The sequence below is a fragment of the Nuphar pumila genome, chromosome 3 (assembly GCF_984573655.1).
Source record: "Nuphar pumila chromosome 3, dmNupPumi1.hap1.1, whole genome shotgun sequence".
Lineage (NCBI taxonomy): Eukaryota > Viridiplantae > Streptophyta > Magnoliopsida > Nymphaeales > Nymphaeaceae > Nuphar > Nuphar pumila.
In genome coordinates, this window is record NC_143251.1 from 895,882 (window position 1) to 967,970 (window position 72,089).

The following is a 72,089-nucleotide window of genomic DNA, read 5'->3' on the forward strand; positions in this document are numbered from 1 at the left end:
TTTCGACAGGGGATAGCCTCCCCCAACCTTGTTAACTGATTTTTTTTCTTTCCGACAGAGGGTGCCCCCCTGCCTTACTTGTTTTCTTCTTTGGCAGGGGGTCACCCCCTTCCCTCATTTTGTTTTCAGGGAGCGGGGGAGGGGGGGGGGCTGCCTTACTGTTTCTCCGGCAGGAGGGTGGCCCCCCTGCCTTACTTGGTTTCAGTCTTACTACCTCTTATTTTAATTTCGTTCAGCCGAGGTTTGTGTTTTCCTGTCAGGGTTTGTTTCTGACAGGGGGCGTCACCCTCCTTATTATCGGGTAATAAACTTTATTTTAACATAGTGTCTCTTGCAGATTTTTCAACGGATCTCGCTTGTGCTCTACCACCCATGGTAAGTAAGTGACAAAAATAATGCAAATTTGGTAAATACACGTGATTAGTAAGTGATGCAAGCGCATCATATGTTATTTAATTTATTGGATGCAACACTTTTCTGTTCACACACTCACTTAGTTGTGGATATCTAGAACTGCTTTGATGAAGTTTGGAGATCATGCTGAGCATGATTTTAATGTATGATAATAGAAGTGTTCTTATTTTTTGAATACGGATTTCATGCTAGGTATGGTAGTAGTTAGCGGGATATTGGAGTGTGTTTGCTGTAGGTACATGTTTGATATTGTTTTGATATGAATGATTTGAATGTATTGTAATATTTGATGTATCAGTATCTATGTTTGCATGAAGTTATTTTCTATTTGATTATGCTTTTCATGTAATATTGTATCATGAAAACATGCTTTAAATGAATGTATCATTTTATGGAATGTGATTTCATATTTATAAATATCCTTGTGATGTGTATAAATATGCCGTGATGGTGTTACATAAAAAAATCTATGCATTAATTGAAACAAAAATTTACTCACAAATAATCACCAAAAAAGAATTAATAGATAAATTAGATATTTTTTCATCATAACATTATTAAGATTCTTTTTTTACTGGTGATGATAATATCTATAACATTATAGAACAAAATGGCTGCAAACCATGATTGAATGTATCGTAGAATAGTTGATAATGAGGTGTCGCATGAATATATGGATGGTTTCGACAGTTTTATTGAATTCACAATGGCAAGTGTCAGTACAGTGGATCCCACCGGTCGGATCAGATGCCTCTGCACAATGTGTAAGAACAATCGATTTGTAGAACTTCATAGCGTTAGACATCACCTATACAGGAAGGATTTTGTTAGTGGTTATCAGAATTGAATGCTTCATGGTGAAGAATTTTGAAATAATTTTGATGTATGAGTGGATGTGGTGCACGATAATCTATATGTAAATTTGATATTTGATGTCGCAGGACCAGAACTGGGTTCTGCTATGGTACATAGTGATGCACCAACTGGGGTAGAGGAAGAAGCAACAAATGATGCAGCTAGTAGATTTTATGACTTAGAGATGCTGATGAGTCATTATGGAAAGGTTGCGAGAGTCACAGTATCTTGTCTGCAGTTCTTCAACTACTGAATTTGAAGTCAGAGTATAATTTGAGTCAATTATGTTTTGACCGTCTGTGCTTTATTGTGAAAAGTATGTTGCCCAAGGATGAGAAATTGTCACAAAATCTCTACCGTGCGAAGGTTACAGTCAATGCTCTAGGTATGGGGTATCAAAAGATAGATGCTTGTCCCAATCACTGTATGTTGTATTTTAAAGATAAAAAAAAAGCAGATCATGTCCATCATGTGGACATTCTCGGTTTAAGCCAAAGACAAAAAGAAATAGTAGCACAAAGTCAAAAGAAGTATCGTATAAGTCACTCTGCTACTTCCCTCTCACCACTAGATTGCAACGTCTTTATATGTCTTCGAGGACAGCTAAACAAATGATATGGCATACAAATAAAGTTCGACATGATGAAGACAAGATCACACATTATGTTGACGCAGAAGCTTGGAGGTACTTTAATCATACTCATCAGAACTTCAAAATGGAAGTGAGAAATGTTAGGCTAGGTTTATGTACAGATGAATTTAATTCATTTGGGGGTAGATCAACCTCATACTCGTGTTGGTCGGTATTTGTCACCCCATACAACCTTCCTCCAAGTTTGTGTATGAAGTGTCAAAATCTTTTCTTGTCTCTATTGATCCCTAGTTCGACTTCTTCGAGCCAAAATCTTGATGTATATTTAAGGTCATTGATTGATGAACTGAAAATACTATGGGATGTCAGTGTTCTCACGTACAATGCCCATAACAAATAAAACTTTAATATGAAGACTGTTGTTCTATAGACAATCAATGACTTCCCTACATATGGTATGTTATCTGGTTGGAGCACACATAGTAGGTTGGCATGTCTGTACTGCATAGATGATACAAAATCTTTTAGATTGACGCATGAAAGGAAGTCGTGCTGGTTTGATTGTCACCATCGATTTCTACTCAGCAACCATCCATTCCGATGATAAAGGAATGTGTTTCGAGCAGGCACAACTGAAATGGAAGGTTCACCCATAAGGTTGTCTGCCATAGAGATTTTAAGAAGATTGCGATACTTTTCATGTGGACTGGCAAATGCCCGACGCCCTTCCTTGGATTTGGGAAGGATCACAATTGGACAAAGAAATCTATATTTTAGAAACTACTGTATTAGTCGACCGTATTAATACGACATAATTTGGATATCATGCATGTAGAGAAAAATGTGTTTGATAATATGTTCAATACGGTAATGAATATGAAAGGAAAAATAAAGGATAATCCGAAGGCCCGTATGAATTTAAAAGTAATATGTAAAAAACCAGAATTGGAACTGAAAAAGTACAATGGCAAAGTGCTAAAACCAAAGGCAAGGTACGTGCTTGGGCCAGATCAAGTAAAGCATGTATGTCAATGGTTGAGACAATTGAGATTCTCAGATGGATACGTCTCTAACATTGCTCGGACTGTGAAGATAGATGAGGAACAATTATATAGGTTGAAGAGCCATGATTGTCATGTCATTATGCAATGATTGATACCCCCAGCATTTCATTATATGTTAGACAAACCTATATGGGGGGTATTGTTCGAGTTGAGTAGATTTTTTAGAACATTGTGCGCATCAGAAGTTGTAGTATCTGAGGTAAAAAATCTCAAGGATTCTGTCGTCACTACTATTTGTCAGCTAAAGAAGCTTTTTTCACCAGCATTTTTTGATGTTATGAAACATGTGATCATACATTTGCCATATGAACTAAGGGTTGATGGTCTTGTGCAATATTGGTGGATGTACCCATTTGAAAGGTATATATTTTTTTATATTTTTCTTTTTAATCATATTAAGAAATTTATTGTAATCCGAGATGTATATTGTTGACAGATGCATGTTTGACCTCCAAAAAAAGGTTCACAATAAAGCAAGAGTAGAGGGTTCTATTTGTGAGACGTACACTTTAATAAATTGCACACATTCATAGCCATGATGACAGGACTCTTGAAGAGAATATCAGTAGCCGCTTGTTATGCATCACCATTTCCACTTGCACACATTCATAATCCACTATTGTACACTCTCACCCAGCCACATCATTCTCTATATCCATGTCTAACAGTTCCTGTATTTACTGCACCCTCAATTCTTCATTGATATAGACTGATCTTATAAAGTTTATCTGCAATTTTTGCTATCTTCATCAAATGAAAACTTTGATCATTTAACTTAGCTGTTATCTCATTATTAAACGAACACCATCGCAACCATGCTTGCATTGACTGCATGATGGCATTAAAGCTGATGTATGGCAGTATGAATCCTACTAACATTCTCTGTGGATGCAGGTATCCAAATCGATATTAAAATAGCAGGCGGAAGACCAATCTTAATCAAATTACCCTTGGTGCAAATCTTCAAATTCTCGAGATATCGTTCTACAGATGACAATGACAAAATCACCCTTCATTGCACAACGCATCTATATAGATAGCCACACTATCTCTGCAGCGTATCAACTTCTGTTGAATCACTTACCATAGTCTCCCTATCTGCTTACATCAGGTATGTTCAACTCCTCCCTATTGTAGACATCCGTTTGTATCAACTGAAGCACTTTATTGTACACAACATAGCAATGCTTTACCTTTAGCAAAATTCTGACAGACCACTGGTCTCCTATGTAGTTTCCCATTTGAACTTCTACCTTGTACCACCTAATCACTTTTTGTTTCCATTATATTCATGCACCCCCCTGTATTTAGTTATGAAAAGCATATGTTAGATCTTGTCAGCCTTCACGGTCGTAAGTTTCTAAAACATCCTTCATCATCAGTATTTCTTTCCATAACATTTCATCCATTTGTTATCACAATATGTCATACATATTGAACATAAGTATATGTATCCCCCCCCCATTTCAATGTATATATCATGCTTATATATATGTATATATATATATATGTATATATATATATATATGTATATATATATATATATGTATAGGTATATATATACATATATATGCTCCTTTCATTAGCCTAGAATATACAACTCTATTCATGTAATATGAGCATCTCTTTTCATATGCATTTTCCCCTGCAATATGAATGCTTGTCTATATATCTCTATAATCAAAGAGGTATGTATTTCCTTCATTGACATTTACATGCATGTTTTATTAGAGGTAAATATCATACAAAAGCAATAAACATGTCAATTTCGCCAAGGTACATTCCCTGTCCTTAGCTTGTTGCTTTATCTTAACCTTGTCTTGCAGAGATGCGGAGAAAATGTTGATTTTCTTTTCCAGATCAGAATTCTATCATTTCCCTTTTAATGATTGCAAATAGTTAGATATAATGAAAATTCACATTCTTTTTCTTAGAATAGGATGCATGAGCATGAAGAGTTATTTGATTCATGACATTTCCCTCTTTTATTTTCAAAATTACATAAATGGTGAAACATGAATGGCATGTGCACCATTCTAATGAGAGGTAATTAACCCTAAGCAAATGACCCACATTTATGGCCATAGTCAAAATGTGGGCAATGCTTAGGATTTTTATCTTTCATGGAATAACATTGGATCCACACTGGATCCCTCTTCAAAAATCATCATATTTTCAAATATTTTCTTCTTTTATTAGAGTTTAATTTAAAATTAATTCAATATATATACCAATGGCCATAGTCAGGGTATATTGCAAGATAATTTCATTTTAAACTCTATAAAAAGCACAAAAATGTGTTCTATTCTTCACCTGAATTTAAATATAGATTATTATATAATACATTCAATGACCATAGTCAGGGATGTATTATATTCTCAATCTTACTTATATTCATTTAAAGAATGAAATATAATTTTCAAAATCCAATTTCAAATCCTTTAAACTCATTCATCATTTAGGATAGAAGTGCATCATATTTTCAAAAAATCTTTTTAAAAAACCCAAGTGATTTTGAACATCTTTTTCAAAGTCCGATTTGACTTTGAAATTCCAAAATCAATTTTGTATTCAAACTTTAAATTTCCAATTCAAATTCAAAATCAAATTTCAAAGTTCAATTTAACTTTGAAATTTCTGATTCATCTTCTGATCCCCAATTCAAACTTTAAATTCAAAGTCCAATTTGACTTTGAAATTCATTTATATATCCCAAAATTTCAAAATCAAACTTCAAAGTTCAATTTAGCTTTGAAGTTATCTTCTGATTCAAAATCAAGTTTATTTTTTTTCTCATCTTCAAAAATTCAATATCAAAGCTTGAGTTTGATTCTGAATCTCAAAACTTAACCCTTCTTAAATTTTAAATTCAAATCTGGGTTTTCAAAACCCAGATCCATCTTTAAAGGTTCCATTTGGACTTTCAAAATCCAAATCCAGAAGTTAGGACTCAATCTACTTTTGGATCTCAGACTTCAGATCCAAATCCATTTTAGGATCCAGAATCCAATTCCAACTTGGATCTCAGACTTCCGATCCAAAATCCATTTTAGGATTCAGAATCCAATTCCACCTCGGATCTCAAACTTCAGATCCAATTTCATTTTATGATCTAGAATCTGGTTCCACTTTGGATCTCAGATCCAATTCTATTTTAGGATCCAGAATCCAATCTCATCTTTGGATCTCAGATTTCAGATCCACTCTATTTTAGGATCCAGAATCCAATTCTACATTGGATCTCAGACTTCAAGATCCAAATCCATTTTAAGATCCAGAACCCAGTTCCACTTTTGAATCTCAGACTTCATATCCAAAATCCATTTTAGGATCCAGGGTCCAACTATATCTTGGATCTCAGATTTCAGATCCTAAACCCATTTTAAGATCCCAAATCCATTTTAGGATTTAGAATCTAAATCCCATCTTGGATTCCAGATCTTGGATCCAATTCTATTCAGAATCCAGAATCCAATTCCATTCCCGATTCCAACTTTTAAATCCAATTCCATTTCATTTCCAGATTTCAAATCTAAATCCATTTTTCAGATCTCATCTGAACTTCCTAAATCCATTTCTATTTTTAATATCATTTGGATTTCTCAAGTCCATTCTAATTTCAAAATTGAAATTCAAATTCCATTTCAAATCCAAGTTTTAAAAATCCAAATTCAAAGTCCATTTCTGACTTTGAAACTTCATTTCCTTTCATTTCAAACTTCAAATCATTCTTTCTCAAAATCAAGATTTATTCTTCCAAACTCTGATTACTTAGAACTTCTCTGATCTATCTTGAGTTCTAAGTTGGATTTTATTATTCAAAAACCATTTTCTTCACTTCATCATCAAGTTCATCTCAGAAATACTTGGAGATTTTCAGATCATTTTCAAAAAGAGCATACATCCTTGCATTGCACAAGCATGATTCTTTGTGCATTTAGACTTAGGATAAATTCTTAGATAAATATTTAGGCAAAGCAAAAGGCATAGATTCGATCCTTGGTTCGATTACCCCTGGTAAAGGCGCCAGGAACGGTCGAACCTCGTACCGACGAGCGAATCCCGTTTCTCCATTTTCCCGCAAAATATTTCAAAACGGAGGCAAGTAATTTTTCTAAATATTTTTCAAATCAAGGTCAAGTGAGACCCCGCAAAAGAGTTCCTCTTCTCTCTTCTTTTCTTTTCTCTTCTCTCTTCTTTTCTGTCTTTTAGTTTTCTCCCTTCAAAAAGGAGAAAAATAGAGGTTAGAAAGGAAAAGAGAAGGAAGAGAGAGAACATTACGAGAGGAAAAATTTTGCGATGATCACAGATGGTACATAGAAGCAAAATAGCATAAAGAAGGGAAGCAGAAATGAGGGAGTAGGGAGGCAGAAAGAGGAAAGGGAGGTATGAAAGGGGCATGAAACCCTAGGTGTAAGACAATGAATACAGGTCTAGACGTTCACTATATGTAGATTTTTTTTTACAAATTTCAAATCAAGGCCTATTTTACACTATTTATAATTTAGTACCCAAAACTTTCTAAAATTACTATAAAGTGCCTATGCCATTTTCAAAAAGGTTTTTGTGAAAGTATCCACATGTAGATATTGGATTTGGGTTTAAGAGGATGTGTGGACCAGATCCCAATGCTATTTGCATGGTTTTGGATTGGATCTAGATCTAGTTTGTAGCGATACAAACCCAATTTCTCAAAAAATACTCCAATTTCCTTGTTTTAACTTCAATTCTGATGAAATTAAAACTGTAGATCCTTCACACCTAAAACAACATAAAAAGGGGTGTTTAATCTATAAATGTTCATATGAATGCATGATTTTATGATAATATGATATGCATTTCATGCATTATCACTCCCTTTCATGTCTTTTAGGCACATTTAGATTTTTGATGCTTTTTGATGATTTTATTTTTGAGAATTTGTTTGTGGGCTCATGGATAGGATAAAGTTTCCTTAATAAGGCCTTAGGGTAGAGATACTCTTTATAAGATAATGAATTTAGATGTAAGACTTATTGTCCCGGTTAAGGGAGTCAAGCATACTTCTGCCAGGTAACACTGAAGAGATGGTAGATCTTTCTGTATACTCTGCAGATTCATGATCCGTATAACTAGACTCTTTGATGCATGCAATATACTTTTATTATATGCAGTAAGGCTCATGCATTTATAGCAGAGTTGGCAGCTTATAATAGCTATGAATGATTGATTATACAAGGTTAGAGATTTTTATTATTTCCTTTCTTATCCAAATTAGAACTTTTCTAACAAGTTGATTTCTGCACTTGAGATTTCTATACTTTATACTTTTCTCCTCTTAGGTTGGTCTAAGATAGTGACACTCAGCTTCACTGATTTTTAAATAACTAGTTATAGAAATATGATATTAAGTTTCAAAGCATTCCTATTAGGTTTGATAGTCTCCAGTAAGGCTTGAACTTAGGACTAGAACTTGATGAGAATGCATTCAAGTGCACCTCTTGCCCCTGGGTGAAGTTTTTGGAGTCTTTGTCATTAGTTTAGAGGAACTTTATTCCTCGCTTTTGACATCCTTTGACCTGAGGCCTGACAACCATGCATGGGTTTCATGGATTCTCAATCGAGGAGGGATGCCCATAGCTATCAAACTTTTGCCTCCAAAGGCCATATGATAAGAGCCTGACACCTTGAGATAAGTATTGGCTTTCTCCTACCTCTTGCATTTTTATACTAACCTATACCCCTAAAGCAGTATCATTATTGAAGCCTGCCACCTCACCATAGAGTCAGAGTAGGTGAGCCTAAATGCACTGCTTTTTTTATGTTATTTGCTTTTTATAAATGCTGAGGACCAATGTTGTCAAAATCATATTGAAGAATTGGTCGATACCAATTCTGAACTGAATCAACCAATTTTAACCAACAAATGGCATGTGTCACAAAAATATTAAAAATAATATTAATAATATTTAAAATATTTTCAAAACTTAAAAATATGCCGAATCAGCTAAGTTTCGTATCAATTTTCTACTGTTACGAAACAAAGTGATCGATTCAGGCCGATTTACAATGATACCGACAAAGTTGGTGCAGCAATTGAATATAGCAAGGAATCCGTTATATACAATATGATATATGATCTACTCTCAGCCCTATGTGTCCACAGCTAATCAAATAGCAGCATTTGAGTAGAGCCTGCATTCTACTTCATCACATTTACTTCGTTGAAATTTCAACTGCTAAGAATTATAACTTCCTAGAAGAAGTTGTTCCTAAACTCCTCCTATATCCATTCTTTAAAAAAAAAAAAAAGTAAAAAAGAAAACTTCACCCTATAGTGTATAAGTTACAATGTTGCAGTTAGGATTGAACAACAGGCAGGCTAGGGCCTGCGCAGTTTGAGGACAGGCTTGATCGGTCCATTGATGGGTCGACCTGTTGACCAACCCAGTTCAGGTTGGGCCTAGCCCAGTTCTATTACAAAGTCTGCAGATTGCTTGTTTGGCCCATGGGCCTAATTCAAGTCAAGCCAGGCCAGGTTACAAGTCATCTCATGTTTACAATATTATTTATTTGTTTCCTTAAATGCATAAGTTTCGTAATAAAAATTTTGAAAAATACAAAAACATAAATAGGATCCAGGATGGATCCAAATTTTGAATCGCATACTTACCCAATCTCTCTATCTCTCTCTGGTAAAATCCATGGGTGTTCCAATGGTCATTATGCACTTGTTACATAACAAACCCTTATATATATATATATATATATATATATATATATATATATATATATATATATATATATATATATATATATATATATATATATATATAAGGCCCACAACCCAACCTGTAATGTTGCCAGGTTGGGTTTAAACCCAGTTTGATTTAAGCCTTCTTTTGGAAAAATACACCAGTTCGACTGGTTGTGCAGCTAATTGACTGTGCTAAATCGATGCGTATTTTTTTAGCAATCCAACATAAAACTCGAAAATAAGCCATCATCGTAGTGCTGTCCATGATCATGAATTTATGCATAGGTACAAGATGTAATGAAAAGTAGGAATGCCGCCTCATCTCTAGCTAGTGGACCCGTAGCTCTCTCAACATTTTGTGTTCTAACCCTGGTATTGGACCTCACCTACCTAGTGGACAAGGGGCGTGCGTGCGTATTGCCAGGGTTTGGTTTTATAACGGAGTATCGTGAAAATGACGTGACAAACAAAAATTCCTTTTGAAAAAATCCTTAAAACATATAGTTCCCCAAGATTAAAAAAAAAAAATGAAAAGAAAAAGGTAACCGACTAAATCAAGAAATGAAATTGAAATCACCAAAAGATCTTACCGTATGGCTAGGGATGATGATAAAGTTTGAAAAGGGTGGAAAAAAGAATCTACAGAATTTTCGATAGCCTCGTACAAGTAACAAATTCCTTCATTCTTATCGAAATACAACTACTTGAACTGATTTTTTTAGTGTTTTAAGCTTCCAGGTAAAATAAATTGATTTTTACCTACTTTCCGTTTTTGGACTAAAGAATGACTTATGGAGTAATTATGTTTTCTCATGAAAAATTAAGAGCCAACACCTTATTCATCAATACTAGGTTGAAAATATTTGAAAGAGAAAACAAAGAAAAAAAGAAAACCTGACAAGCAAAACTAGATCCACCATTTGTTTGTAATTTAGTAATTCATTTTATTTACATGTATTAACTTATTGAACAACTCATATACGTCTTAAAAAGAAGTCACGTTTAGTGAGAATTCTCTCTTGTTTAGAGCAGCTTCACATTCTTAAAATCACGAACAAAAATAGAAACCAAAGCTTCATCAAGATGCAAGAAAAGCGATGATTAGTGTAGCAAAGTTGAATAACAATTAATGTAGCATCATATATAAAAATAACATGTAGCAAATTAGGCATATACCACATGCAAGAGGGGCTAAAGAGCAAATCCCATGGGCGTCACTCCATGTGCAAGCAGAAGCATGGCGATTCCTGGAGAGCAAGGGGCAAGCTCATGAAGTTTTACGCTGTCAGGATAGTGATCCGTAAGAGCAAAGCCAGCATGACTAGGGGTCTCCAATCCTAGAGGTGGTTTCTCCGAGTAAATATATATATATATATATATATATATATATATATATATATATATATATATATATATATATATAAAAAGGGGCGAAAGAACAGAGAAATAAGAAAAGAAAAAAAAAATCAGAGATCATGATAATCATGATCAATTGCCAAAGGCTCCAGATGGATCCAACTGCTTAAGCAAACCAAGATAGGTATCATGCAAGACGCGGTCTTTGGCTCCTGTGCGGTGGTTCTTGGTGTGCTTGCAGAAGTACTTGAGCTGCTCAAGGGTGCAATGCCCCAGCGACTGCGTCAGCAACAAGAAGAGCCAGTTGATCTTCTTCTTCTTCTCCTCAACGATGGGCCTCACGCATGCCTCCTGTTTGCATTTGTCGCAGTCCAGTTGCTTGGGCATGAGCCATTCCCTGGGCGCACGGTTGTACAGCCTCCACCTGTTCTGTAGCACGAACTCACCCACATCCAGCACCTTTTGCAGATCCACGTCCATTGTGTACACCTGCTCGCAGTTCCTGCAAGAAACTTGGCCACTAATCTTGTCTATGCCATTGGCCCTGAGATACTGTAGGCTGTGGATGGTGGCTCTCCGATCGGTCGCCCACAGGTATGGCGCTGGAATAGGGTCTTCTTTCAGCGGCTGGCGAGTGGAGCTCCGCCTTGGACGTAAGCCACCACCAACATGCTCATGGTGGTGGTCGGCTGAGGAGGAAGACGATGATGGTGGCCGGGGCAACGACAGTGGTGGGGGAAAAGAAAGAGAAAGAGATAGAGATAGACTTAGATCGATGTGATTTTCCTCTTGCTCGGAGTTTTCTTGGATTGCTCCTCTTTCCATTGTTTACTCCCCTTCTTTGAGCCTTTTGGGTTATCGGAAAAGCTATCAGTTGTCTCCCACGGTGTTCATCTTTCTCATCTGCAGGAAACCCATATTTTAACCATGTAACTGATTTTTTTTAATGACCAAATGCATCAATAAATTTTAAAAAAATATCCCCTTCTTTAAACATCTCTCTCCAGTCAGCGTGAAATACGTTTGACTAGGTTTTTTTTTTTAATTTATTCACACCGAAAAACCGACCCCAAGATCTTAGAATTAGCTGCGCTGGCTTTGCACTTACGGTCGTAACTCCTTGCCTCGGCTTACTCAAGGGGTGACACCCCTTGGATTTGAACCTAGACCGCCTGCCTAGCAGCTTAGATCCCTTCCCACTATAAGCCAAACCCGGTTGGGGTTGTTTGAAGAGTCAGGTCTAAATCCCCATGATCTATTTCAAAAAATAAATAAATAAATCCCATGAGTGTCTCTTTGACTGTGATCGTATTTCACGTTGGCTTAGGATAATGAATCTAATTATATTTGACACGAACTTGTTATATGAATAACTATTCATTTTCTTATGAAAATGCTACATTCAAACATGCCCTACAAAAAACATGAACTAAAGAAAGAAAAAAAAAAAAAAAAACCACCACTCGGGCAGCTTGCGATCTTGCACGCAGGTAAGTGATGACCCTTGTTTGACTGAACCATCCTTTTTATGATACGTTGTCAGTGTGATGCTCATTTTCATGATGAACGGTATCCAGGTCCTTGGACCTGATCTACTCTCATGTCCAGTCTGCCTCAGGCAGTTGATCAGGCTGGTAACGTTTTATTTAAGGCCAGCTAGACGTGCGGATCTGACTCGTTAATTAATTAAGTGGGTCACTAGCTTTAGATCTCACGTTGCTTCCACGATTGTTTTGGGCTTAGTTAGTTAGTTCCCAACCCCAACAGTCGTGCTGGCTACTCCACATAGGTTCTACGTTACCCAACCTGTGTCCACTTTAAGGACTCCCAGCCTTGTCAAAACGCTACTGAGCCTGTATATGTGGCTCTCCTCAATATGGTTTTACGTGAGGCCTAAAAAAATTGGGTAGACCCAGGAAGGGAAGGCATATCTGATTTCTTGGCTTGATACGTTTTGTGTGTTTCAATCAGCGGTAAACCCCCCAAATTTTTATTTTTATTTTTATTTTCATTGGCCTCCCATTCCCATGCATGTACGGGTTTTTAACTTGGAATTTAACATTCACCAAATGGATGCTTCATGCATGCGCACTTTAGCCTAGTTCCAATTTTTGAATTTCACAAAGTAATGCACTTCCCTAGCTACTGTCCGCAAATGTATCTTGACCCGAGCAGGAGCAGGGACTAAGTGCCATGTGATGCGAACCTACTTGGAGTCCTCTCCTCTTGAAGCAAGCCATCTCTCTCTCTCTCTCTCTCTACACTATCAATCTACTGCATCTCTCTTTGTTGTGTCATTAGTGGTAGCATAGCCTTGCTGACGACAGATCATGTTGAACACCAATATCTCCATATCCAAAATTATAACGAGCAAAATTTGTGCTAGTGAGTTTTGCTAAAAATGGACAAACTCAATTAAACAAATTTTCATACATGAAAAATGAGGATCTCACTTGTGTTATCTTTGGAGGGAATTGAATATGTTTAAAAAAATGAAATAAAGATCCCAAGTGACAAGGCATATGAGGAGGATAAAAAGAACTATAAAAAATATAAAAAAAATGATAAAACTTGCTAAGACTATCATGCTTACTTACATGTAGGATAATCTTATTAAGGTTTTTGAAGATTACCCTATTATCATAAAAATGTTTAAGGCAATCTCTCTGAAATATAACATGACCTCTAAGACACATATACAGTTCTTGAAAAATATAATTTTTGCAAAATGAAGGAAGAAGATAATGTTGTAGACCAAGTGAACCATATGCTTGTTATAGCTAAAGACCTTGAAGTTGTTGGAAATATAATCTCAGACTACATGAAGATCTCCATAATCCTTAATAGCTTACCCTCTTCCTAGAGAATGGTTACTATTTTCATGAGATTGAACTCAAATAATCAGACTAATTTGCCTTATAACTAGCTATAGAACAGGAACACATGAAAAATGCAAGCATAATGAATTGTTAGTTGCTAAGGATGCACCCAGTAGAAGTCATGGACCCTTTAATCACTCATAATTTAAAAAGAAACTAAATATGAATTTTGATAAATTTAATAAAAAGAGTAATATTTTGCAAGCTGCATGTATCTTTTGCTTAGACCAGGTGCAACAATTGTGGCAAATATGTACACATCAAAAAAAATTATCGTGCCTGCAAGAACAAATTTAATAACAACAATAAGAGTACTGACAGACGCAATGAGAAGAAAGATGTTGTATGTGTGATATTGGAATGTTTGTTCGTTGATCAGGAATTGTTTAAATGGTGGGTGAATTCAAGAGCAACAAGCCATATTGCAAAGAACAAGGAATGGACAGTCGAGCCGAAAGAATTCAAACCTGAAGAACAATATATTTACATGGGCAACAACACCTATAGTGATGTTTTGGGTATTGGTTCATATAAGATAAATGTTTTAGGCACCAATCTTTTATTAACCGATGTATTGTTTGTATCGTCCATGAAGCAGAATTTGGTGTTTGTTTCAACCCTCATAAAGAAGGGTTTTGATGTCAGGTTTAATCCTCATAAGGTTCATGTTGACAAGCATGCTCTTTTTAACTTTGAGGGTATATTTGATAAGGAGCATGGGTTGTTTAAGCTCAACACTGATGATATGAAAAAAACACTTTTCTCTTTTTATATTGATAGTGCTTTGATTGTTTATGTGAATGTTTGGCACCAAAGATTGTGTCATGTTAGTTTAAATAAGATGAAGAAAATGGTTAGACTCAAATTATTATCAAATTTTAATCAAAAAATATTTAATAAATATGCTACTTGTATATATGGAAAAAATAACCAAAAAACCTTTTCCTAAAGAAGTCATTGGAGAATCAGAATGATTGGAAATAGTTTATTTATATATGCTACTTGCGATCCAACCTAGGTCCAACTACAACTATTTATTGGTTGGGGCCCTAGTTTCACTAACTAGCTAGGTTCCAAACTAGTTAGTATAACTAGAGCCAATCCACCCTTAATGATTCATTTTATTTTAATAAAACCTTAAAAGAGAACAACAACAACAACAACAACAACTACGCCTTCATCCCAAAACAATTGGGGTCAGCGATATGAACCAAAAAAGAAATTCATTTTGGGTCTTCCACAAGAATCCTTTTCCTCCAATCATTTCTATCCAACGCCATGTCCTCGGTGAGGTTCAAAGCATTCATATCCTTTCCTATCATCTCCATCCAAGTCTTCCTAGGCCTACCCCAACCTCTTTTAACTAATATATTTTCCCATTTCTCCAACCTTCTAACTGGAGCATCATTAGGCCTTCGCTGAATATGTCCAAACCACCGTAAACGATTCTCTCGCATCTTATTTTCAATGGGTGCAACACCTACCTTCTTACGTATCTCTTCGTTCCGAATCTTATCTTTTATTGTATTTCCACACATCCATCTAAGCATCCGCATCTCAGATACACTCATTTTTTGAATATGATGTCTCTTGGCAGCCCAACATTCCGTACCATATAGTAAAGCGGGTCTAATAGTCGTCCTATAAAACTTTCCCTTCAACCGCAATGGCATTCTACGATCGCACAGCACTCCAGTAGCACTTTTCCATTTCATCCACCCAACCTTTATCCTATGATTTACATCTCCATCAATGAGTGTATTCATATCCCCTAAGTCGGTCAACACAGATAAGGATGACAATGACCCTTGAGTCATAAATGTTTCTGAAACTTTCTTGAAATGACCATTTTATCTTCAAAACTTGTCGAGCATGCACTAAAATCATTAAAACTTTGTTTTGGATGAAATAATGACCGTTCTTCTCAAAAATTTGATATGAACTTAACCATGTGCTTAAAAATCATAAAATAGGCTTAAATTTTCTATTATTCATATATTATAAAAATAAAAAAATTACTAAAAAATGATGGATATTACAGTAGAAAACCAAACTTAAGCCACCTTTGAAGGTAAGGTTCTGTAGCACATGTGAAAAAATTCAATCAATCAAGAAACAAGTTGGATACCAAGTCCATTAGATGTACATTTATCAGACATCCTACTCAATCAAAAGGATGCATGTTATATCATCCTAATATCAATATAATTAAAAGGAGAGATGAGATCCTTTTAACCATTCAAGTGGTGATACGCCTTCAAGTAGAACTCCATCTTCACATCTGACGTTAAGTGATCATAAAAGGCCTAGAGTTCCTCTATCTTAGATGATTACTATGTGTACTTAGTTGAGAAACTATATTACTCGGTACTAGATGAGATTACTGATAATTTAACATATAGTGAAGCGATTTATTCACATGAATCATCAAACTAGGTAAAAGTCATGGATGAAAAATTGAATTCATTGAGAAAAACCATGTTTGAGAATTACCAGATTTACCCAAGGAAAGAAAGCTCCTTGGGTGTAAATGAGTTTTAAGAAAGAAATATAAGTTTGATGAAAACATTGATAAATTCAAAGACCATTTAGTGGTGAAAGGTTTTTTGCAAAGGGAATGAGTGGATTATGAAGATACATATTCTCCATTTGCAAAGCTTGCATCCATAAGGATAATTTTATTTGTTGTAGTATATTATGATTTAGATCTATATCAGATAGATGTCAAAACAGCATTATTGAATGATGATCTAAAGAAAACTATTTTTATGGTACAACCAGAAACTTATGTTGCTAAGGGTCAAGAAGATAATGTCTATAAGTTGAAAAAAAAACTTTATATGATTTTAAGCAATCACCACGTCAATGATGTTTGAAAATTCACAAAGTCATATGTGCTATTGGATATGTGAAAAATGCTCTTGACCATTGTGTATATCTATGAAAAGGTGAACAAAATTATTATTTTATCTCTTTATGTTGATGATGATATATTTCTGACTAGAAATGACAATGATATGATTGTCAGAATTAAGACGTGATTAAATATTTATTTTAAAATAAAAAATATGGGTGAAACATCATATATTCTTGTAATAAAAATTTTTTGAGACAAGATATTTAAACTTGTATGTCTAAGTTAGGAGAAATGTATCAATCATATAGTTAAAAAATTTAAAATGCATAATTGTAAGTAAGAACTCTTGTGGCTAAAGGGGTCAAGTTGAGTAAGAGTGATTGTCCTGGTGAAAGGCAAGAGAAATTGAGCATCTCTTATGCTCAAGTTGTTGGAAGGTTCATATATGTTATATTATCTACCAGACCAGATATTAGCTTTATTGTGGGTCTCATAAGTCGATATCAAAGTAATCCTAGATGGCCTCATTGACAAGTTGTAAAAAGAATATTTAGATATTTGAAAAAGACTAAAAACTTAAAGTTGTGTTATCATGCAGATAATTTAGAACTAATTGAATATTTTGATGTTGATTTTGTTGAAAGCAGAGATGACAATAAATCTATTTCAGGCTATATTTTTTCTGTTTGGAGGTAGTAATATTTTTTGGTCCTATAAGAAACAAGGTTGTGTAGCTCTGCATGTACAAGAAGCAGAATATGTAGCATGTAACATGATTGCTAATTTTATCATTTTCATAAAACATTTGAAGTTGAAGATATTAGTTTTATGTAGCATGTATGCAACATAAATTACTTATTAAACAAGTTTCATGCATGTTAAGATACGTCTAAAAATTAAATCAAAGTATACTACTAGACATGAATGCAAGTAAAAACCCCTGAATAGAGGAAGATAAATCATTGTATTATTTTTGTACAGTTCTCATGGCCAAGTAGGAGATGTTGCCCAACGTTAGTGGATCATGGTCATGGCAGTGGGGCCAATGCATTTGAGTTGATAGGGCCCACTCATCTCAAATGCATGGATATGATTACCTTTGGGTTATCACTATCCAAACGGTTGTTACTTTGAGTTATCTCTATCCAAACTGTTTTCTAATGTTATCATTTTTTTTTATAGATCCATACTTGAGATGAACAGTTTTAGTAAAAGTTGGTTATTTGGGCAAGATGACAACACCAAAAATTTTATTTAGCCCATGAATTATACCACAATGGGTAGAGTTTGTAAAAAAAAAATTGAGCCCTCCGAAGCAAGGCATCAATTTTTTCTCTCCCTCTCTATCTTTGTATTAGCAATCTAGTGCACCTCTTTCTAGGCTGCGCTATCAAGGTAACCATATCGGTTAGCCTTTCTGAAATTTCTTTTATTGAGAAGTGGAAACGTTTTTAATATTCAATGATCTCTTGGACTCTCAGGGACCATATGGTTAGATATTTGGCATCTGAGGCTTCGTCCATATTTTCCGTAATTAATTTAGATGTTGATTTTACTGCTTTACATGATCGCAAAATAAATAGGGTTTAGCTTTCTCATGGGCTGCATATATATATATATATATATATATATATATATAGCGCGAGGAAAACCAGAATTTCGATGCAAATGGAGCCGTCACCCACGGAAGAGCTTTACACTCTTGTTTTTTTCAAAAAAAAAAAAAAATCCCTTTTAGTTTTTAGTGCTCCTTGGGGTTGGCTAGAAATAGACATGGGTCATAAACAGTAATTAGGGAGAGTTAAGACGAAAACGCTTTTGCAATTAGCCAAAATGCTTCTTCCCCTAACACTTTTTTGCAAGCAGAATTCCCTTTTTTAACAACATTATATCGTTGAAGAGTAAGTTGCTGATTTTTAGGCAGAAAAAGTGGCATATGTTTGGGGTTTCCTAACGAACTGAAGCGATGCAACACCCGGAGAATCAATAAGATTCGGTTCGGCTCACTTAAGTTGGTTCCACTGAAGTCAAGGTCTAACCAAATGAAGAAAGAGCGTAACGTGTTCCGGATTACCCAATCAACAGCCCAAGCCTCGGCTTGACTCGGTTAACATTGGCAACTCGGCTGAGTCTTGATTTCCTGTCACACCCGATTCCGACGTTTCTCAAAAGGCTCAGATATTATTCGGCCGACTCAAGATGGAGCCGTCTCACGAAACATAGAGCTCCGAAGAGTACGATTCGGTCTGGTAAATTGACCCGAGTCGTCCAACCGTCGCGACGCGAGGGTGGTCCTCCTTATTTTAATATAGTGACACCACTGCTGCCCTCCTTTCTTCCCTTCCCCCAACATCTTTTCGTCTCTGATTCTCTCTCTCTCTCTCTCTGATATATGTATACATTGGGTGAGCACAGCAAGTAGAAAGAGGGAATCGAGAGAAATGAAGGACGACGATGCGCCAAGGAAGGAGATGGAGGGACCCCTCTTCGGCAAGGGCAAGAATAAGTTATGGGCCTTGGCGGCCGTCCTCCTCCTCGCCTTTTGGTCCATGTTCGCCGGCACCGTCACCCTAAAATGGTCCGCCGGTAACCTGATGCGCTTCTCCGATGGCTTCGATGGCCAGATCCACGACGATATCGACGTCTTGGTAAGCTATCTCCCAACCCAACCAAAAAAAAAAAAACCTTCCCCTTTTCTCCACCACCAAGATCGATCGGGTGTCAGGATCCGTCGTTAAACTAAAGGCGCCTTTGAGTTGTCGATAGGAAATAGAGGAGAGGGAGAAGGCGGTGAGGCATTTGTGGGATGTCTACACCCACAACAAGCGAATCAAGCTACCCCGATTCTGGCAGGATGCTTTTGAGGCTGCTTACGAGGAGTTGCAGAGCGACTCGCCTGCCGTCAAGGACGCTGCCGTCTCCGAGATCGCCAAGATGTCCTTCGGGATGCTCAGCCTCGACCCGCCCCAACCTCGCCACACCAACGAGGTGCGTTCCCTTGTTTTCTCTAACCTCCTCTCTTGTGTTTCCCCTTCTGAATCGATAGCTCGGAAATCTGGATGCGTTCGTTGGTTGGACTTTAATTTGGGGGAGAGAACAGAAGCCAATCTTTTGTCAAAAGTTGCCATGGGCAACGGCTGTTCTCTCGGTTTCTCTTCTGGCAACTTTTTCGACAGAGAAAGCTGCAACCCCTACTAGTTATACAGCCATACCTTTTGGGGTTCGAACTTGCAACGTCCCAACACAAGGTGACGTGCACTAACAAGCAGAGACCCCGTTGGGGCAACTTTCCCACCACGTCTTTGTGAACTGTGCCTTGTTTGTTTGTACGTTCGGGGGTAGGAGGAGGAGTCGTATCTGGAGACGAACATGTTTGTCCTGTAAAATTTACGATAGCGTTATTCCTATTTTTAGAATTTCCCTTTTCGTATCGGTGTTGACGGCCGTACGATAAGCTTGGCCCTTTGCCAGCTTTGACTCGATCGGCGAACACCGCACGATTCGGATTTCGTGGTGGATGTGATTTTTTTTTTTTTATTTTTTTTTTTAATTTACACCGACAAACTGCCCCTCAGGATCAGACATAGCGGGGTGCTGGTTCTGCCTGCCCTACTTACAACAGGAGCTTACCCCTTAGCCCAAAGAGTTGCGAGGCTCGGGTTTGTGCAAAAAAGTGACGCCTATGGGATTTGAACCTATACCGCCTGCGCTATGCTACACACACGTGGATGTGTTCGATATTTGAAAAAATCCCAAACATGTTAGAAGTCATTCATGATATAAATTAGGCAAAATGAAGTCTGTAATGCCCAACCTTGGTCGCCGCGGGATTTGATTTTTCTCATAAGATTCCATCATATGCCTTAGAACGCCGTTGGGGGGTTCGCATTCAACCTCCACCGAAACCATTGTTTCTGCCTCGTGGATGGTCTCTCTCACCGTAAATCTATGACGTCGGTACCCGACATCGGTAAATAATGTAGAGGATCATGTGCCGAATAGCGTAGCTGACGCTTCGCGCTTGATCAAGAATCATCCAACGGATCCTCTATCAAGTATCAATACCTTAATTGTATACCATGTTTTGGTTTGGTTCATGTCTTATTATCATAAAAATCGTGATTATGACCTTTAGGTCCTGTTTGGTTCGACCCCTTTTTCCAGATAAATGAATTATTGGAAAATTTTAAAAAAATACCTTTTCAAGTTTTCGGATAGCTAAACTAGATATTTAAAAATTGAATAATTTGAAAAAATCTGCACAATATTAATCCTATACATAATTGGATTTCTGAAAAAAAAAAAATCTAAAAAACATATTATCAGAAAACACGGGTGCCCCCTTCCCAACTCTCTCTCTCTCTCTCTCTCTTCTCCTTCGTCCCTACTCTGGTCTGTTACTCCAAATCAATTTCCAAGAGGGTAATTCCTTCTTGATGACACTGAGATAAACCATTAGGTGCTCATTCTCGACGCTCTTTCAGCATGGCTCCCAAGAATCGCACCTCCAACCAACAAACCCGGCCAGCGACCCATCTTCAAGGTAAGTTCTACGGCATTTTCATTATTTTCCTGTAAATGGCTATTCTTTCCTTCATGAAATTTTCTTCTTTCTGAAAGTGCACTCAGACTGTTCGATTAAATGCTTCAGCCATTTTCCTTAATCATTTTAAGGACATTTTTGGTGATTTCTTCTCCCTTTCTTTTCTTCTTTAATATTCATTTCCAATATGTGATTTGTTTTTAATCATGACATTTTTTTTATAAATGCCATTCATCCTTCTCTTTTCCAAGTTCTTGCATATATACAGCTTTCTGGGGCTAGAACTTGCAAAAAAAAAACTTATTAAACTTCTTTGTCTTTCTCAATTTTTCCAACTAATGCTTTGTTGGCCATATATGATTTCTTTACTTCCACCAAAAAGCACCAGGTTTCTTTTCAAAAATCCTCCCAAAATAAAACGTTTTCAGTGTAATTGGATCATCCTGGATACTTTTGTTTGCAATGATGACGCTTTCATCCTTTTTGATGAAGGAGTCTAAACAATGATGGATATCAGAGGCCGAGCTATGAATTGTTTTCCCATACACAAGTGGCATATAGACTGCTTTTACCAGCTTACGATCCATGTTTTTGCTAACTTCGGGTTCAATACCCTAAAAGCACCATTACCGAAATATGCTATGAGGATAGATGTCGCTTCCTTCACAGCCATCACTACTTTCTTCGTAGTGAAAAACTGAGCGATTCTCATTATCTAGTTTCTCATGAAAGCAATAGCGCTGAGAAGTCGCATACCTCTTGGAATCCGCCCAGGATAGCCTGTACAAATAGCTGCTGCCATTACGGCCTATGCTATCTTCTCTTTTGAGACACTTTTCACGTTTATGCCGGGGACCGAATTATCCTATGAAATCCCTTTTACGCATAAACACCCCCACACACCCTTCCATGATCAATTATGATATACATATATATATATATATACACACTGGTACTTTGAGCCAAGAACTTCGTGGAAAATTTCTCCCTTCTCGTCCTCTTCCTTCGATCCCTCTCACTCGCTTCCCTACTTCCTCATTTCTGGTTTCATGATTCCATCTAAGAAAGAGAGACGTGAACGTTTCATTTAGGGTGAGAATTCGGCCGGAGATAACAAAATTTTTCTTCGTAGTCGTCCAAATAACACAGAGAGAGATCTTGAAATTTCAGTAAAACAACCAAACAGGTGGAAAATTAAAATCTGGATATTTTGTCTAGATTTTTAGTTCATCCAAACACTGCTTTTCTGAAATTTGAAAAACCTGTATTTTTAAAACATTGAAAGGTAGAAAACTGGAAAATGTAATTTCTAGATTTACAACCAAAAGGAAAAAGTATGTACACTTGGTGATCGTGATTTTCTTCATTTTGCGCTGCATGGTTGTGCCCAGAAATCGGACGGTGGAAAGTCAAAGGAGAAGAACAAAGGAAAATCAAGCTCTTCGTCGGCCAAGCCGGGGAGGCGTTGACAGTCGGCATATGCAGTTATTCTTGTTCGGGAAAGGCTTGTTTAGCGATAATTTTGTTAGCGTCCTATCATTGGACAACCACCTCAAATATGAATACAGAAAAATGACTTCATATCAATTTCCATGCCCAGGAAGCCCCAAGGACCCATCCCCAACAGGGATGGATAGAGGGATGCCAAGTTGCTAGGAACAGTTGCTTTATAATGCAGTGCTAAAGAAACTTATGTACTCTCTCTCTCTCTCTCTCTCTCTCTATATATATATATATATATATATATATATATATATATATATATATATATATATATATGTGTGTGTGTGTGTGTGTGTGGGTGTGTGTGTGAATTTATTTGCTGTTATGAACTACCATATATACTCTTGTTTGCATAAATCAAGCTGTCATATGTTCGATTTGATCATGTGGTATGTTTAGTATTTATTCACCGTGTTAGTAGGTTTAATCATCACCAATAGGTCGTAAGAGATAGATGGCTTAAGTCATTTTTGACACGGTTATACACATGAAAATATTTATAAAGTATGGCCAACAGATCAAAAGTTTTTATTTCTACTTTTGAAGATCTGATGATTATAATCTATGAAAATTAAGAGCGTGCCACCACAAGTTATTGGCCGTTCAGTACCACAATATTTTCAAGTTGGAAGGAGATGGTAGATTGGTTTTATAGCCCACAAAGAAGGCCATGGTGGCACGACATGAGCGATTCTCTATGCACGAATGCATTGATACAAAGTTGGGCCTCTTAGGTGGGGTTACCATTATCCTTTTTGTATTGACTAATCTTGTTACATACTTTCTTTTAACAGACGCTTTTATGCGTGAATTTATTGTGATTCGGAACCATGACACCATATGGTGGTGCGGCTCTTGTTTGTATGCATCTACACATCAAATGTTGGATCTAACTGTACAGTTATATCAAGTATATTTCATTTCCTATGAGAGCAAGTGTGAGCAAGTATCTATAGATTTGATTTTAGTTGGTCAGGGAGACACTTGCGCAATTCAATGTTAGTAAAAAAAAAAAAGGGGTTACATCATATATCACGCATACATGAGTTAAATCTGCAATGCATGTGTCTGTAAAAACTGCTCTTTCCTGGTGGTGGTCGTCTTGTTAAAAAACTCAAACGCATGTCCAAAGGACCAATGCACACGGTCGAGGTGTATAAATCCCCCAGGCTGTGTACTTGTGCGGAAGGAATCTGGGCAACGTAAATGAGCACGGAGAGAGAACCAAGCATTTTCTGCTCGATTGTTCCCAACGTCGATGATCTCAAGCTAAAACTTGCAACGTAATGGCAATTGTTCCTTTGGGTAAGCATTGGAGGGCCGATGTAGGAATACCAGAAGGATATTTAACTCCAAATCGCAGAAACCACGATTAGCGCTGCTCCCAAATATCCATCCATGATCGAGTTTGTTTTCCCCGTTCAGCGTCAGCATACAAAAGTTTTGTTTCTTATGCTATACGGTTTCGTTCTCATGGTGAACAACAAAACGAGGAGAAGAAGGGATAAGGGCGACCATGATTCCAGTCTCATTAACACAGATTTTCTTTCATCTATACTACAGTTTCATTTTCATGGCGACCAACAAAGAGGCCAAGGGGGAGAAAAAGGAGAGAGCCGCTGATCCAGGGGGCCAGGCTATCGGGATACAGAAGTAGCCTGTTCATCTGCGCTTCCTATTTTCCGAACCACACATCAGAGGCTCTTGCCTTCATCACCAAGGGAGTGCCCCCTTTCAACCAGGTACTGATCTCCCTGACCAATCAACCCAGCCGAAAATTTTTGGTGGACTGGCCGTATATGCGCTCCGGTTGCATGAGAAGCAAGAAACGGCCATTTACTCCCTGGAACAACACCGGCCAAATTCCCAATTGGCGCAACGCAGGCTCCTTTCTGCTCAAATTCACCTGTTTCTTGAGGGCACTCATTCATGTCTATATCTCTTTTCAGCTTCGTAATCTTCCCACCTTCCCTGAAAGCGGGCATCCCAAACAGAAGCTGGGGCTGCCACTGTGACGCACCCGAGTCATTGTTATCTGCCCTTTCGCTTAACGGGGAGCTCGGAATAGTAGTGTTTTTCCAGTACTCTGCTTCCTTCTCTTTCCCTTTTCCTTGTTGGTGCTGATCCCCCTCCGTGTTTTCCTGAATCTTTCTGGGTTTTGTTGTATCGGATACGAGCTTAGACTCGTCAGGTTGGGCGGTTGAAGAGGAAGAGAGATCCAGGGCTTCGGGCTTCAAAGTCATCGACCGACCGGAGGCGATAGCTGTCATGGGGAATGCCTTCTCCGGTGGGACAGCGGGAGTGTAGTTGGGCGGGAGGAGGTCATCCCAATTCTCAAGAAGCTCCTTGTAGACCTTACGCAGAGTAACCTCTGTTAGTCCAGTCACCTTGCAGATCTCGGCCTGAGTTTTCCGTTTATCTTCGAGCTGGCACGATAGATAGATGGCTGCCGCCGAGATGCTTATTGGATTCCGGCGAGTGCAGAAGCATTTGTTTGTCACAACTTCACCAATGTGGGTTGCCAAATCCTGACAATTTGCTTTTTCAGGTTGCCAAACAGTAATAAAAAAGAAGAGAAAAATTCACCGAGTGCGGTGTCTACTAAAACTTGAAAGGAGTTTTGGTTTTGGGTTACCTGAGTGGATTTGTTAAGTTGGAGGCGGCTGCAGAATCTGGGCATGTGGACGGATATAGAATTGGAATTGATGGGTTGGCTTAATTTCAGTGCGTCACCAAGAATCTTGAGGTATTTCCCAATCTCCTTCTGAGGAACATTGGCAGCCGCTGAGATTTCCTGTACAAGAATTAAGAAAGAAAGGAAAAAAAGGGCATGAGTTGTTGAGAACACCCGAGAGAGAGAGAGAGAGGGAGGCAGGCGCAGGGACAGTGGACCCACTGACTGACCTGTAGGGTTCTGGGCTCCTGGGCCTCGCGGATGGCCTGAACGAGGGCGGCGGTGGCGAGGGCTTCAATGTTGCGGTTGCGGAGGCAGGTGGTGGAGGAGCAATCCCTGAACAATTGGACGGCGTGGTCGGAGATGTCGCGGTCGACGCCCAGGATGGAGGAGACGTCCACGATCTGGAGGTAAGCCCTGAGGTTATCGACGAGGTCGGGGGAGTCGAGCTGGAGAACGCGCTCGAGCTCGGCCAGGTGACCGGAGAAGCTGGTGGAGGAATGGGCGAAGACGGGGAAGAGCTCGAGGGACCAGGTGGAGAAGGCGGTGATGAAGCCGGTGTTCTCGAAGGGGTCGTCGTCGTCGTCGTCATCGTCGTCGTCGAGGAGGGGCGGCAGCTGGGCCAAGTCCGGGGTGACGATGCAGAGGGGCGAGTCCTGCGCTCGGAGGACGAACAGGTCGTGGGCGTAGGGTTGGTGCTCCGTCACCACCCGCCCGCACGACGCGCACTCCGTCACCGCCCTTGCCCTCCCCGACGTCCTGCACCTCCCTTGCCCGCCCGAACAGTACGGGCACCGAACCGCCTGGCTCATTCCCCTTCTTTCTTTCTTCTCCGGTTCTCTCTCAATTTTTTTAGGCCGCAGGAGGATAGAAAATGACAATGAGACCGCTGAGGGTGATTCGCTGATCAACAAAAGAAAGAAAAGGGTATAATATGGCCCTTGGGTTTGTGTGGGGTCCCAACCCCAGTTAGCCACTGATATCAGTATTATTCTGGCGCGTTTTAATCCCTAATATCTTTTATTTTAAAACCTGATGATTACGTTGCGTGGATATGATTGTAGAGATGTAAACGAGTTGGTTGGATTTGGTTTGGATCTAGGCATTACTGAATCGTATCTAAATGGATTCTATCGGATATCCAGCCCAAACCTGGTCCGTTGAATCAGTAGGTAGGGAGCTTGCACACTCAGATATTCCTTTTCACCGTGGAGATGTTTCCCTTGCATTCTGAGGAGGTGTTGTAAAAATAGTTGCTTTGCTCCAGCCAAATTTCTTTTCAAGATGCCCAAGGGTGCGCATGTAGTCCTTGTGTGATGCTCGTAATTTTTTTTTAGTAATTATTTAACCTGGATGGAACGTTTCACCTCAAGTCATACATTCCATCGTAATCATAGTGCTATAACTGGAAGTTTATGCACTTCTAGACTAACAAATAAGTAAGTTTTATGCATCATGTTTGCAAACATTTTATTAAAAAAGGTACTTTTTATGTTTAGATGTGTTTTTACAACGATAAAAAAAATCAACTATGGCTAAGTTGCACTAAAACTCGATGATAACAAAAAATCATGTCCTTAGTTAAGTCAATTTAATGTAAGCCTTGTTTTCTAGTAAAATAAACAATGATAAACATGTGGACCAGATTAAGCAAAAAAAAAAAAAAAACACTTGAAACTGTGAAATAAAACTGGTTAGAAGAACCTACATATTACTCTTAAAATTATAATGAATATATTTACTTATTAATACTTCGATTCAAATGCATCACATATTCTCTCGTTAATGGCCAAGCTTGGTAAAGATATGGGCAGCTTTTAGTGTCACTGAGGCGAATTGCCTAGGAAAGTTGATTTTGGGGCCTCCCTTTGTTAATTTCTCAAAAAAGTGGCTATGGGTGTTGGTTGGTTTAGGCTTGGTGGGAGATATGATGAAGGGAACACAATAATCATCTTTTCAATGACAAAAAGAGGTTGGATGTGTACATTGTGTTTCACATGCAACCTAATCACACTTGTTTTTATATGATCTAGCTATGATATCTCTTGGTTAGGATCCTTTCTTCTTCTGTGTTCTTTTTATCAGGTAATTTCTGATACTACCATCACTATGTAAATTCTTTGTATCTATGGTGATTTCTCTTCGTCATTTCCTAATCTTGTTAATAATATTTTTTTCTCTTCTCTCTAAAAAATAAATAAATTCTACCTTTAGTGTCTACGACTAAATTATGGATTGATTATGTATATCTTTCACCGACCATTTTATTTTTTTCTTTCAGAGACAAACATATTTATGTACCATCGACTCTCTTTTATTTGCTTTAATTATTAACAGGCTATTGATAGGCTCCATGGTTCTCATTTTTTTTTTGTACCTATTCATTCACCTCTGGTCTATCTGTGAATAGGATATGGCTCCCCTTGAACATTGTTTATTGTGCTGAATATGCTTGTCATCACTTTTTAATACTAAGGGTGCATTAGATTGGATTTGAAATCCAAAGCTTAAACATATGAGTCTGTAGAGCAATCCCCCCCTCTCTCTCTCTCTCTCTCTCTTTTGCTACAATTAAAATATGAACATCACATTCTCCTGTTTGGAAAACTAATATTCGATGTTTCTTTGAACTCTGTTATACCAAATTCAAATGGACGTATATGAGATATGTGACATCCAAAGAAAAGCATATGCAACTTTACTGTGGCAAGACTTTCGGATGTTGACTCCACTTCTTCGTTTAAGTCGTTCAGCACCGTAAAAAACTCTTTATTCAGTTGCCATCTAATCTAAGCTCGGGGTCACCCATAAAACCGGATGGAAATAGGGTCATATAGCCGTAGATTGTGTAGTCTGATGACTTGGATTAGGATCTACAACATGACGATCTGATTCGGGCCTTATCTGATCCATTGACATCCTTAATACCGAAATTCCTTGGTATAAAAATAAAATCGTCGCCAGGGTCACTTGTGACGCATAAAGTTTCCAAATCCTTCATTTTTACGGTCCACACCTCCGCTTAATACTGGTGATGCAAACAGATCTGGTATGACCCAAATCCTGCCTGACCTGAATCTGAATCTAGATTTTCTCAGTTGATCAAAATCCAAATAAGGTCCAATGATATGTGTAAACAGATTGGATTAAACCTGAATCGGAACATGGTTCCAATATTAAACACTGATGCCTTTCTAATCTAAATCCGAATACCTTTTTTTCTTAACCATGTCCAGAAATATAGTATCGGATTCGCATCCCGAGGGAACCCGATCCATTTCACACATACACACGTCACAAGAAACCTTCAAAAAAAAAAAAACCTGTGGAAAGAAAAGACGTGCTGTTGACGTTTGCGGTTGTGATTAGATTGGAGGGCGTTTTAGTAAAAAAGATTTAAAGGCGAGCGAGCATCCACGTACATCCCTCTCTCTCTCTGCGGTCTTTGTTGTCAAAGAAACACAACATCTCCAAGGAACTTCAGCTGTCCGATCCTACCACGTCATCGATCTGCGTCATCAAATCGACGCGATGGATCGCTCCTTTTTCATCTCTCTCTGACCGCTAGCGTTCACCCACCGTGGCTAGGGATGGCAGTGGGGCGGGGCGGGGCGGGGGACAAGGTTTCCACCCCCGCCCCGCCTCAAAATTTTATCCTCCACCCCCGCCCCGCCTCCGCGGCGGGGATGGATTTTATCCTCCACCCCCGCCTTCATCCCCGTTTCATGTCCTCCACCCCCGCCCCGTCCCCGTCCCCGTCCCCGTCCCCGTCCCCGTCCCCGCCCCGTCCCCGTCCCCGCCCCGCCCCCGCCCCCGTCCCCGACCCCGCGGGATGAGCGTGCTCGTCACCGGCGCCGCTGGCTTTGTCGGCACCCACGTCTCGCTCGCCCTCCGGAAGCGCGGTGACGGTGTCGTCGGCCTCGACAACTTCAACGACTACTACGACCCCTCGCTCAAGAAGGCCCGCCGTCGAATCCTCGGCGACCACGGCGTCTTCGTCATCGCCGGCGACATCAACGACGCCCGGCTCCTGGCCAAGCTCTTCGACCTCGTCGCCTTCACCCACGTGATGCACCTCGCCGCCCAGGCCGGAGTCCGGTACGCTATCGAGAACCCGGCGTCCTACGTGCACAGTAACGTCGCCCGGCTCCAGGGTTAGGAAATTAGGGAAGGGAGTTAGGGTTAGTAAACAGTTCATCTGAGTTGGGGGCGGGGATGGAGCGGGGCCGGGACGGGGCGGGGCGGGGATGGGCCGGGGCGGGGCCGGGGCGGGGATGGGGCGGGGCGGGGCGGGGCGGGGCGGGGGAACGTGCCAGTCCATCCCCGCCTCCACCCCCGGACGGGGATGGATTTTAACCTTCATCCCCGCCTCCATCCCCGTTTCATACCCTTCATCCCCGGTCCAAACGGGGCGAGGCGGGGCGGGGCCCCGCTTTTCCCCGGTCCACTGCCATCCCTAACCGTGGCCGCTCCCTTGACAATATAATAAATAAAAAAGAGAGATTGACGGCATTCTCACTTGTACGGGAAAACAGCGATTTCCGGCGAAGGGTTTCGTGCGTCCCCAAGATTCGGGAAATAGGATCATAAGGGGTAGGGACCGTAGGGTTAAGGGCTTTCTTCTTCTTCTTCTATGGACGAAGAGGTTTGGGAGAGGGCCGTGGAATCGGCTCTTGACGGCCAAACCGATTGCTCGACTACGAGGATCCTAAACCTGGACGGCGCAGTGAAGTACCTCCACGGCCGTCTTCTTCCTCCCGCCCTGCTCGAGAGGTTCCGGTCGCTGGAGCACCTCTCCCTCGCCAACGTCGGCATCTCGTCCCTGGAGAATTTCCCCCGCCTGAATAACCTACAGAAGCTAATCCTTAGCGACAACCGCATAGCGAATGGGCTCAAGTTCTTGATGGAGGCGGGCCTCCATTCCCTGCGCGACCTTGACCTCTCGAACAACAGGATCCAATCCATCGACGACCTCGCCCCGCTTGCCAAGCTGAAGCTCGTCTCTCTCGATCTGTACGAGTGCCCCGTCACTAGGGTTGAGAATTACAGGGAAAGGGTTTTCAGTCTGATCAAGTCCCTCAAGTATTTGGATAAGATGGATGCCAATAACAAGGAGCGCCCAGAGTCAGACGAAGAAGAGGAGGACGATGACGACGACCACGAGGAGGATGAGGAGTTGGAAGATGATGAGGACCCTGGGAGTGGTGAAGTTGACAGCGAAGATCAGTCTATGAAGGAAACCGCTGTAACTGTGGACTTGGATGCCGATGAGGATGAAGGTGAAGAGAGCAACGAGGATGAAGAGGAATCTATTCCGTTTCAGGGTAAAGATGGCGTTAGTAGGAATCGTTCGGTCATTCCAAATGGGGTTCAGAAACGGGAGGAGGGGACTTCGGCTGATGATGAAGAGGAAGTTGAAGATGAAGGGGATTATGATGGAACGGAGATTGATCAGGAAGATGGGGATGATGAGGATATTGGCAATGTAGAGGTTCACGAGGAAGAAAACAATGAGGAAGACGAGGAAGAGGAGGTTGAAGATGAAGAGGATGAGGTGGATACTGTGAGTGGCAGCCGTTTGACGAGCACAGAGGGACAGATAGATGAGCCAGAACAGGTCGATGATGATGAGAATGGGGTGATTGGAGAGGATGATGATCAGGGAGTTGAAGATGGGGATTACGATGAAGAAGACGAGGTATGGTTAAGTTTTTCTTGTTATCTTTTCCAAAGTATTTGATATATGAACTAAATTCTTGTCGTTAGTACTCTAATTGAAAACTTATCAACGATACCATATTGCCGTCTGCGTGTTTGAAGAACTTTCTCTTTGCCTTCTTTCTTAGGATTTGAGTTAGCTTCCCCCGATCGTATATCTCCCGTAAATTGAACTGTGGCTAGTGAATTACTTATTTTACTTGCCGCAAGATCCTAGAAATAAATACAAAGTAGAAAATGATAAAAAAAAACTTGATCATTTCCATGTTCTCTTGCGGTTTATGCATTTGCCATTATTCTTTTTTTGGTCTATATTAAACTGTATACTATTTTCACAGCTTCATTTTTTTCTATTATTTTCAAAAAAGTTTCATGAGCAATAACTGGATGCTTTTGCACATAATTCCCTCTTCTCTAGAACCTTTTCTGTCCAGGAACTTTATCAGCTATGTAGTGATATTCTACCAGGCTGACGCCACCATCAAATTTTTTTGCCATCACGATCCAAATGGGTCTTAGTTGGCCACTGTAGCAATATTTGTGGATTTTTTTGTAGAATTCTTGAAGTGTTTCCTACAGATCGTATTTCAGCCTTTCCCCCCTTTTGATCTTTATAAATAGGAATTTAGCATTTAAAGTAGTAGACTGATGTTAACTTCCTATGACGTTGTTGGTACGGTTTCGTTACCGTTTCAGTATTATATATTTTTATTTTTTTTACGTTTTTCTTGCCCCGGGATGAAGCTAAAATTCCAGAATCTGTTTTCAGTAGTTTCTGAAAACCGCCTTTGGGATGAACACGGCCAATGCCTTTGTTTTCCATCATTGATCAGATGAGTGGAAGATAATCTATGCTGATGTCTAGGCATTTTGGTTGTTAATCCAACTTCTAAATGTATGATTGATCTCCAGCTTGGATTCTGTACTATTTGGATTAGGTTTTCAACTTACCGTTGTAGCTTTGGTCATACTCGATTTCGAAGTGCAATGGCTTCATTATATTTCCCTGCTTGGTCGCCTTGTTTTATTTTGTAAACCCAGTTGCAATTACATGTGACCAGGAGATCGTTGGGCTTTTCCTTTTAATGTTTCCATACAGCATTTTTTGTCTCAAGTGGTTTGATTCTATCAATTGGATTCTGTGATTGACCGATTATTCTAGGTATTAATGCTCGTAGCAAGATTATTAGTGGCAAAGGGGAAAGTGAAACTGCTATTGTTTTTGCTGCATCATCGAGTGCTGTTCTTGGTATCTAAATCAATGTTTTCTTTTATCAGGAAGAGGTGGTTGGGGCAGAGTATCTCGTACGGCGCATTGTGCAACCAGAAGATGAAGATGGAGCTGGCAACCTTGATGAGGGTATCGAAGATGATGGGTTAGAGGATGATGTGGAATGCCATGGTGCACCACAATTGTCCTCTCATGCCAAGAGAAAAAGGGGTAAGGATGATAGTGCTGACACTGTTGTGGATGGAAGTCGTTCCAGACATCGTTAGCATCTCCTTATAGATGCTTTGATTGTGGAGAAGAGTCGCAAATTCTTGGCTTTTGTATCTGGTAAACCCTGTTGGGGACTCCATTGAATCTATCTTTTTCCACACGAGAAAAGAATGAAAATATTCTGAAATCTGCATTTTCCTGTTTTCATTCAGGGAGAGTTTGACTTAGTACATATTGTTAATACTGAGAATTGAGGATTAAACCTCCAAATACTTTTCAAATGAATGAGTGCTACCTTTCGATGTATTAGGCGCTGTTTGGAATCTGGTAGCTGGGATGGGCTTTTATTTTATGCATTTGGTGTTCCTGAGGTAAAATCTTGGTCAAACTACCTTGGTGGTCCCGTTTGGAATCTGGTAGCTGAGATGGGCTTTTTTATGCATATTGGATTGAGTGTGGAGTGGCCCTTTCTCCTTTGTATTTACACTAAAGAATGTATTTGTCAGCTGCCACTTATTCATATGCACAAACGCACATGATTCCATCCCAGCTAACAGATTTCCAACCTTTGGAGATGGAGATCTTATTGATTTGGTAATGATTGATATTTCCGAGTGGTTTTAGTGTTTCTGTTATAGTTCTTTTTGGGTTTGCATAACTGTTATACTATAGTCGTTATTTTTCATCAGCGTCAAAATTGTTGGACGCCGTTTGGTTGGCTTCCTGCTTGACATCGCCATGTTTGATTTTTTCAATCCTCTGGTTTCTATAACCATCCTTTCCTTCAAATAATATGAGTTTACTATGACCATTGGCATGGCATCTGGCAAATGCAGGACTTCACTTGGATTGGATTGGATTGGGGCCTCTACGTTTTGTATTCCCTAATTTTCATTTTCACGATCATTCCTCGAGAGTTCTGGCAGGTCAGCCCTACTAAAGGGCTGGAAGTTAGGGTTGGTGTGGGGTCAGGATTGGCCTCGGTTCCAGCCTTGGGATCCCTATTTAAAATTTAGTTCCGGGCTTAGCCAAACCTTTTATGGGGCTCAGCCAAACCTTTTATATGAGGCTCAGCCCACACCTCTGTTTGTTGTATGTTTCAGCCTGAGCCTGTCTATGGTGATGGAGGGCGTACCACGATGATAAAGGCCACCAGATTGGTTGTTACTTGTTAGTGGATGGCTCATGGGAGTGGGACATATTATCCCAAGACCCCATTGGTACGTCATCGTTCATACGCCTGATATGGCCTCTGCCGCACTTCTCATGTCTAACCACGTACTTGATATTCATCATTTTTGACCTCTCTCTCTCTCTCTCTCTCTCTCTCTCTATATATATATATATATATATATATATATATATATATATATATATATATATATATATATATATATATAAAGTTAAAGGCAAGCTAGCCTGAGGAATTTTTTTTTTAAGGAAAATGATTTTTTTTTTAAAGGCAAGCTAGGATTAGGACTACCCTTTAACAGTTATACAACTATACCATTGGGTTTAGAACCTGCCAAGGTGACGTGCGCTAGTTGGTCCTACCAGACAAGCCGAAGTAGGTTATATGTTCCCCCCCCGATGATTCACTGAATCCCACGTCTGTGTTCGGGGCTTTGAATGAACACCACGTATACATGCACATGGGGCTCGTATTCCCGTGTATGTTGACATAACTTTGCATCGGACTCTGGTGATGTTGCAAAGACTTAATCACCCTTGCTTTTCTTGTCCTGAAATGACGGTTCGAGGAAATGACAAAAATATCTTCCATTCAAAAGTTGTGAAACGACGGGTGGGGAAAAGGACAAAAAAGCAGAAATTCCAGAAAGTTTGATGTTAACCATTTAAAGTGGAGACGTTCGCCTGCGCCATCTGCTGTAACGGTGCTCCCATTATCAACGTTCCAGTGTTACAAAACATTCCAGTGTCTTCTCTTCATTACTGCTGTCGTTAGGCATCATGGAAGAAAGCAATGATTCACAAACATTCCAACCAGTGCCATCAACCCTCTCACTCTCTCTCTCTCCCTTTTATTTCTGCTTCTGTGCACATCCATTAGAAGATCATACATTGCTCCATCAAGCACCGACTGACCTGCACATTGACTGTTGTGGAGCCTGATTCAAAGTTTTTACCCTTACAGGAGGAGGGTTTGGGGGCTCATCCCAGCGTGGGTAGCATCATTCAACTCTCACTCTCTCTCTCTCCCTTTTATTTCTGCTTTTGTGCACATCCATTAGAAGATCATACATTGCTCCATCAAGCACCGACTGACTTGCACATTTACTGTTGTGGAGCCTGATTCAGAGTTTTTACCCTTACAGGAGGAGGGTCTGGGGGCTCCTCTCAGCGTGGGTAGCATCATTCAACTTGAAGAGTTGTGGAGTCTGATTTAGAGTTTTTACCCTTACAGAAAGGGGGGTCTGAGAGCTCCTCCCAGTGTGGGTAGCATCATTCAACTTGAAGAGTTATGGAGTCTGATTCAGAGCTTTTACCCTTACAGAAGGGGGGTCTGAGGGCTCCTCCCAGCGTGTTCATGGCCTTTTGCCCTTACAGGAGGAGGGTCCGGGGGCTCATCAACCCTCTCTCGCTCTCTCTCCCTTCTATTTATGCTTCTGTGCACATCCATCAGAAGATCCTACATTGCTCCATCAAGCACCGACTGACCTGCACATTGACTGTTGTGGGTCCTTACTGATGAGCTGCCTCTAAATTTATTCGACTCTGGGTCCTTACTGCACTTGAAGTTGAGTCGTTGTATTTTTTGTTATTCGGTGGGTGGTGAGGCCCTCCTCTACTCTCTCAAGACTCTTAGCTTGGGCAATCTTTCTTTTGATAGACTACCATGATTGTGGTTGTAATGTATCCACAATCATCAAAAGAAAGATTGCCCAAGCTAAGAGTCTTAAGAGAGTAGAGGAGGGCTTCACCACCCACCGAATAACAAAAAATACAACGACTCAACTTCAAGTGCAGTAAGGACCCAGAGTCGAATAAATTTAGAGGCAGCTCATCAGTAAGGACCCACAACAGTCAATGTGCAGGTCAGTCGGTGCTTGATGGAGCAATGTAGGATCTTCTGATGGATGTGCACAAAAGCATAAATAGAAGGGAAAGAGAGCGAGTTAGAGGGTTGAGATTCCACCAGTAAGATCCGTAGTCCTTCTTGCTGCTAACTCTTTACATTTGCAGGTTGTTTCTTCAAATGATTATAATAATGACAAATATGCGAAGGAGTTCAGTATCAGTGTTTCTAATGCGCTTGCTACTTGTCCTGCTCGGGTTTTGCCAACTCCTCGTGTGAGTTGATCAGAATAATGAACAAAACAATAAATTACATATGATCAACTCACACGAGGAGTTGGCAAAACCCGAGCAGGACAAGTAGCAAGCGCATTAGAAACACTGATACTGAACTCCTTCGCATATTTGTCATTATTATACTCATTTGAAGAAACAACCTGCAAATGTAAAGAGTTAGCAGCAAGAAGGACTACGGATCTTACTGGTGGAATCTCAGTAATCCAATCGAGATGAGCATGAGGGCCAGATTCTGCTTACTGAGAAGCACTTAAGCAGCAAGCAACAAACATAAACAATCAAAGCAAGAAAGAGATGCTTCAAACATTGCAATCAAAACAGATTCAACTAAAGCTGGCATTATGATAAATAACCTTTGAAATGTTTTTTGCCTATCAGTGGGACGTTGACATGTTGCTCTGAGCATAGCTGTTTGGAAGGGTGAAGCCCAACTGTTGCAGCCAATCATTGGAGAGGTGGAAGAAGAAGAGGAGGTTGCGGCGTTTGAGACGTCGATGGAAATGCCACCCCTCGAAGCCGAAATCAAGTCCGGCATGGCAGATTGGTCCGGAAATTGCAGGTTAGAAGGTTCAATGAGGTCGCTGCCCGGGCTGTCCGACTGGTTCCGGCGACTGGAACCCAAGTTCGGAGGAGGTTGGAACAAGGTTGGGATCTACAAGGCTTTGAAGGCATCCTTAGGGAACATAAAGTGCCAGGCCAACGTGATAAGGGCTCTGTTTGAAGCATGGTGCTGGGAGACCAACACCTTTGTGTTTCCGTGGGGAGAGATGACGATCACCTTGGAAGATTTGGCGATGATGGGACTCCCATTGCTTGGAGAGCTCGCTCGAGAGGACCCCAACAATTTCTAAAGCAACAGTGCAGAATCCGGCAAGGCTTGGGCAATCTTTCTTTTGATGATTGTGGTTGTAATGTATCGTTGAAGTTAAAATGGGGAATGAACTGACAATAGAAATCGCTGAAAATTTACAGAAATAAACTAGACTCAATAACGAAGACACCACTTTTTACGGATTTGGAATATGACCTCCGGTTAGGGAGATATGGCCCTGACAAGTTGGTCCTAATTCGGGTAGGGATTTACAGCGATTTGCTTACTGAATAACACTACAAATCGCTATAGCGATTTGCGGAAGACACTACAAATCGCTATAGCGATTTGCGGAATTATTTACAGAGCCGGTACTGAGATCTCATGTTCGGGGGTTCCAAACCGGGCCACGTATAAGATGCAGACCGGCATGTATCCCCATGTGGGTCGCCATCATATTGCATCGTAATTTGGTGCCGCAGCAAAGACTCAAGTAACCTTTACCGTCATTCGCTTCCTCTTCCTCGGACGGACATAAATGCCCTCCCTCTAGAAAACTGAATCGTCGGTTCGTGAAAATGACAAAACTGCCCTCCATCGATATCGCGGGAAAACGTTCCGCAGGTGGTTGTAATGTATCGTTGAAGTTAAAATGGGGAATGAAATTATAATAGATATCGCTGAAAATTTACAGAAATAAATGCCCTCCTTCTAGAAAACTGAATCGTCGGTTCCTCTTCCTCGGACGGACATAAATGCCCTCCTTCTAGAAAACTGAATCGTCGGTTCGTGAAAATGACAAAACTGCCCTCCATCGATATCGCGGGAAAACGTTCCGCAGGTGGTTGTAATGTATCGTTGAAGTTAAAATGGGGAATGAAATTACAATAGATATCGCTGAAAATTTACAGAAATAAATGCCCTCCTTCTAGAAAACTGAATCGTCGGTTCCTCTTCCTCGGACGGACATAAATGCCCTCCTTCTAGAAAACTGAATCGTCGGTTCGTGAAAATGACAAAACTGCCCTCCATCGATATCGCGGGAAAATGTTCCGCAAAGTTTGCGTATGTAGCAAGCGTTATGTTGTATGATACAAATAGTTCAAAAAAATCCTTTTCCGCTCTAAGCACTCTACCGGAGATTCTTTGCTTTCATCTCGAGTTGCTGGAGCATCCTTTCCTTTTTACCAGAGCATCTGTTTCCGTCTTACGCGCAGTCGCAGCATTGTTGCCACCTTCTGTTGCGTATTAGTTGTTACTGTTGCTTACTCTACAGTTGGAATATCCAAATTCTCATCGTTTCGGTGAGTTTCGTGTAAGTTTTCTTTCTTCAATCTGAAGATTGGTTCTTATACAAGGATTTGTATTATGAACCCAAATATTCTGACGATTTCTAATGATGATGATCGTGTATTGTGTTGTGCAGGTTAGCAATGTCTGCGCCTCATCAGATTAGAGATACCCCGTCGTTCTATGGGTTGTCTATTAGAGAAGTGATCCGCCAGTCCCATCTATCTAAAGTTTTTGAAAGATACCAAAATATACTTAAGATTGAGAACGATGAAGACAGGGAAAAAGCCTTGAAATCGTATTTTGCGGAGGATTATCCATCAGATATCGAGGCTGCGGACCAAAAGAAGAACTCTGAAAAACGGAAGATGCAGAACAAGGATGACGAAGAGAAGGCAAAGGCAAGAAATATTGCTGAGAATTTGAGAAGAAGGCTGAGGATTGACGCACATGCGAGAGAAAAGAGGAAGAAGAATGCGGAGGAGTGGGAAAGGGATGTTAGCAATATGATGGCGGAGGCTCATAGGAGAAACTTGGAGAGTAGAGCAATGCGACAGAAGGAGGCAGAGGAGAGGCAAAGGCAAATGAATAAGGAGGAAGAGAAAGAACATAATATTCCTCAGTTTGAGGAAGAAAAGGAAAGGCGAAGGAGGGAGTTAGAGTTCGAGGAAGCTAAGGAAATGCAAAGGCAGCAGAAGGAGAATGAGGAAAAGAAGGAAAGGCAACAGAAGGAGATGGAGGAGGAGTTAGAGAAGGAAAGAGAAAGGAAGAAGCAGGAGGAAGAATTGCAGGAAAGAAGGAAACAACAACTGCAAGAGAAAGAAAGACGGCGGAAGGAGAAGGAGGAAGAAAAGGAAAGGGAAAGAAAGAAGCAGGTGGAAGAACTGCTGCAAAGAAGGAAACAAGAAATCGAGGAGAAAGAAAGGCGGCTGAAGGAGAAGGAGGAGGAAGAAAAGGAAAGGGAAAGGAAGAAGCAGGAGGAAGAGGCGAAAAGGGAGAGACAAAGGAAGCAGAAGGAGGAGGATGCGAAAAAGGAGAGAGAAAGGATGCATGAGGAGAAAAGGGAGAGAGAAATGAAGGAGAAGGAGGAGGAGAAAAGGCAGAGAGAAAGGAAGCAGAAGGAGGAGGAGGAGAAAAGGGAGAGAGAAATAAAGGAGAAGGAGGAGGAGAAAAGGCAGAGAGAAAGGAAGCAGAAGGAGGAGGAGGAGAAAAGGGAGAGAGAAAGGAAGGAGGAGGAGAAAAGGGAGAGAGAAAGGAAGCAGAAGGAGGAGGAGATAAAGGAGAGATAAAGGAAGGAGGAGGAGGAGGGTGCGAAAAAGGAGAGAGAAAGGATGCAGGAGGAGAAAAGGGAGAGAGAAAGGAAGGAGAGGGAGGAGGAGAAAAGGCAGAGAGAAAGGAAGTAGAAGGAGGAGGAGAAAAGGCAGAGAGAAAGGAAGGAGAAGGAGGAGGAGGAGAAAAGGGAGAGAGAAAGGAAGCAGAAGGAGGAGGAGGACAAAAGTGAGAGAGAAAGGAAGGAGAAGAAGGAGAAAAGGGAGAGAGAAAGGAAGGAGAAGGAGGAGGAGAAACGCGAGAGAGAAAGGAATCAGAAGGAGCAGGCGGAAAAGGAGAGAGAAAGGAAGCAGAAGGAGGAGGAGGAGAATATGGACAGAGAAAGGAAGCAGAAGGAGGATGAGAAAAGGAAGGCGACGGTGGAGCCGGTAGAGATGGAGATTGAAAGCCAGTTCGAGGCAGTGGACCCACCAGAAAGTCTCAGGTTGGAGCGAGAACAGCAGAAAATAGCGACCAAGGTAAATATATCTGTCCTGTCTGCGAAGATTTAATAATATGTTTAGCGATTTTGGTATAACGATTACTGTGTTAGGTATTGATATTTATAGCGATTACTGCGATAGTATGTCTGCAACCGATATTATTTATAGCGGTTAGTAGAATAGTATTTATAAGTACAAATGAAAGTAATTTATAATTTGTAGGAATAATATGTTATTTTGTGTTACAGGGAGGTCACAGGAGAAGTAGAGCACCAGGTGAAAAGCTCGGAGGTCGCTGTCAATGGCCTGTAGTTCTGTCTTGGTATGGTCAACTGAGTGCATATCAGAAAGACCGACTACGAAATATGCACTTCAGTGGCCTTTTGGACCAGCAATATTTTGAAACTTGCTGGAATACCATGACTCACCTGGTAAATAAGTGGAATGATAAGACTAACACATTCCAGTTTGATTCTTTTGAGATCACCATGACTCTAGAAGATGTGGTGAGGATCACTGGCCTTAAGTGCGCTGGCAGTGCTGTCCTATTACGGCATTCAAACTATAACGCAAGGGAAAACTGCACTGCCCTTCTAGGAATGTCGATGGACGAATGGAGTCAATGTATTTCTGGTGGAAGCAATTCCACATCAATGAAAGTCTCAGTTTTCCGTAATAAATGGGAAGGCCACTCCGCTACTTGTGCATCTGAAACAGCTGACCAAGAGTTGCGCGACTTCCTTCTATATTTTTTTGCTCTTACATTATTTTCCGATTGTTCTGGTTCGAGAATAAGTTCCATGTGGCTGTAGTACCTGGCAGACTTAGACGAAGTCGACAACTATGCCTGGGGGGCCGCTATGCTCGCACACCTGTACAGTCAACTCCACCGTGCGAGTAATGGTACGAAAATAGTTGGCGGATTTTGGCCATTTGTTCAGGTATTTGTTGATTACATACTTAGTATTTGTAGACAAATCTCATTGCAGTCTGTGGCGTTGCTAATAATATTTTTTTTTGTTAGGCCTGGGCGTTGGAACATATTATCCCATTGCGTCCACGGTGTGGCCCTCCGATTTGTGGTTTTCCAAAGATCGGTCGCTGGGCCAGAATAAACGTCGCAGTTTATAATGCTAAGTCCATTTTGGATGGGCTGCAATTAAACGAGGTAAACGTTCTAAAATTGTTTACAATCGCGTCAGCATTTACCATTGAGTATTATAAGTCGTTGTAATGTTCAGCATTCTTAAGTATACATCGCTGCAGGATTGTCTTCCGTAGTGCATATCGTTGTTTCCATATCATGCGTAAATAAATTTTAATATATTTGTCATTCGTTATTAAAAAGAATTACCAATGTACAGGTTTTGTGGAGACCTTATGGAGATGGGGAGGACGATGATAAAGACGTTGTTGCGGAGGCTGCCAGATTGTCTGGCCGCGATTTGTGGCTATTCTGCAATTTTGAAGCCGAGATGCAGCAAGGTAGTCGAGTTCTTCTACAATCTGGCTTGGGGCAGTCTATCCCAAATAAGCCTTTGGAGGTGAGAAGGAAGATGAATAATGGTGGGGGCAGGCACGTGAATTGGAGCGATCGGTACAGGGACGAATTATTGAATTGGAACTCAGGTGGTGTCCGTGTCGTACCGTATGATCATGAAGGACGACAATTTGATCCCTTCTATTTCGAAAGCTATTGGGAACCAATGCGGCGAAATCGGAAGATTGAGAAAATTGTCAACCCATGCCTCCCAACTGTCCCTTCTCATGTTGTAGCCCAGCCTCTACAACCAAAACGTCGCCTCGGTCAGGTTAATACGACTAGTCCATCAGTAACAAATCACGAGGAAGACCGAACTCTTGCTCCAAAAGAGAAGACTGTCTCTGCCGCAAGGTTCGAACTTATTGAGAGGGAGAATAAGAAATTAAGGACAGAAGTAACCACTATGGGGACCCAATTGAATGCAGTGGTGGACATGATGACCAGTCTTCTTAGGCAAGGTGTCGCAACGTGGAGGCCACCCAGGATAGACGGTCCACCAATAAAAAGTGAGAGACAAGTCTATAAAATTTCATCAGATTCGTCCAGTGACTCAGAATAAATCCTAGATTTTATTTTTTATCACGCTATACATTTGTTGTAATTGTATAATGAGTTGCGGTAACGTGAAATTCTTTTACTTTTTAATTCTTTATTATTACATCTTTCCGACTTTGGGTCTCGGTAATAAATAAACTTTCCTCTATGGGAGGATTAGTAGGTTGATAAGAAGGATGGTTATCTTCATCTATATTTTCTTTTTTACTAAACTAATTGAGTTCATCATCAATAAAAATATCATCATTTCTAGATAGTAACTTAAACAAGAAAGAGTAATCCATATTCTCTTTATGGGATTCATCCTTCTCAAAACCACTAACGTTATCTAAGAAAGTCACATTCCTAGAAACGTATAGTTTGTCGTTCTTAACATCATAGCATCTAAATCTTTTTTGAGTTTCAGAATATCCAAGAAATGCATTAGGAATGACTTTTGGTGAGAGTTTGTCATTTTTGTCGGTAAGGACAAAACATTTACATCCAAAGATTCTTAACCTATTTTAGTCGGGTTCCTTTTGGTATAAAATTTTAAAAGCTGAAGTTTTGTTTAGATTTTTTGAAGAAATGTGATTTATAAGATAAACGGATGTAAGAGTCGCCTCGGCCCAAAAACTTTTTGGAATGTTTTGATAAATGAGTAAAGTTCTAGTTGTTTCAATAATATACCTGTATTTTCTTTCAGCTAGACTGTTTTGTTGTGGTGTTTTTGGACAAGATCTATGATGAACTATTCTATGGTTTTCAAGATAGTTTTTAAAATCATTTGAAAGATACTCTCCTCCGGAATCAACTCTAAAGATTTTTAAATTATCATTAAATTGATTTTTAATCATCATATGATATGTCTTAAACGATGCAAAGACTTCATGCTTATGTTTAAGGTAGTATATCCAACAAAATCTTGAACAATCATAAAAAAAATAACATAGTAAGCTAATCCTCCCTTAGATACTACGGGTGTCTTCGCCTCGAAAGAATAGCGCGCAAAGTATTGGCGAAGACAAATACAGTGATTGTTTGCCATCGCTGACTACAACGATGCAAATAATCAATAGATAAGAAAAGGATTTGTTGCCATCGCTGGATACTTCGTGCTTTGAGTCGGAGAGCGATCTGTCGCATCGCAGCATAAATCCGAGTGCACAAGTTGAAAAGATTTGTTTGTAAACGTAGATCTTTGTTCGGAAGTCAAGCTTCTCATTTTTCCAAAAATGCAATGATTACAATTGAAATTACTATTACAGAGATCTTTGTTTTCGCAATCGCTGTATTTGTCTTCGCCTCGAAAGAATAGCGCGCAAAGTATTGGTGAAGACAAATACAGCGATTGTTTGCCATCGCTGACTACAGCGATGCAAATAATCAATAGATAAGGAAAGGATTTGTTGCCATCGCTGGATACTTCGTGCTTTGAGTCGGAGAGCGATCTGTGGCATCGCAGCATAAATCCGAGTGCACAAGTTGAAAAGATTTGTTTGTAAACGTAGATCTTTGTTCGGAAGTCAAGCTTCTCATTTTTCCAAAAATGCAATGATTACAATTGAAATTACTATTACAGAGATCTTTGTCTTCGCAATCGCTGTATTTGTCTTCGTCTCGAAAGAATAGCGCGCAAAGTATTGGCGAAGACTAATACAGCGATTGTTTGCCACTGCTGACTACAGCGATGCAAATAATCAATAGATAAGGAAAGGATTTGTTGCCATCGCTGGATACTTTGTGCTTTGAGTCGGAGAGCGATCTGTGGCATCGCAGCATAAATCCGAGTGCACAAGTTGAAAAGATTTGTTTGTAAACGTAGATCTTTGTTCGGAAGTCAAGCTTCTCATTTTTCCAAAAATGCAATGATTACAATTGAAATTACTATTACAGAGATCTTTGTCTTCGCAATCGCTGTATTTGTCTTCGTCTCGAAAGAATAGCGCGCAAAGTATTGGCGAAGACCAATACAGCGATTGTTTGCCACTGCTGACTACAGCGATGCAAATAATCAATAGATAAGGAAAGGATTTGTTGCCATCGCTGGATACTTCGTGCTTTGAGTCGGACAGCGATCTGTGGCATCGCAGCATAAATCCGAGTGCACAAGTTGAAAAGATTTGTTTGTAAACGTAGATCTTTGTTCGGAAGTCAAGCTTCTCATTTTTCCAAAAATGCAATGATTACAATTGAAATTACTATTACAGAGATCTTTGTCTTCGCAATCGCTGTATTTGTCTTCGCCTCGAAAGAATAGCGCGCAAAGTATTGGCGAAGACAAATACAGCGATTGTTTGCCATCGCTGACTACAGCGATGCAAATAATCAATAGATAAGGAAAGGATTTGTTGCCATCGCTGGATACTTCGTGCTTTGAGTCGGAGAGCGATCTGTGGCATCGCAGCATAAATCCGAGTGCACAAGTTGAAAAGATTTGTTTGTAAACGTAGATCTTTGTTCGGAAGTCAAGCTTCTCATTTTTCCAAAAATGCAATGATTACAATTGAAATTACTATTACAGAGATCTTTGTCTTCGCAATCGCTGTATTTTTCTTCGCCTCAAAAGAATAACGCGCAAAGTATTAGCGAAGACAAATACAGCAATTGTTTGCCATCGCTGACAACATTAGAACAAATATATGCAAGATTGAATCACTAGAATTTTTTTTACAACCGTAGAACACATATATGCACGATTCAATCACTATAATTTTTTTTTACAAACTTAGAACACATATATGCATAATTAAATCACTATAACATTTTTCTACAGCGGTAAAACACATATATGCATGATTGAATCACTATAATTTTTTTTCTTCAAAAGCTTAGAACATATTTATGCATGATTGAATCACTATTATTTTTTTTTTTACAACCTCAGAACACATATATTCAATATTGAACCACTATGATATTTTTTTGACAGCCTTATAACACTTTTTTGCATGATTGAATCACTATGATTTTTTTTTATGAGAGCCTTAGAATACATATATGCAAGATTGAGTTACTATGAAATTTTTTTTGGTAGCCTTAGAACACATATATGCATGATTGAATCACTATGATTTTTTTTCACAACCTTAGAACACATATATTTAATCACAAATATATGCATGATTCAATGTCTAAGATATTTTTTTTTACAGCAATAGAGCACATATATGCATGAGTGAATCACTATAATGTTTTTTGACAAGCTTAGAACACATATATTCATGATTGAATCAATATAAAAAAATATTGACAGCGTTAGAACACATATATGCATGATTGAGTCACTATAAAATTATTTGGCAACATTACAACCCATATATGCATGATTGAATCAACATAATTTTTTTTTTGACGGACTTACAACACATATATGCATGATTGAATCACTATGAGTTTTTTTTTACAACCTACGAACATATATATGCAAGATTGAATCACTATGATTTTTTTTAGGGCCTTAGAATACATATGTGCAAGTTTGAAATTTTTTTGAAAGCCTTGGAACACATATATGCATGATCGAATCACTAAAAAAATTTTTAACAGCCTTAGAACACATATATGCATGATTAAATCACTATGAAATTTTTTTGTCAAACTTAGAACACATATATGCATGATTGCTTCTAAATGAACTTTTTTTTACAGCCTTAGAGCACATATGCATGATTGAATCACTATGAATTTTGTGTCAAACTTAGAACACATATATGCATGATTGCTTCTAAATGAACTTTTTTTTACAGCCTTAGAACACATATGCATGATTGAATCACTATGAATTTTGTGTCAAACTTAGAACACATATATGCATGATTGCTTCTAAATGAACTTTTTTTTACAGCCTTAGAACACATATGCATGATTGAATCACTATGAATTTTTTGTCAAATTTAGAACACATATATGCATGATTGCTTCTAAATGAACTTTTTTTTACAGCCTTAGAACACATATGCATGATTGAATCACTATGAATTTTTTGTCAAACTTAGAACACATATATGCATGATTGCTTCTAAATGAACTTTTTTTTACAGCCTTAGAACACATATGCATGATTGAATCACTATGAATTTTGTGTCAAACTTAGAACACATATATGCATGATTGCTTCTAAATGAACTTTTTTTTACAGCCTTAGAACACATATGCATGATTGAATCCCTATGATTTTTTTGTCAAACTTAGAACACATATATGCATGATTGATTCTAAATGAACTTTTTTTTACAGCCTTAGAGCACATATGCATGATTGAATCACTATGAATTTTGTGTCAAACTTAGAACACATATATGCATGATTGCTTCTAAATGAACTTTTTTTTACAGCCTTAGAACACATATGCATGATTGAATCACTAATTGGCCACATCGATTTATCATACTCAGGTTACAATTTACCGAATAAAACATACCCATCAGGCTATGTTTTACAAAAATGAAACAGTCGAAATCGGCTAATGGAAATTAACATAATCAGGTTATATTTTTCAGAAGAAAACACATGTTATTGGCCAACATAGATTTATCATACTCAGGTTACAATTTACCGAATAGAACATACCCATCAGGCTATGTTTTACAAAAATGAAACAGTCGAAATAGGCTAATGGAAATTAACATAATCAGGTTATATTTTTCAGAAGAAAACACATGTTATTGGCCAACATAGATTTATCATACTCAGGTTACAATTTACCGAATAGAACATACAGGTTACATGTTATTGGCCAAAAGCCGTATTTATATTTTTTTTAAACGCAATCAATTAATTAGCTTCGTGCTTTGAGTCAGAGAGCGATCTGTGGCATCGCAGCATAGTGATTTGTGGGTATTGTTCGAATGTCAAATCACACGTGGAAAACTTATTTTTGAATATTTAAAACCTAATGAGCGGCATGGAAAGACGTATTTTTGAATACTTCGAACGAAAGCATTTAATTTGGCGCGGTTATAAAAAAAAGGCGGCATGCGAAAAGCCGTATTTATATTTTTTTTAAACGCAATCAATTAATTAGCGGGCTGTTTTCAACAAATGGCTGCACGTTAAAGGACTTTACCTTTGGACGGCGTTTCAGTATCTCCGTTGCAAAGGTGCCATCGATATCTCCGTCCAGGCATGGCGCCGAAGAAGGGGACAATCGGAGCAGTACGACCAGCCATGGCGGACAAGAAGAGGACTAGTGGAGCAATACGACCCGGCACGACGCCAAACACGATGGGAGCCCTACGACCAGGCACAGCGCCAGAGGAGTGGACGAGGGGAGAAAAACGACCAGGCACAGAGCAAACGGATAGGAGGATGGGAGCTAAACGACCAGGCACGTTGCCAATGGAGTGGACGATGGCAGCAAAACGACCACGCACGGCTCTGAACAAGAAGACAACCACATCCACAGTCTCGGGTGGGCGGCAACGCCCTGACGAGTTCGTAGATGACATCGAGCAGATGCAAGATGAATTTGCAGATGGGAACACTATCAGTAATTTTGTAAGTATTTGTCCACTATCAATTTCTAGGTCATCGGTTTGCATGTTCTGAAGTTCGTAACTTTGTGCAACCAGACAATGTATGATTTTGTCAATTACATTCAGAGCAACCCAACGAGCAATACAGTACGCATCCTCAGCCCGTATTTCATGGTATGTCTGTGCCGCTGTTGTTCTGTTTGCTTTCATGACGTACTCACGTTTCTTGGTGGTTAAACCTTGCTATTTCGTGCAACAGATGTACGTCCGGCAAAAGCCATACGGCATAGGATTCGACGATGCACTACCTTGTTGGAACAGCGATGATGAGTGCATAGACATTTCGAAATTTGGAAAGGTAAGTGAACAAACCTCTTATCCAAGGTTTATTCGTAACATCCCCATCACGATAAGTCTCTGGAACGAAAAATGATTTTATCGATTCGCAGATTTTACTCCCTACACTCTGGCAACATCCAGACCATTGGGTCCTATACGAGATGAATTTTCAGCTAAAACAACTATGGTGCTACAACTCATTGGACTGCCACAGTGGCGTTGAACGCGATGCTATGCATTTGGTAAGCTTGTACCCAAAGGTGAAGTAGCTATTCGCGGTGGACCGGACTGTAATATATTATCCCTTTTTCACAGGCGGGATTCCTTAACGGGCAAATGGGTGTCGACATTGGTGAGTGGATGTTGCTCTGTGCTGACGATGCTCCGTTACAAAGTAATGGGGTCGATTGTGGCATATTCGTAATGAAGCATATTGAAGAAATATACAATGGAGAACAACCTTGTTTCCACGTTGTATGAGCTTCGTATCCGATGTTATTGGGTATTCCTGTTATATATTGGATTTCACATTACCTGTTTTGTTGCAGGAACATATTCCGGTAATACGCGACGAAATATGCGGAAAATTGATTGAGTTTAAAACGAACGGCAGACAGAATAGTATAAAGTGAAACCTATCGATTGCTCTGTCTGTACAACCTAACGAGACCCTCCATCACCGTTCTCGACAGTAACCCAGTGGTGCAGTCGCGCTGAGGGTGGCCAGCAGGAGCTCCGCCAAGTCATGTAGTGTATAACTGTAATGTTTCAAGGTGTTAGTGGGTATCTAATTTTTTGTCATGTAGTGTAAAAGAGGGTCGACCGCTATATGTTGTAACCTTTTCAGGGTTTTGCGCTAATGAAGCTTAAGTTGTCTTCCCTCTCTATTCTCCTCTCTTCTCCTTTTGTTCTTGCTGGTTTCCCGATTTCAATATGGTATCAGAGCTCTATTGAAAATGAAAGGGTGCTTTGTTGAAGATCGGTGAGAGGAAGAAGCTTCATCTGCATCGGTCGTGCTGGGACCCACCTCAGCTTGTGTTCTCCACAGCTGATGTCCGTACCAACCTTGAAGTCTTGAACTTTTGGCCGATTGATGTTGGATTCCATTAGCTCTTGATTTTTGTGATTGAATGAATCAAGAATTTTAATGGTCGGATGAAATCTCAATTTTTAGTGGATTTAATTGTATTTTCTGAAAAAACTGATGAACAGTACCCTGAATGCAAAAAGTTTGTGATTGTGATGCTATCGGTGGGTTTTGTTTGCCCAAATCAATTGTAATCTGGTCATTTTTTGGTGTGATAGATTGGGACTGATTTGAAGGGCTATCTGGGTGTTTGGGTGCAATTTTGATGATAGATTTGGGTTCCTAGTTCAGGCGGTAACCCATTTTCTGTAGTTTTTCTCTGTTTCGACTAGCATATTGTGTTGGGTTGCTGGTGCTTTCGACCAGCACAAGTACGACCAGCATATTTTTCTCTGGCGAAAGATATTTCTAAATATCGCATTACGTGAACTTATCAATAAGAAAGGTTTGTTCTTAGAAATCGCTGTATTGATGAACCGACGGTAATGTACACCTAAGGCGATTTCTTTAGACGTACTTGTGGATTTATTTGAGACCCAAAGATTCGGTCCAATCGCATTGACTACCATTCAGAATAGGCCTCTGGCATGACATTGTTTTCTTTAATGCGAAGTACTTTTTTATTTAAGATTTGCTTTTGGTTTAATGAAACTGACGTATATACTGGAAAACTGACGGATGGTGATAGGACGTTTCATTAATATTTGAATGACACAACACACAGTTCCACTTTCCTTCGCGAATAAGGAACCGACATAATCGACAATTCTTGCATACACTACTTATTCTTCAATCGAGTGCATAGGCGGCTTCGACGCAGTTGTCGTATCCGTCTATACCTTTTTCATAGGTCTGTAAGATCATAATTGAAGAAACCGTCGTTTAAAATTCAAGCAATTTTCAAATGCTGGCACAGGTTTTCATGGTCGTAGCAATGTAGTTTGACGTTAGACCACCAAGCGTATTGCTTTGTACTATTCGTAAAATAAGAACGCGACATTGAAGCGATGTTTAAGCATACAACATTTCATAGCGATGTTGAATATTATCATTTCGAACATTAGAAGTCTTTGTTCATTGCATACATCGCAGTCTCACCCTGTGACTGTCAATCACGCGGGTTGAGTGCACATCTTTTATCAATTACAAGCCTTTTAGACCTCGCCTCCGTCAGTTTCTCCTCCGAAATGAGAAACGACGTCAACTTTTTGCAGAGTTCTTCGCGGAATCCGGGTATATCAACCTGCATAAACAGATTGTAAACTAGAAGCAATAGACATGCCCTTAATTGCCAATAACAAAGGCCAAGGAATGACATACAACGTTGAAACAGGGTTCTGCACCATTGTATATCGCTTCAATGTACTTCATTACAAATACGCCGCAATCAACGCCATTATCTTGTAAAGGAGCATGGTATGCCGTGCGAAAGATCCACTCGCTGACATCGACTCCCAAAATGGCTATGAGGAAACCGATCTGAGAATAATGCGACCGAAAGTAAATTCATGACCCCAGTACACTACACGATACTCATATAGATGGAATCTTACGAGATGGGAAATGTCTAGCCATAAACCACTGTCAACTTCCAACGAATTGTAACACCATAGTTGTTTTTCGCGTAAATCCATCACGTATAAGACCCAATGCTTTTCAGACTGCCAGAGTGTAGGAATCAGTATCTGCAAATAGATCAAAAAAATGTTGTTACCACTGTCAAGCTGTAATATTGCACTGTAGGTTTGTTTGCTTACCTTTTCACTTGTCATAAGGTCTCTGCAGTGATTACCGTTAACCCAATATGGTTTTCCGTCTTGAAATCCACTGGAGTATGGCAAACAACGTAATATAGTCTGCAAACTGAAAGAAACATTGCTAACACCAACGTTAACATACGAATCAATTGGACTAAATCAATAATGAAAAGCAACATAAAATACAACCGATATACCATGAAATATGGGCTGACGACGCTCACAGTCTTGCTTGGTGCGTTGCTTTTAATATAATTTACGAAATCGGATATAGTCTGTTTGCAGCAAATATGGTGTTGTATTGATCATACGTACACATGGCTTACGTTTATAGACAACTACTACTAGTTTAATACTAACAAAATTACTGATTATGTTGCATTGTGCGAATTCACTGCGCATTCGGTTGATGTCCTCCAGGAGTGATTGACTAAGTTTTCGCCCAACTTCGTCGGTGGATGTTCGACTGAAATGAATGCGGACATTGCAACGACCGATATTTAAATTACATTATATAGTACACAAAAACAAATCGCAAAAAACGCATGAAAGAGACGGATTTTGCTGAACATGTAGACTATGTGTAGACAATATACCCATGATTCGCCATTGTTGGTCGTGTAGTTGTCTTCGTCTGCCTCACCGACTATAATTTTCTATGTTCGAGGGCGGATCTCCAGGTTTATGAAGGAACCGTCGGTTTGGTTGTTGCTGGTTCACGAAGTAGAAGAAAAACACACCTTCCAGTGCTTGTGCGACTATTTATGACCTAAAAGATGTACTGCTCAACCAACATGATCAATAGCTATTGTACGACAACTCAAACATTTATAGGTATCCGTTGAAAAATACACATTGAGTAGCCTTTTATTTATAATATATGGATACAACTTTTCACAAGAGAACTGACAATAATGATTTCAAAAGGCAAGTGGAGGTGTCGGGAACGCGAAAGATTTGCTGGAGAAGAAGTTCACTGGAGGTGTATGGCGATTTGTGGTTATCGTTGAATAGCGATCTGTGGCATCGCAGCACAGTGATTGACAGTCCTACGCTGCGATGCCACACATCGCAGCACACTTGAACAATCCTTCGCATCACGCTAAGATTGACAGTCCAACAATAATCAACAACGTTCTACGCTGCGATGTCACATATCGCTATCCACGTGTGATTAGACATTCGAACAATACCCAAAAATCACCATGCTGCGATGCCACAGATCGCTCTCCGACTCAAAGCACGAAGCTAATTAATTGATTGCGTTTAAAAAAATATAAATACGGCTTTTCGCATGCCGCCTTTTTTTGATAACCGCCGCCAAATTAAATGCTTGCGTTCGAAGCATTCAAAAATACGTCTTTCCATGCCGCTCATTAAGTTTTAAATATTCAAAAATACGTTTTCCACGTGTGATTTGACATTCGAACAATACCCACAAATCACTCTGCTGCGATGCCATAGATCGCTCTCCGACTCAAAGCACGAAGTATCCAGCGATGGCAACAAATCCTTTCCTTATCTATTGATTATTTGCATCGCTGTAATCAGCGATGGCAAACAATCGCTGTATTTGTTTTCACCAATACTTTGCACGCTATTCTTTCGAGGCGAAGACAAATACAACGATTGCGAAGACAAAGATCTCTGTAATAGTAATTTCAATTGTAATCATTGCATTTTTGGAAAAATGAGAAGCTTGACTTCCGAACAAAGATCTACGTTTACAAACAAATCTTTTCAACTTGTGCACTCGGATTTATGCTGCGATGCCACAGATCGCTCTCCGACTCAAAGCACGAAGTATCCAGCGATGGCAACAAATCCTTTCCTTATCTATTGATTATTTGCATCGTTGTAGTCAGCGATGGCAAACAATCGTTGTATTTGTCTTCGCCAATACTTTGCGCGCTATTCTTTCAAGGCGAAGACAAATACAGCGATTGCGAAGACAAAGATCTCTGTAATAGTAATTTCAATTATAATCATTGCATTTTTGGAAAAATGAGAAGCTTGACTTCCGAACAAAGATCTACGTTTACAAACAAATCTTTTCAACTTGTGCACTCGGATTTATGCTGCGATGCCACAGATCGCACTCTGACTCAAAGCACGAAGTATCCAGCGATGGCAACAAATCCTTTCCTTATCTATTAATTATTTGCATCGCTGTAGTCAGCGATGGCAAACAATCGCTGTATTTGTCTTCTCCAATACTTATCGCGCTATTCTTTCGAGGCGAAGACAAATACATCGATTGCGAAAACAAAGATCTCTCTAATAGTAATTTCAATTGTAATCATTGCATTTTTGGAAAAATGAGAAGCTTGACTTCCGAACAAAGATCTACGTTTACAAACAAATCTTTTCAACTTGTGCACTCGGATTTATGCTGCGATGCGACAGATCGCTCTCCGACTCAAAGCACGAAGTATCCAGCGATGGCAACAAATCCTTTCATTATCTATTGATTATTTGCATCGCTGTAGCCAGCCATGACAAACAATCGCTGTATTTGTCTTCGCCAATACTTTGCGCGTTATTCTTTCGAGGCGAAGACAAATACAGCGATTGCGAAGACAAAGATCTCTGTAATAGTAATTTCAATTGTAATCATTGCATTTTTAGAAAAATGAGAAGCTTGACTTCCGAACAAAGATCTACATTTACAAACAAATCTTTTCAACTTGTGCACTCGGATTTATGCTGCGATGCCACAGATCGCTCTCTAACTCAATGCACGAAGTATCCAGCGATGGCAACAAATCCTTTCCTTATCTATTGATTATTTGCATCGCTGTAGTCAGCGATGGCAAACAATCGTTGTATTTGTCTTCGCCAATACTTTGCGCGCTATTCTTTCGAGGCGAAGACAAATACAGCGATTGCGAAGACAAAGATCTCTGTAATAGTAATTTCAATTGTAATCATTGCATTTTTGGAAAAATGAGAAGCTTGACTTCCGAACAAAGATCTACGTTTACAAACAAATCTTTTCAACTTGTGCACTCGGATTTATGCTGCGATGCCACAGATCGCACTCCGACTCAAAGCACGAAGTATCCAGCGATGGCAACAAATCCTTTCCTTATCTATTGATTATTTGCATCGCTGTAGTCAGCGATGGCAAACAATCGCTGTATTGGTCTTCGCCAATACTTTGCACACTATTCTTTCGAGGCGAAGACAAATACAGCGATTGCGAAGACAAAGATCTCTGTAATAGTAATTTCAATTGTAATCATTGCATTTTTGGAAAAATGAGAAGCTTGACTTCCGAACAAAGATCTACGTTTATAAACAAATATTTTCAACTTGTGCACTCGGATTTATGCTGCGATGCCACAGATCGCTCTCCGACTCAAAGCACGAAGTATCCAGCGATGGCAACAAATCCTTTCCTTATCTATTGATTATTTGCATCGCTGTAGTCAGCGATGGCAAACAATCGTTGTATTTGTCTTCGCCAATACTTTGCGCGCTATTCTTTCGAGGCGAAGACAAATACAGCGATTGCGAAGACAAAGATCTCTGTAATAGTAATTTCAATTATAATCATTGCATTTTTGGAAAAATGAGAAGCTTGACTTCCGAACAAAGATCTACGTTTACAAACAAATCTTTTCAACTTGTGCACTCGGATTTATGCTGCGATGCCACAGATCGCTCTCCGACTCAAAGCAGGAAGTATCCAGCGATGACAACAAATCCTTTCCTTATCTATTGATTATTTGCATCGCTGTAGTCAGCGATGGCAAACAATCGCTGTATTTGTCTTCGCCAATACTTTGCGCGCTATTCTTTCGAGGCGAAGACAAATACAGCGATTGCGAAGACAAAGATCTCTATAATAGTAATTTCAATTATAATCATTGCATTTTTGGAAAAATGAGAAGCTTGACTTTCGAACAAAGATCTACGTTTACAAACAAATCTTTTCAACTTGTGCACTCGGATTTATGCTGCGATGCCACAGATCGCTCTCCGACTCAAAGCACGAAGTATCCAGCGATGGCAACAAATCCTTTCCTTATCTATTGATTATTTGCATCGCTGTAGTCAGCGATGGCAAACAATCGTTGTATTTGTCTTCGCCAATACTTTGCGCGCTATTCTTTCGAGGCGAAGACAAATACAGCGATTGCGAAAACAAAGATCTCTGTAATAGTAATTTCAATTGTAATCATTGCATTTTTGGAAAAATGAGAAGCTTGACTTCCGAACAAAGATCTACGTTTACAAACAAATCTTTTCAACTTGTGCACTCGGATTTATGTTGCGATGCCACAGATCGCTCTCCGACTCAAAGCACGAAGTATCCAGCGATGGCAACAAATCCTTTCCTTATCTATTGATTATTTGCATCGCTGTAGTCAGCGATGGCAAACAATCGTTGTATTTGTCTTCGCCAATACTTTGCGCGCTATTCTTTCGAGGCGAAGACAAATACAGCGATTGTGAAGACAAAGATCTCTGTAATAGTAATTTCAATTGTAATCATTGCATTTTTGGAAAAATGAGAAGCTTGACTTCCGAACAAAGATCTACGTTTACAAACAAATCTTTTCAACTTGTGCACTCGGATTTATGTTGCGATGCCACAGATCGCTCTCCGACTCAAAGCACGAAGTATCCAGCGATGGCAACAAATCCTTTCCTTATCTATTGATTATTTGCATCGCTGTAGTCAGCAATGACAAACAATCGCTGTATTGGTCTTCGCCAATACTTTGTGCGCTATTCTTTCGAGGCGAAGACAAATACAGCGATTGCGAAGACAAAGATCTCTGTAATAGTAATTTCAATTGTAATCATTGCATTTTTGGAAAAATGAGAAGCTTGACTTCCGAACAAAGATCTACGTTTACAAACAAATCTTTTCAACTTGTGCACTCGGATTTATGCTGCGATGCCACAAATCGCTCTCCGACTCAAAGCACGAAGTATCCAGCGATGGCAACAAATCCTTTCCTTATCTATTGATTATTTGCATCGTTGTAGTTAGCGATGGCAAACAATCGCTGTATTTGTCTTCGCCAATACTTTGCGCGCTATTCTTTCGAGGCGAAGACAAATACATCGATTGCGAAGACAAAGATCTCTGTAATAGTAATTTCAATTGTAATCATTGCATTTTTGGAAAAATGAGAAGCTTGACTTCCGAACAAAGATCTACGTTTACAAACAAATCTTTTCAACTTGTGCACTCGGATTTATGCTGCGATGCCACAGATCGCTCTCCGACTCAAAGCACGATGTATCCAGCGATGGCAACAAATCCTTTCCTTATCTATTGATTATTTGCATTGCTGTAATCAGCGATGGCAAACAATCGTTGTATTTGTCTTCGCCAATACTTTGCGCGCTATTCTTTCGAGGCGAAGACACCCGTAGTATCTAAGGGAGGATTTGCTTACTATGTTATTTATTTTATGATTATTCAAGATTTTGTTGGATATACTACCTTAAACATAGGCATGAAGTCTTTGCATCGTTTAAGACATATCATATGATGATTAAAAATCAATTTAATGATAATTTAAAAATCTTTAGAGTTGATTCTGGAGGAGAGTATCTTTCAAATGATTTTAAAAACTATCTTGAAAACCATAGAATAGTTCATCATAGATTTTGTCCAAAAACACCACAACAAAACAGTCTAGCTGAAAGAAAATATAGGTATATTATTGAAACAACTAGAACAACTAGAAGCAAAAACCCGCTATCTATCGATTTTAACAAATTCAACCACGAACCGCAAGTCGTCAATGACAAACGACTATAAACTCTCCAAAAACCCGGCATTGTGGAGATCGGGTCATGCAAAGAGGCATGCCAACTAAGTTAATAGCCCAGACGAGATTCCTGTGTCCCAAACCAATCGGTCGACTGCATCGTAGCCTGTCATGAAAGAGAAAATATTAGACACTGAATTAAGTTTCACAAGAAATGCCTACCTCCTCGCAACATCGATAACATACCAAAAGCCTTGTAAAACTGTAGCGATCGTTGCCGGAAATCTGGTCGGGAGGAATGTAGGTTTGAACGTTTGCTGGTACTTCTGCAGGGTATTGCTGCATGATGGACATTACACGACTTAGCTATTTGACAAGCTTCACGCAATGGGGAGCAATATAATGTTTTACATACCTGTTCATTCGAAGGGCTTTGTTGTTTTTTATTACAGGTTGGTTGTTTCTTAGTCCTTTTCTTGCCAACCAATTCTAGTGCACCCTTTGCCCTTCGACGACTGCGATGAGAGGCAGGTTTTCTTTTGATACCCTTTGCTTCATGAATATGTCCATCATAATCAACAACGTTCACTACTGACTTGTTGAATATAATGTTTACGCTTCGGCGCAACTTCTCGGGAGTGTCAAGCGAGACATGATTTTGACCTACGTTGTTCGATCCCATTTTCTTCGGCTGGTATTCATTCGCTGCAAAAGACTTAATGTGAATTAACTCCACGTTTTCAAGTAACTCCGTTGCAGCTTTTCTCGCACATGCATAGCCTTCTTCGCTTCTCGATGCCAAATCAGCAACATGCATGAATGACCTACACAGTTGTTGGTAACGGGAGGCTATGTGGCACTTCTCTTCAACACCAGATTTACTCGCATTGTCCATAACGAGCATTTCAATCTTCGCGCGTCTCGTCCATCTTTGCATTACATAAGACTCAGGTATTTCTTGTATCTTCTCTTGATTGAGTGCCTTTAATGCATGACAGCATAGGATACCTTTGAATTCATACATTTTGCACGAACATTCTACCCTTCCGTTGTCGACATTGTACGTGACATGCGCTTCTTGCCTTTCCTGATGCTTTTCGCCCTGACAAAAAATATGGTATTTGTGCATATTCTCGGTTTGCACCAGTTCTTCTATTCTGCAATTCATGACATGAAACACTTCTTTCTTGATCCATTCAAATACAGTTAGTGTATACAGAGCTGCAGGTCGCATCAATATTTTCATGCCAAAAGTTAGAGGTCGTGTATTGGAGCATTTCACGTCTTGTTCAAGCTCATTTTGTCTTAGACCGTCTACAAATAATTCATATTGTTCCATGAAACGAAACATTGTTAAACATGAATACAGGGTTTTCTTCAGCGTGGCATGCATAGATTCGGCTCTTTGTGTGCTTATCATACCTGCACAAAAGTATTGTCTTTCATATGCCAATGCCCACTTCTCTTTTTCTGTATATAAATTTTGTAACCACAGACAGTCAGCAAGGTCGTATGTCTTAATCATTTTGTCCCAATCTGACTTAAAGGTGACCTCGTCTACGCTATGAAGTACACACCTTGTAAAATGCTTGTCAAACCCTGTATTCTGATTAAATATGTGTCCTATGTTCTTTGCTGCATTTTGAAAGATATGCCACAAACACAGGCGATGATGTGCATCTGGCCACACATGAAGCACTGCAGCCGCAATTGCGTGATCACCATCTGTGAGTACAGTTTCAGGATGCTTCCCGTTCATTGCCTGTGTAAATACTCTGAACAACCACTCAAAGGTTTCCTTGGTCTGGTCATACACAAAAGCACCGCCTAATATACAACTTTGTGCGTGATGGTTCACTCCCACAAACTGCGCAAATGGCCACTGTTCAGTGTTAATCTTTACTGTAGTATCAAACACAAGCACATCATTGAAGCATTCGTAATCTAATCTAGACCTTGAATCTGACCAAAACATATTCACGGCATATCCATCTGCGTCCACTTGCATTGCACTAAAGAAACCATGTTCATTGCTTGATTTATTCTGTAAGTAACAAACCAAACAACATATTTCTCCGTTCTTCATGTTATCTGTCCTCTTCCTGCTCAAGTGGTTTCTAAGATCCAAAGGTGTGAATGGCACATTTTCGCGACCACCATCTATGCGGGTAAACAAATTGTATGTCTTCCTTGGTGCAATGCCGGCGCTATCGGCTATTTCAGCCATTGCAGCATGAGCTACAGTTACTTTACGATGTGACCTTAGCATAGGAGTCATAAATGATGCAGATAAATCATGATTATGATCACTGATTAAAGTACGCACGACAAATTTCTCATTCGGATGTCTTCTCAAAACCAATCTCGCCTGACATCCACATCTTGATTCTGGCGTACTCCTAGTTGGATTTCCCATTGATTTCTTCCAACCTTGCTTGGAACAGACATATGTCTTTCTAACCAAGACACCCTGTGCATTTTTTGACCAAGAAAACCTTCTCACACTGAAGCCAACTTTTAAGGCATAATCATTGTAAAATTTATATGCATCTTCTTCGTTATTAAAATGCATTCCTTCTACAGGAACATAGTCAAGTGCAATTCCATGTACATTCCCAGTTCCTACGGTTTTCTTAAGTGTACTGACATCAAAATCAGGATCATTACTGAATTGCATTTCTTCTCCTGGAACATTGAAGTCAGGTGTACTTCCGTGTACATTCCCGGTGCATACACTTTTATTATGTGCGCTGTCATGGTAGTCTACCTCATCATTGAATTGCATTTCTTCCACTGGAACATTCAAGTCAATAGTGGGTCTAATGCCTGCACCTTTCTTTTCATGTGCATCGTTAGTGCAGATGTTCAATTCTTCAGTTGGGTCATAAGTATAGATATTCAATTCTCCAGATCTTTCTATTGATTGAGCTACATCGTCTTTATTACAACCTGATGATAAGCTCAATAATGTTTTAAGCAATATATCAATTTGTGTTTGCAGTAACATGGCAAACAAGTCGATATTATCTCACAAAAACGAGAGTCTGTTACTAATACAGCGATTTGAGATACAATGCATATGATGAGTGAATGTAGGATACCTGATGGGGTAGAGGCCCTTCCTAGCATCTGCAAACAAGCATTCCTGTCAACAGGTCCCAGCGTCTTACAAATATCGATAAGTTTCCAACCTTCGTAAGAACAAGATCTACCTGCAATAACCAAACAAAGCCTTAATGACACACAAGACGACATGCCTTCTTCATCGATAGCATGATGCTGGGAAGCTACTCACGCCGCCTTGATGGAACTGGTTGAAATGTTTGTGCATCATTGCTTTCTTCCTTAATGCCTAACAACAACGACAAATAAAAGAAGACAGTGGAATGTTTTGTAAGCAATATATCAATTTCCGTTAGCAAGCGGCATAGGTTTACTACGATTTAATCAGAATGCATATAAGAACGGATACCACTAGGGTTACGCAAGTCAAAGCAACAATTTAATGAATGAAAGTATCAAAGCAAGTGCGGTTTGATGTTTGCTTGTGCTGAGCATCGACGTGTCGCTTACCATGCCAATAAAATAAACATGTCGTACATGTGTGTTGACGATAACGCTCTCATAATATCCACGAGGAAGTCTGTGTACAAATATCTTACAAATACATATTATAAAACATATAATATCTTACAAAATGATATGTATAGCGATTTGTCAGATATTGAAAATCGATACAGCAGTTCAGTTTTTATAACTTATAACTCGACGATACAAAAACATACTATCTAAAAGGTCGATAAATATATCGCACAATAAATTACAAATCGATAAGGAAGAACTTGAACATAATAGCAAACAAATCGATATTAACTAACAAAAATGTATCTCACAAAAACGAGAGTCTTACTAATACAGCGGTTTGAGATACAATGCATATGATGAGTGACTGTAGGATACCTGATGGGGTAGAGGCCCTTCCTAGAATCTGCAAACAAGCGTTCTTGTCAACAGGTCCCAGCGTCTTACAAATATCGATAAGTTTCCAACCTTCGTAATAACAAGATCTACCTGCAATAACCAAACAATGCCTTAATGGCACACAAGACGACGTGCCTACTTCATCGATAGCATGATGAGATGAAAAGCTACTCACTGTGCCTTGATGGCACTGGTTGGAATGTTTGTGAATCATTGCTTTCTTCCATGATGCCTAACGACAGCAGTAATGAAGAGAAGACACTGGAATGTTTTGTAACACTGGAACGTTGATAATGGGAGCATTGTTACAGCAGATGGCGCAGGCGAATGTCTCCACTTTAAATGGTTAACATCAAACTTTCTGGAATTTCTGCTTTTTTGTCCTTTTCCCCACCCGTCGTTTCACAACTTTTGAATGGAGGATATTTTTGTCATTTCCTCGAACCGTCATTTCAGGGCAAGAAAAGCAAGTAAGGGTGATTAAGTCTTTGCAACATCACCAGAGTCTGATGCAAAGTTATGTCAACATACATGGGAATACGAGCCCCATGTGCATGAATACGTGGCGCTCATTCGATCCCCCGAACACGGATGTGGGATTCAATGAATCATCGGGGGCGAACATACACAACCCTCTCCAGACAAGCGGAGCCCCGGCGTTGGTGGTCAGAGGGGTTAGAGTTGAAGATTTAGGATCAAACTCTGCTACTTATGTGTGTATCGGGTAGGCCTGAATTGGCTGTTTTTTAATTAATGAAAAATATCAATAAATATTTTTAAATATTATTTTAATAGTTTTAATATGTGTAACATAATGATTGACACGTAATAATTTTTTATTATTTATTGGCCAATACAGAACGATTGGTATGGGCCGATACAGCTGAATCGGTGGCCCAACGATTCATGGCTGATACGGATACTGACAACATTGGTGGATAGCTGTCAAAGGTGGGGCCACATAAGTCACGGTGGTTTTGGGTTCCTATGCAAGCTTTTCTTGGAGAAGGTTCCTCGTCATAAAAAAAAGAGATTCAATTTTATTAAAAATAACTAAAATACTCTTAAAATATTGTTATTTTTTTTAAATACATGATTACTTTTTTTTTAGCATTGTAAGTCTTTTAAACTTGAAGGGAAATGAAAAGTTGCACGTTTTTCCAAAAGTTAATTGTACAAATTCATCAAAATTATCTTTTTGACCTTAAAAAGTAATCGTGCATTTAAAGAAAATTGTTATCCTTTTAAAGATATTTTAATCATTTTAATAAGGGTGAATCTATTTAATATTAAATATAATTAATATTATATATATCTTGGTTCCCAACTCTCTCTAATGAAAAACTCTAATGTATCCCCCTCCCCTTCACCAAAATAACAAGAAAAATCAAATGGTTTTATAAGGGGTTGTCCAGGATTGGATGAACTGAACAAACAAAACTGACAGAACACTTCTTCTATTCGTACCAAGTTCAATGTTTGTTTCAGCCATACACGGATGATGTGTTGTAAATGTTTGATGTTTGATGATAATGTGCCGGCAACTTGGACAAACATAGATAATTGGTCGGATTACTTCGTTTTGGATTCACACATCATTTTACATGTTTTAACAAGTTTATTATGAATTTTTGCCTTGAATTTGGATTGAATTATGAATGTATACCTAAACTCATGAATTTTTGCCTCAAATATGGATTTTGAATTGAATCCAAATACCAAAAAATAAAACTATATATCTAAAATCGTGAATCCAATTACAAAAAATAAAATTGTATGTAAAACAAATACACAATAATTTTTTGATATCTGAATGTTATAATTGGCATCGAACATGGATCCAATTACGAATGTATATCTAAAATCATGGATTTTTGCCTCAAATATGGATCTTGAATTGGATCCAAATACCATAACATAAAAAAATGTTTAAAATTTAAAATCTCGGATTGGATCTAAAAAACAAAAATATTTAGAATTTAACTATTTTGAGAAAAATAAGAATTGATATTTTTATAAATAATTTAATCTGTGTCATACATTTAATTATGAAAGTTTATCATAAAAATATCAAATCTTATTAAATCAAATTAACTATAAAAATCAAATTATCAAACCCAAATAAATCATAAAACCTTAAAATGCAAAAAAAAATCATAAATAAATCAAAAAATCATAAACTATAAAAAAAATAAACAATAAAATTCAATAAAAAAACTTAATTCCAACCCTAATCAAAGAAAAAAAATCTTTGTTTTAAGAAATTTGATTCAAATGCCTGATAAATGAAAATCAAAACAAAAAACTCTAATCAATGAAAATAAAAAAAAACCATTATTTCTGAAAATAACTTAAAAATGAGAGAAAATTGAAGAAAAAGAAGAAAAAAAATAAGGGAGAAAAAACGAAGAATGAGAAGATGGGGGAAGGATGAAGAAGAGGGGGGAAGAAAGGAAGCAGATCAGGTCATGCTGAACATGAGCGTTTATGCTCATGCTGACATCGTGGCCATCCAATTTGCATTTTAAAAAAGCCCAAAAGTCAACAAAACCACGTGGCATTCATCCAAAATGCAAACAGACGGCCACGATGTCCGCATGAGCAAAAACGCACATGTTCAGCATGACCTTATCTGCTTTCGGGAAGAAAAGGGGGAAGAATAAAAGAGGAAGAGCGAAGAAGGGGACCTTACCGCTCCTCATTGGCGGCATCACCACTAGTGTCCCTCACCCCTACTGGCCTCATCTCTTGCCGCCAGCCTCACATCCTTGCTGCTCACTGAAAGAGAGAGGGAGAGAGACCCATTTTCCCGACTTTTTTTTTCAAAGCCTCCCTTTTCCCGCATCCACGTTCTAAACTTAACAACGGGTGTTACAAAAATTACATTCCCAGCTGGACAGGGATCAAACGTGCCCTAAGGGTATGTTTGATCATTTTTCCAGGGTTGGACAAAATGAACAAAAAGAACATAACAAAACATTGATTTTGTTTGTTCCGTAACAATTGTTACAAGTCCAACGTTTGTTTGGACCATACTCAAATGCTATGTTCTAAATGTTCGTTGTTTGAGGACGATGTGCGGATAACTTGGACAGTCATGGATAATGGGTCGAATTAATTTGTTTTTTATTGTATGACCCGATCGGTCCACCATTTTACATGTTTTAACAAGTTTATTATGGTTTTCTGCCCGGATATGGATCCAATTATGAAATTATATCTAAAATCAGTAGTAGACTCCAGGAAAAAGCATAGGCCATCAAATCTCAGAGAAAGATTATGTCCAATCTTCTCTTGGATGATTAGCAGCTGCTCTAGGAACATCCAGTAGTGGAGGCTCATTCAACCAATCGTATTCAGTTGTTGCACTCTTAATTACATGTTTTTGAGGTGCTATTGAAACAGAACTTGACGCTGGCCAAAATGCAGCATGGGTGCCTTTCAAATCAACTGCAATAGTTACACATCTATGGCCTGGAGCAGCGACATGATCAATCTCCTGTTTTTCAGAGATGATGGAGTCTTCAGCTGGAAATGTTATTTGGATCTTAGGACCAACTATAGCTACCCCAATTTGTATGTATTTATAGGGAACTATCCTAGACATTTTCATCTTCACTTCATTAGCATTAAAATCATGATGCTTAAAATCAAGTCCAGTTGTCAGCTTGTGAGAGGAAGGCGATACAGCATCATAGCTCACATCAGTTCCAATACAAGAAGCATGATCAAATAGTTGTACGAATTGCGAATAAATCACCATAAGCAGTGAAAATTCCAAACTTAACTTTTCCATTGATATTCCAAACTTCACAAGCCCAAAGTTTTGAGCACTAAGGTATGGATTGATGACAAAGCTTTTTAACTCGCAAAGGATGAATGGCCTTTCCAGAGGATAAATGCGTTTTGATTTTAAGAAAGCATAGCTATTCTTCCAATCTAACCACATTTCATTAATATGATTTTTTAAAAATCGTCGCTTGCAGACAGGACCAAAGTCCAGTTCTGCCAGAGGAATTTGCACAGCAGGGGAACTGGACAAAATTGTGGAGGAACGATCATGGCCCTGCACTTTCTCCACTCCATATCGCTTGATAGAGTTAGCTTTTTCAATTTTCAAATCTTCCACCTGCTGGGCTCTCAACAAAGAAGAAGAGGAATGAGCTACAAGTTCTCCACAAGCAAATGTCAACTGCTGCAAAATCCAACCTCAGTTCATTAAGTACAATGTAGAATGTCATAAATCCATTGGAAAAGTCTTTGACGAAGTTTCTCCAATATTGGCATGTGCCGAATTTCCTGGTGATATGTTAATAAGCACTTTCAAAAGATTGAGCAGAATCCGCCTTCTGAGAACATGTGGTGCACTTCATTTTTCCAAATTCCACTCAATTTATGCATGGCAAAGACAACCAAGCGAAGTCTTCCTTTCAACAAGGCAGGGATAAATGCAAGGACAAGCAGGAAGCATGTAATCCAAACATCTGATGACTCTGAATTAACACGAGAAAAAACAGTTGATCTATGGCAGGCTACACGTCTTGCAAGTGCTACGGCTTCTGGAGGCAACTCGTTTTCCATTTCAGATGCTTCCTTCCACAAATGTTTGATGTGATTAGAAAATTTGGTATCCTTGGATAATCTCAATCTAGTTGTAGAGAAAAGATCTGGAGCAGGATATCTTATTTGCCGAAGCAATGATTCATAAACTTGTACATACCGGTGCCATAGTATGACTAAATTGACTAATCTGCGAAGGGAGAACCTTGGAAGTAGATTACACATCTGGTGTTAAGCCCTCTTCCACAACACCTTACCACTTCTAGCAGCTTTACAGCTGGCATGGTGACTCTGGTCTCTTGCTTTCAACTTAACATACAAATCTTTGAAATTGAAAACCAAATGGGTCACATCTCTACCCATGATAAGCATCTCAACAATGCACTTAAGCAGTTTGCAGTACCTACCCACTAAGCTGACCCTTTACACTGAATTCGCTAATGCTTATGCAAAGAGAATGAAGTTCGTTTCAAGCATTACTTCCCACAGGTTGTCCATAATTGATGGGAATATGTATCTGGAAAACTATATCACTAATGCACACTTGTCAATGACCAAGAATTACGTTAAGGAATGAATCCATCACCCCCCCCCCCCCTTCCAGGCTGCATTTCTCCCAATATATTTTCAAGAGCATTATGCAATGAAATCCCCTGTAATTTACACAGAGAAACCTTCTTATAAGTTTTCAAGCTTCACTTTATTGAATTATTGAAAGAAAGGCATGATAAACAACGAAAGAGATTTCCCAAATGTCATAGTTTATTCAAAAATCAACAAAAACAATAAGACTTATCAAAAATAATATTTAAAAAAAAAAAAGGAATAAGACTACAAGCTTGAAGCATGAACTGTTTGACCCCAAACAGCTCGAGGGAAAAAAGCAATCCCAAGCATAACATGACGAACAATTGGCAAGGAAAAGAAAGAGAAACGGAAGAAGAAAGAACAAAGCAATCATGTTCCCTATAATATCGTCAAAAAGAAAAACAATTAACCGTATTCCACCAAGCGACGGAGCTTCCCAGGAAAACAACGGGTTCAGGGAATTCCCAACTGACCCAACCCCAAGATCCCAACAAGAAAAGGAAGAAAACATAGGAAAAAGAAAACCACCAAAGGTCTTGCATCTCTCCAAAACACAAATTCTCTGAATCCTACAGTAACACGTGAAGATTGTCACGGAAAACAATTACGAACGGTACGTGCACACCGGACCACATCCAGCCCTATTACTTTAAGAAAGAGAATGCAAACTAATCGGTTCACTTTATGGATGCACGGAACGCGGTCCGCCGCGTCCAACTTTTGTTGGAAATCTCTGTTCCCAGCGATATTTCCATCCTGGGAACGGCGCATCAAACATACCCTAAAGGTAGGATGAGTTTGATCTGCTACTTCACATGTATTCTCAAATGGAAAAACTGGTGAGCTTTCAAAAAGAGCGGAAAACCTCACAACTGTAAAACCCAAGTTAATATATATATATATATATATATATATATATATATATATATATATATATATATATATATATATATATATATATATATATATATATATATATATATATATATATATCGGACCAGGGCCGGGTCGGGTCCGGGCCCGTCATCGTTAGGGTTTCATAACCCGACACAGGAGGCCTTTCCCCTGTGCGTCGCAACCCCCTTTTTCGACCCGATAAGGATGGAAATCGGGGTTTCCCGATTTCTCGCCTCCTCCCCCGAACTCTTTATGAGCACCAGTGGAGGACAAGGGGAGGCACACCTCCCTCTTGCGCCTCCTCCTTCCCTGCGCACGCCACCAGCCCAGATCACCAGCCGCTGCGACTGCTGACGACGCCGGCGATCCTCTACCCAGGTACGTTGTCTCCTCCCTTCACCTCTCTCTCTGTCATCTCGCCGGAAGACATGACAGGAGGCCGATGGCCCCTGCCGTGCCCTCCCTCTTCACCTCCCTCTTTTTCCCCCTTCTTAGGGGTTCGCAGGGAGGCCGGCAGGCGGCGCACGGCCTCTGCTGCGCCCTGTGTATCCATCAGAGGTCGACAGGGGGCCTACGGGGGCCCTGTCTACTCCTTCCCTCTCTAGGGATACGCCGGAGAACCGCCGGGGGGGGGGGGGGGGGGCAATGGCCCATGCGGACCCCCCCTTCTCTTCCCTGTGAGAGATCGGGCGACTGATAGGAGGTCGGTCGTCCCCCTGTCTCCCTCCCCTCTACCATGAACTGCGAAGGGGTCGGCAGGAGGCTGGTGACTCCTACCGCCCCGATCTCTCTCTCTCTCTCTTCGGCAGGGGTTTGTTCCCCTGCCATCGACCTTTCGCCGGCAGGCAGGGGCTAGCCCCCTGCAACCTTGGTGCTGTCGGCAGGGGCGTGACCCCTGCCGCTTCGGTGCTGACAGAAGGGGCTGCCCCCCTATCGATTCGCTACCGTCGGCAAGGGCTGGCCCCCCTGTCGATTCGCTGCCATCGGCAGGGGCGCGACCCCTGTCGCTTCACTGCTGTCGGCAGGGGCTCATCCCCTATCACCTTGCTGTCTTCGACAATCAGGGTCTCACTCCCTGTCGGATGTTTTTTCAGACAGGGACTGAAGCCCTTGCCATTTGTTGTTCGGTCAGGAAGGGGCCGAGGTCCCCTGTTGCCTAATCTTACCCTTGTTCTCGTCACACCATTAATTACATTAGCATAATTGAATATTTCACACTCTTGCAGATTTACGCAACGGGTCCAGTTCGCGCTCCACGGCCCGACCCTCGTATCATCTACACTCGTAGACGCACGCAGCTGCACGACATTCCGAGGTAGGGTAAAGTCGCACAAGGGGCAATAGATGAACTTAATTAAGTTGAAATAATTAAGATGTCCATGCTAGATGTACTTAGAATTATATTGCTTTTGCGTTGCATATTTTCTTGTCTGCATATTTATGAGTTTGAGGTGCAGTTTCATACTTTTTGCAATACTTATGCCGTTAATTGCTTGCATATATACTTGTATGTTCCTATGGGTCGATGTGCAATTTCATTCTTCGATTATTATGTTGCGTAGTTGTTTATGAGTTTGTGGTGTGGTTTCGGACTTCTTGCAATACCTATGCCCTTGTTTGCTTGCATACATTTTTGCCTGCACATTCCCTTTGAGTGAGGTACGACTTCGTGTCTCATGTATTACTTGCGACCTTATGTGTTGGTCTATCTAAGTGGCCAAGGTATGGTTTTGGTACCTCGTGTGTTACTTATGTATTTTTCGCTCGATGTGCGGCATCGCAAGTCGAGAGTTGTTTGTCGTCATGTTATAACCTGCATATGTTGACACTTATGGTAAATATGTACTTACATAAATGTAGTCTTGTGCCTAACCTGATTTCAGTTGTTTTCAAAACACTAGAAGTTGCGTTGGTGCACTATAGTTCTTTTAAAGAGGATTTCCTTCTGCAAACCCAGTGCTCTTCAAAATGCACAATTTTTGTAAAGTTAAGTTTTAAGTCCTGTCGGATTGCGAAGTCACATTTGGGCCCTCCCAGGTCCACACACTGGGGAGAAATATTTTATAACCCCGATTCGAGTTGCGACCCAATTCGAATAACCCCGATCAGGGGCATGAGCCTATGAACGAGTGGGGTTTTGTTGAAGGACCCCTTCTTCATTTATCAATCTAGTGTCGCATGTCGTGCGAATCGTGTCGATACTAAGATAAATTTTGGATGCAAGATTGATAGTGATGTGCCTTGTGTGAATGACTCAATGTGGTATTATGGCTTTTAAGGATGAATCGTGCCAAATGAGCACTCCTATATTCTTTTGATTGTTATGAAGTTGTGTGTTGGGTGTTCTTTTTTAGAAGCCCACGCACCTCCCTTTTTCAGTATAGCGTACTTTTAGACATACACAACATGTTAAGTACTTTGTTGATCGAACGAGAGATCCAAAACGACCTTGCATCATGAAATATGCAAAGTATTGTTGAAATGAATTCAAGACTTATCTTGGCAAACCGTGTTGTATTAATTCTTTTGTAGATAATAAGTGTTAAGGTTTCTTTTGTGGAACCATTTCTCTTTCATCGTAGTCGTACTTTTGACAAGTTCGATCATACTTTTTGACAAGTATGTCTTCTTATGTTGCGATGATTGGATGAGTAGGTTGTGGCAACCTCGACGAGTGCAAATAACAAAATGCTAAGATCACCTAAATAGGTGATGATTCTGCCTTCACCGGCAAGATACTCGAGTTTGGTCGAAAGACTAGAGTATGTAGAATGGGTCTTCAGTTAACTACCTCTGATGTACTCATTCAAACCGCTAACTCTTGTCAGGAAAGAGGACGGGAAGGTACAAAATTTTTGATGGACAAGCCATTAATGGCAGTTACGAGCAAAAGACTCGGCTTCCCCAGTCATCGGAGTTAGGGGAAATGGACTACCATAATTATCCTACGTGGTAGCTCTTCATGTTCGGGATGCATCCATTGTTTATGCTGCTTTAGGGATTTCTCTCTTGGTCACTGACCGTCCCCTTAGGTGCGGACTTAGTCAGTTATCCGGGTTATCATAAAATACATAGCATAATAAACCCCCGGATTAGTCTAGGTTGTTTCTAGAGTCGTGTCTTGTGCGTACCCACTTGGCCAGTAAATATCGAAACATATTTTCAATTTGTTGAGTTATGCGTGTATGAAAGTTACAGTGTACAACAGGTTCAATACTTATGGAATTGTGTGTGCGGTTGATGAAACATTGTATTTTGCTAGTTAAATTTCTTATGCAGTTCTTTGCTTGTAATAGTTAGCCTACTTGTGCCAGTGAAATGCTTGTAATAGTTTTAGCATTGTGTTCAAGATAGTTGCTTCGTGAATCTGTTGAAATTAAATTGCTATATAATTGTCTGTCTACTTGACATATTAAATTATTCTGCTTATTTATGTTCAATATTGTTCTGGTTGTGCACCTATCAGTTTTTAGTAGAACTGACCCATTTTATGGGCAGGTAATGGATAGGTAATACAGTCTGTGATGGCACGATGGCGTGATGAGATCAAGATAGAGCTTTTTCTCTGACGTTTCGCTCCTGAGGACATGTTGGTAAATTTGGTATAAAGTGTATTTCAAAATTTCTCTTTTTATTAAACCTTGAGTTACTAAAACTGTTTTAGTAAACTTCTTCTTGGTTTCAACAAACAAATCCTTCATCATTGAAATTGCATTTTAAAACCATTTGATTTCGGTAGTTGTGCGAAATTCGGTAAAGGAAAGTTTACGTTGTAATGCACTCAAGGTCCATCGACTTGTTGTTTTAAAAAAATATCATTTTTCGCTGAAGTACTATTTAGACTCTGATAATTTTATGATTTCAAAGCTTTCTAAACTATTCTAAAAGTTACAAGTCTTGGATTTTTGGGGCGTTACAATGTCACGTTTTTCCTATATATTAATAAACGGAAAATGTTGGCTGCACTATATGTTCCGTACCTTTTTAGAGCAGGTGGCTGTTCCTTTACTCTTTTTTGTTTTTTTCAGATCAAGCCCTATGGATATGATACATGGTTTCAACAGTAAAAATGGCAACCAAAATTTTATGATTAAAAAAAATTTTATGTCTCCATCGAAACCACTCAATCTAAAGTTAAAGATTCTTCATAAATGAGTCGTGCCCAACTCAACTGTAGGTTTATATTGATCATTTGAAGCTTGCACCTATGGATTTTTGTTGTAGAGTGCTATACAATCAAGTATTGCCAATGTTGTAGAGTGATAATCTTTGGCATATATATCTTGGTGCATTGTGGGCATCACATTTTAGGTTTGGTTCTTTGTCGTCACGCTGTGACTACCAAAAATATCTAGGTTTGGTTCCTTGTCGTCATCCTGTGACTTGCAAATATATCAGGTATAACTTGAGCAGTAATGGGCTGATTTCTGAATCTGCATAGCATAGCATCAGCACTGTAAAGAGACAACTCGTGACAGAAAAGGAGAATCTCGAAACGCTGCTACGGCTTGGCATCTGAAGATGGTAGCGTCTTTTTTATGACTTCAAAATTATGAAACCATTTTCAAAAGCTTTGGGTGGCTCCAAGTTTGGGGTAGTCTTCACTCTGTAAAAAAAGAAGAAAAATAGTTGTTTGGAATCGTGTTCCAGTATTCTTTAACCTAGTTATAGTTATGTTGGGTAAGTTCAAACATCCGTATGAGTTGATTCACTTGAAACTTAAGAGAGCTGCCAAGTGATGAAGCAGCTGGAGATTTTGAAGATGAAGCAAGCTTTTCGAGCCATGTTATCGTAGTGAATCACGTGATTTTATTTGGTTAATTTGACCTTAGTGTGACCAAACAACATCCTTTCGATGTAGTCAAAATTTTAACCAATGGTTATTAGTCCTTCGCGGGGGTGACAATTTTCATTTGGCATTTTTGCTCTGACTATTATTACCAACTCAGGTTACAAGTGCAAGAAGGAAACGGCATCCTTAGATCAACTTATACGAGTAAATGCAGCATACCTCAGCTAATTTGCATGTTTTGAATGGAGGACGAGGGGCTTAGGCTGCAGACGGGTCGAAAGAGCTAAGCTTATTCTGAATCCAACTTTTAAGTAGCTCATGTGAATTAAGATTAAAATACGATCTTCATCCATAAATGCTTAAGCCCTAGACTGATTCCATTTGTATCATAATGTGAGATCTGATCAACAAAAGTTAGAGACGAGGGCCATGCATGTGGAAAAAAAAACACAAGGACATTGGAGTTCGCTGGGCTTCAAGTACAGATCTGGGGAAATTTGTTGAGCCGAGCAAAATCCTAGCATATTAAGTTTGAAAAAGATTTGAATATTTATTGAGATATCATGTCAAGATTCATCTATGATAAAACTGTGTCGGATTTGAATTGGAGATCCAACTGAACTCAACAAATTTGTACCCGTACCTTGACACGGTTGAATATAGATTAAGGTAAAATAAATTTAAAGTATATAATCTTTACAATAACCAAATATTTTGTTCATGCATGATAATTGTCACAGTTTTTTTTCCTGACATGTTGCAACTCTATAGATATAGGAATAGTGAAAACTAATGGTTCAAGAGGCCACATACACATCTAAACTATGTAAACAATGTAAATAAAATTTTTGTTATTTATTCAGTTTGTAATTTGAATGTTATCGCCTTAGATAGAGATATGGAGCTCACAAGATACTTCTATACAGATTATGTTTTATATAGATTATGCACTTTTTGGTGCTAACAGTAGTCACAAATATGC

At 39.6% G+C, this 72,089-nt stretch overlaps 4 protein-coding genes across 5 annotated transcripts; 2 read left to right on the forward strand and 2 right to left on the reverse strand.

The window, feature by feature from the left end:
• Window positions 1–11,149: 11,149 nt before the first annotated feature.
• On the reverse strand, window positions 11,150–11,842 carry LOC149841570 (uncharacterized). Its single transcript, XM_090002166.1, has one exon. The coding sequence runs from the start codon at window positions 11,840–11,842 to the stop codon at window positions 11,150–11,152; it is 693 nt and encodes a 230-aa protein (XP_089858292.1).
• A 7,270-nt stretch (window positions 11,843–19,112) lies between these two features.
• Window positions 19,113–24,500, forward strand: LOC149841571 (uncharacterized). 2 transcript variants are annotated; one of them, XM_089998550.1, is made up of 3 exons: window positions 19,113–19,401; window positions 19,520–19,741; window positions 24,363–24,500. In XM_089998550.1, the coding sequence occupies exons 1-3, from the start codon at window positions 19,195–19,197 to the stop codon at window positions 24,420–24,422; spliced, it is 489 nt and encodes a 162-aa protein (XP_089854676.1). In that variant the 5' UTR covers window positions 19,113–19,194; the 3' UTR covers window positions 24,423–24,500. The 2 variants fall into 2 exon arrangements, with proteins under 2 accessions (XP_089854676.1, XP_089854675.1); XM_089998549.1 differs by lacking the exon at window positions 24,363–24,500 and adding an exon at window positions 22,688–23,173.
• PBRP (plant-specific TFIIB-related protein) lies at window positions 24,084–26,355 on the reverse strand. The gene is made up of 3 exons (XM_089998548.1): window positions 25,704–26,355; window positions 25,435–25,593; window positions 24,084–25,327 (listed from the first exon to the last, which is right to left on the reverse strand). Exons 1-3 carry the CDS (start codon window positions 26,283–26,285, stop codon window positions 24,494–24,496), a joined length of 1,575 nt encoding a protein of 524 aa, XP_089854674.1. The 5' UTR covers window positions 26,286–26,355; the 3' UTR covers window positions 24,084–24,493.
• A 3,650-nt stretch (window positions 26,356–30,005) lies between these two features.
• On the forward strand, window positions 30,006–32,941 carry LOC149841573 (uncharacterized). The gene is made up of 2 exons (XM_089998551.1): window positions 30,006–31,171; window positions 32,470–32,941. Exons 1-2 carry the CDS (start codon window positions 30,107–30,109, stop codon window positions 32,686–32,688), a joined length of 1,284 nt encoding a protein of 427 aa, XP_089854677.1. The 5' UTR covers window positions 30,006–30,106; the 3' UTR covers window positions 32,689–32,941.
• Window positions 32,942–72,089: the final 39,148 nt, after the last annotated feature.

Bases quoted from the DNA above. Each gene is read 5' to 3' on its own strand.
- LOC149841573 (XM_089998551.1), top strand. From the start codon at position 30,107: ATGGACGAAGAGGTTTGGGAGAGGGCCGTGGAATCGGCTCTTGACGGC. The intron at 31,172-32,469 runs GTATGGTTAAGT...TTCTTTTATCAG, and splicing joins ATTACGATGAAGAAGACGAG to GAAGAGGTGGTTGGGGCAGA.
- LOC149841571 (XM_089998549.1), top strand. From the start codon at position 19,195: ATGAAGGACGACGATGCGCCAAGGAAGGAGATGGAGGGACCCCTCTTC. The intron at 19,402-19,519 runs GTAAGCTATCTC...AGTTGTCGATAG, and splicing joins ACGACGATATCGACGTCTTG to GAAATAGAGGAGAGGGAGAA. The intron at 19,742-22,687 runs GTGCGTTCCCTT...GGTTGTGCCCAG, and splicing joins AACCTCGCCACACCAACGAG to AAATCGGACGGTGGAAAGTC.
- LOC149841570 (XM_090002166.1), bottom strand. From the start codon at position 11,842: ATGGAAAGAGGAGCAATCCAAGAAAACTCCGAGCAAGAGGAAAATCAC.
- PBRP (XM_089998548.1), bottom strand. From the start codon at position 26,285: ATGAGCCAGGCGGTTCGGTGCCCGTACTGTTCGGGCGGGCAAGGGAGG. The intron at 25,594-25,703 runs GTCAGTCAGTGG...ATTCTTGTACAG, and splicing joins AGGAGCCCAGAACCCTACAG to GAAATCTCAGCGGCTGCCAA. The intron at 25,328-25,434 runs GTAACCCAAAAC...GCAAATTGTCAG, and splicing joins AACTTAACAAATCCACTCAG to GATTTGGCAACCCACATTGG.